Source organism: Homarus americanus, unplaced genomic scaffold (assembly GCF_018991925.1).
Source record: "Homarus americanus isolate GMGI-L3 unplaced genomic scaffold, GMGI_Hamer_2.0 scaffold36970, whole genome shotgun sequence".
Taxonomy (NCBI): domain Eukaryota; kingdom Metazoa; phylum Arthropoda; class Malacostraca; order Decapoda; family Nephropidae; genus Homarus; species Homarus americanus.
The window spans coordinates 96,763-168,851 of record NW_024740094.1 but is presented as its reverse complement, the minus strand read 5'-3'; the positions used below and the strand labels follow the sequence as shown (position 1 = coordinate 168,851).

At 39.0% G+C, this 72,089-nt stretch overlaps 1 protein-coding gene across 1 annotated transcript; it reads left to right on the top strand.

Moving 5' to 3' along the window:
• The first annotated feature begins 14,469 nt into the window (after positions 1-14,469).
• On the top strand, positions 14,470-44,871 carry LOC121875100 (ras association domain-containing protein 2-like). The gene is made up of 10 exons (XM_042379445.1): positions 14,470-14,631; positions 18,150-18,244; positions 23,259-23,392; positions 24,111-24,186; positions 26,490-26,645; positions 28,782-29,483; positions 31,169-31,361; positions 37,872-37,993; positions 41,267-41,364; positions 42,108-44,871. The coding sequence occupies exons 1-10, from the start codon at positions 14,592-14,594 to the stop codon at positions 42,163-42,165; spliced, it is 1,674 nt and encodes a 557-aa protein (XP_042235379.1). The 5' UTR covers positions 14,470-14,591; the 3' UTR covers positions 42,166-44,871.
• The last annotated feature ends 27,218 nt before the right edge of the window (positions 44,872-72,089 follow it).

Genomic DNA, 72,089 nt, shown 5'->3' with positions numbered 1-72,089 from the left:
CTGTGTTTGTCTGTCTGTCTTTCTTTGTCTGTCTGTCTGTCTGTCTGTCTCTCTTCCTGTCTCTCACTCGAAAGAAATTATTAAATTGTTGACTCAAAATATTAATTAGATCACTTTTATGCTGCCTGGGGGACAATTTTCGGTTAGGTTAAGTAAGGTTAGGTTAGGTTAAGTTAAGTTAGGTTAGGTTAGGTTAGGTTAAGTAAGGTTAGGTTAGGTTTGGTTGGGTTAAGTTAGATTAGACTAGATTAGGTTAAGTTAAGTAAGGTTAGGTTAGGTTAGGTTATGTAAGGTTAGGTTAGGTTAGGTTATGGTAAGTTATACATAGGTATACGCAGTGCTTCATGGTATACACAGGCATGGGACAATTAATTAATTTAGCTTAACTAGTTTACTTTTGAAATAACAGTTTAACTTAACTTAATCTAAAATTTGGCAAATTAATTTATTAACTTCGATTAATTATCTGTTAACTCCTTAGAAAATATGCCAAATAATATATAACACACCAGCCCTTAGGCCCAGTGAGTTTCCATACTGTTGACTCTCCTGTACAGTAAACGAAACATTAGTAACCTGATTGCTGCCTCTCAGTTACTCAGTTGTCGTTGCAGTGTCCATATGATAAACATATAATAAAAAAGACGATAATTTATAATTATTTTATCTCAAGACTTATTCATACCAAGGAAGTAGTGTGCCAGACTGCCTCACTATTCAGGTATTCAAACTACAGTATTCATTGACTCTTCTGGAAAACATTTACAGGATATTAAGTTATTTAATCCACATGAAAATTCCCCTAAGCAAATTAATACTTCTCAACTTGTTTAATGCTCAAAATATCAGATTAACTTAACCGGAAAAAAAATAATTTACTAGTTAAATTTGAAATGTAATCGCCCAATGCCTGATACACTGTGCTTCATTGTATACGCAGTGCTTCACGGTATACATATTGCTTCATAGTATACACATTGCTTCATGGTATACACATTGCTTCATGGTATACACATTGCTTCATGGTATACACATTGCTTCATAGTATACACAGTGCTCCATGGTATACACATTGCTTCATGGTATACACATTGCTTCATGGTATACACATTGCTTCATGGTTCACACAGAGCTTCATGGTATACACAGTGCTTCATGGTATACACATTGCTTCATGGTATACACAGTGCTTCATGGTATACACAGTGCTCCATGGTATACACATTGCTTCATGGTATACACATTGCTTCATGGTATACACAGTGCTTCATGGTATACACAGTACTTCATGTTATACACATTGCTTCATGGTATACACATTGCTTCATGGTATACACAGTGCTTAAAAGTTTAATACAAGGGAAATTTAATATACTGAATTAAGGAAGTGTAGGTGTGAGGTGTAGTGTTGTGTGGGTGTGTTCACTGTGGGTGTAGGCTACTGGTGTGGTCACTGTGGGTGTAGACTATTGGTGGGGTCACTGTGGGTGTAGGCTACTGGTGTGGTCACTGTGGGTGTAGACTATTGGTGTGGTCACTGTGGGTGTAGACTATTGGTGTGGTCACTGTGGGTGTAGGCTACTGGTGTGGTCACTGTGGGTGTAGGCTACTGGTGTGGTCACTGTGGGTGTAGACTATTGGTGTGGTCACTGTGGGTGTAGACTATTGGTGTGGTCACTGTGGGTGTAGGGCTACTGGTGTGGTCACTGGGTGTAGACTATTTGTGGTCACTGTGTGTGGCTACACTGTGGGTGTAGGCTACTGGTGTGGTCACCTATTGGTGTGGTCTGGGTGTAGGCTATTGTGGTCACTGTGTGTGGTGTGGTGGTGTAGGCTACTGGTGTGGTCACCTGGTGGTGGTACTGTGGGGTATACTGGTGTGGTCACTGTGGGTGTAGGCTATTGGTGTGGTCACTGTGGGTGTAGGCTATTGGTGTGGTCACTGTAAGCTACTGTGGGGGTGTAACTACTGGTGTGGTCACTGTGGGTGTAGGCTACTGGTGTGGTCACTGTGGGTGTAGGCTATTGGTGTGGTCACTGTGGGTGTAGGTGGTGTGGTCACTGTGGGTGTAGACTGTGTGGTGTGGGTGTAGGCTGGTGGTGTACTGGTGGTGGTAGGTCTGTGCTGGGTGTAACTGTACTGGTGTGGTCTACTGTGTGGTCCCTGGGTGTCCTCTGGTGTGGTCCCTGTGGTGTGGTCTAGAGGTGTGGTCCCTGGGTGAGTGTGGTACTAGAGGTGTGGTCCCTGGGTAAACCACTGGTGTGGTCTACTAGAGGTGTGGTCCTGGGTGTAAACTACTGGTGTGGTCTACTAGAGGTGTGGTCCCTGGGTGTAAACTACTGGTGTGGTCTACTAGAGGTGTGGTCCCTGGGTGTAAACTACTGGTGTGGTCTACTAGAGGTGTGGTCCCTGGGTGTAAACTACTGGTGTGGTCTACTAGAGGTGTGGTCCTGGGTGTAAACTACTGGTGTGGTCTACTAGAGGTGTGGTGTGTACTACTGTGTGGTACTAGAGGTGTGGTCCCTGGGTGTAAACTACTGGTGTGGTCCCTGGGTGTAAACTACTGGTGTGGTCTACTAGAGGTGTGGTCCCTGGGTGTAAACTACTGGTGTGGTCTACTAGAGGTGTGGTCACTGTACCATCATCCTGGAGCCACACGTCTACAGTGGCTCTCTACTTGTTATCGTGATGGTCAAGAATGTGGTGTTGACACTGAGCCTCCGTGTTGAGAGAGACATTCCTGCCTCAGTGTACAAGAGCTATGTTGGGCTCAGTATAACTCGACATGTGACGGGAATTCAGTATGTATATGGATAATGAAGGTATACATGTTATATACAAAGAAAATGCAGATATAAAAACAAGTTCCATAGGCAGTGCAGGTATACAGACAATATACATATACAGTGTAGGTATACAGACAATATACGAAGATAATATACATTTTTACAAACAGGTATACATACGCAATTCATCTATATAAACAAGTTATGTAATGCAGGTATACAAACAATATACATAAGCAATACAAGTATGCAAACAATATACATACAGTGCAGATAGACAAAAATATACATAGACAGTGTAGGTATACAAATAATAAAGGTAATACAAGTGTTTACAGAAGACAATGATGTTTATGGTCTTCAAAAAATCATTGTCATGTCCATTTAAACATTAACACAGAAACGATGTATCTTGACAAGGTTTCCAACACGTGATTTGCAGGAAAGAGAGAGAGAAAGAGAGAGAGACTCCTAGCTCACCAAGTGGTATCTGAGAAAGTCTGAAGTTGTTCTAAGGAATGACCGCGGAGTACCACAAGGCGTAGTGTTTGTCCCTGCATTATATTTACCTATTTCTCTTTTATATTCTTTCTCTCTTTTCTTTCTCTTTTTTCTCTCTCTCTCTCGGGTCATAATGCACGTCAGCATAAGCCTAATTCAATGAGTCTGAAACATTCTTAATTACGAATTCATTTGGTATGTATGTATGTACAATATGTATGTATGTACAATATGTATGTATGTATGTATGTATGTATGTATGTATGTATATTTTAGTATTTTATCCTCTTTTTAAACATCTCAATTAAAAATGGCCTGAAACAAGGACATGCACAAACTTGTAATTGGTCTCTTAATGGTTGTTACACTTCTGTTCATTCTCCCATTAGCTCGTTCATTCATTCATTCATTCATATTTATTAGTTATAAAAGTTGTATCTTATTATCACCCACACGTCCTTCACCACCATCACCCACACGTCCTTCACCACCATCACCCACACGTCCTTCACCACCATGACCCACACGTCCTTCACCACCATGACCCACACGTCCTTCACCACCATCACCCACACGTCCTTCTACCTCACCATCACCCACACAACGTCCTTCACCACCATCACCCATTAATGTCCTTCACCACCATCACCAACATCGTCCTTCACCACACCATCACCCACACGTCCTTCACCACCATCACCAACACGTCTCACCACCATCACCAACACGTCCTTCACCACACCATCACCCACACGTCCCCTGCACCACCATCACCAACACGTCCTCACCACCACATCACCCACACGTCCTCACCACCATCACCCACACGTCCTTCACCACCATGACCCACACGTCCTTCACCACCATCACCCACACGTCCACCACCATGACCCACACGTCCTTCACCACCATCACCCACACGTCCTTCTCACACCCATCACCCACACGTCCTTCACCACCATCACCCACACGCTTCACCACCATCACCCACATCGCCCTTCACCACCATCGTTCCACACGTCCTTCACCACCATCACCCACACGTCCTTCCACCACCATCACCAACACGTCCTTCACCAACACCATCACCCACATCGTCCTTCAACCACCATCACCCACTACCGTTCTTCACCACCATCACCCACACGTTCTTCACCACCATCACCAACACGTCCTTCATCACCATCACCCACACGTCCTTCACCACCATCACCCACACGTCCTTCTTCACCACCATCACCCACATCGTTCTTCAACACACCATCACCCACACGTCCTTCACCACCATCACCCACACGTTCTTCACTACCATCACCCATTAATGTCCTTCCTTTCACCACCATGACCTGCCATCGTTCTTCATATCACCATCACCCACACTTTAGTTACACTTACTTCCTCCCAATACAAATATAAATAGCATCAGTATTAACCTAACCTGACCTAACTCCAACCAAGCATATCTTCAACCTAACCTAGCATGCACCCAACCTAACTCCAACCTACCCTAACATACCCTAACCTAACCTACCCTAACCAAACCAAACATACCCTAACCTACCCTAACATACCCTAACCTAACCTACCCTAACCAAACCAAACATACCCTAACTTAACCAAACATACCCTAACCAAACCAAACATACCCTAACCTAACCAAACATACCCTAACCTAACCAAACATACCCTAACCTACCCTAACCTACCAAACCTAACCTAACCTACTTAATTTAGTTATAATTTGGTTATGTTGTGATTGTAAATGATGTGTGAAGTAAAACAGAGTAAATTTGAACAAATATTTAATTAAGTTATAAAAAAAAGAAAAAGTTATCCATATTTAACAAAACACACACACACACACACACACACACACACACAACGCTTGCACTAACCTCCTGTGCCCTGTTCAAGAGTTCTCAATTGTAACTAACTGCCCGCATCTGTACACCCACACTTCATGACTGTGTATTGTGTAAGAGGAAAAATACAGTCATACATACCCCCAACACTCACACTTCATGACCGTGTATTGTGTAAGAGGAAAAATACAGTCATACACGCCTCCAACACTCACACTTCATGACTGTGTATTGTGTAAGAGGAAAAATACAGTCATACACACCTCCAACACTCACACTTCATGACCGTGTATTGTGTAAGAGGAAAAATACAGTCATACACGCCTCCAACACTCACACTTGATGACTGTGTATTGTGTAAGAGGAAAAATACAGTCATACACGCCTCCAACACTACACTTGATGACTGTGTATTGTGTGTGTAAGAGGAAAAATACAGTCATGACTGTGTATTGTGTAAGAGGAAAAATACGTCATACACCTACAACACTCACACTTCATGACTGTGTATTGTGTAAGAGGAAAAATACAGTCATACACACCTCCAACACTCACACTTCATGACTGTGTATTGTGTAAGAGGAAAAATACAGTCATACACGCCTCCAACACTCACACTTGATGACTGTGTATTGTGTAAGAGGAAAAATACAGTCATACACGCCTCCAACACTCACACTTCATGACTGTGTATTATGTAAGAGGAAAAATACAGTCATACACACCTCCAACACTCACACTTGATGACTGTGTATTGTGTAAGAGGAAAAATACAGTCATACACACCTCCAACACTCACACTTGATGACTGTGTATTGTGTAAGAAGAAAAATACAGTCATACACGCCTCCAACACTCACACTTGATGACTGTGTATTATGTAAGAGGAAAAATACAGTCATACACGCCTCCAACACTCACACTTGATGACTGTGTATTATGTAAGAGGAAAAATACAGTCATACACACCTCCAACACTCACACTTGATGACTGTGTATTGTGTAAGAGGAAAAATACAGTCATACACGCCTCCAACACTCACACTTCATGACTGTGTATTGTGTAAGAGGAAAATACAGTCATACACGCCCAACACTCACACTTGATGACTGTGTATTGTAAGAGAAAATACAATCATACACACTTCCAACACTCACACTTCATGACTGTGTATTGTGTAAGTGGAAAATACACGCCTCCAACACTCACACTTGATGACTGTAAAATTGTAAGTGGAAAATACAGTCATACGCTCCTCCAACACTCACACTTCATGACTGTGTATTGTGTAAGAGGAAAATACAGTCATACACGCCCAAGACTCACACTCATGACTGTGTATTGTGTAAGAGGAAAATACAGTCACTCCAACACTCACACTTCATGACTGTGTATTGTGTAAGAGGAAAAATACAGTCATACACGCCTCCAACACTCACACTTCATGACTGTGTATTGTGTAAGAGGAAAAATACAGTCATACACGCCTCCAACACTCACACTTCATGACCGTGTATTTTGACCGTGTATTATTATTATTATTAAGGCAATTCACACATACACAAAATGTACAAGTGTACATTCAGATTAGATACACACACACACACACACAGTACATTGCCAGTCACAGAGACAAATACAGGTGACTGGACACACCCGCCCATACACACACACAGTTATACACCCATACACCAAACATACTCATACATACATACATACATACATACATACATACATACATACATACATACATACATGCACGTTTATACGTTGAGACGAACATATATGGACACGAATACACTCAATACACAAATATACATACACACACATGTATACAAAACAGAATGAAACATACACATTTGTTGATGCATACATACATAGATAGATAAACGGAGAGAGAGAGAGAGAGAGAGAGAGAGAGAGAGAGAGAGAGAGAGAGAGAGAGAGATGTTGAGAAATAAAATGGGATAGGAACCGAGAGAGATAAATAGAGATAAAGAGAAATAGATAAAGAAGGGGGTGAAGCAACATGTGAAATTATAGGAGAGAGAGAGGGAGAGAGAGGGAGAGACGGTAGGTGTGGGAGGGCCAAACACCACCCCAGCCAATTTAGATTCATTAAGACTGGCTGTGTACGACAACCACCACCACTACGACAAACTTTCTTCTTCTTCCACACAACATTGCCACTACCACCATCACTACCACTACTACCATCACCACACTACACCACTACCATATTCCAATACCATACTAACACACCACCATTATGTACAAGTGTGAAATAAATCTATTATGTATACTTCGGCACTGATGTTATAATACAACACGTGTATGATATTATAATACAACCACAACAGCTGCTGCAGTATTATGTATCATGACTAATGTATATTTGATCTCCAAAATACAGCTTTTACAACACTATAACACTGACTATTTTATGTACAACACCGCCTGTATATATGTACGGCATTATATAAGTTCTTGTACGTATCTTTAAATAAGGGTTCGAAGCCTAACTTTACATAAAACCATAAGGGGTTCAATTGTACCCTAACCCCCCCCCCCCACTCCGTACCCCCAGGCTCCAGGAAAATAGGGAGAGGCTTTGAACGGGAGTGAAGGAGTGGCTGTAGAAGTCATTGATTTATATTCGGCGAGTACTGTAAAGTGCTGCTTCAAGTGACCCAGAAGAATATCAGCCAATCATATTATGTATTGTTAACACTGGTCAATGGGTCTTGTAGGAACACTATCCCATAACGGTCTGACCATATTGGAGAAGTGAGGGAAGGAAGTATTTTGTGGTGGTGATGGTGGGTGAATTATTTTCATTTATTTATTTAGTGTATTTTGTTTTATTTGTTTATGCTATTGGAAATGTTTTACTTTTTGGGCCCCAAATTTTACATGCAAGTTTAGAATTATGTATGGTATTAATACCCAGTCAAACGGCACAAGAAGTCAATTGTTAGGGAAATAGTGTGCACATCGTTACCTAATTTTTTGCATTTTCTCTATTTTTTTTGCCTTTCACAACTGGATCTTCATATCAAGTGCAGTAACTTCTAAACCTTCGAGTGATATCTAGAGCCGATTGGTAGAATTTTGAATCCGTGCCACCGAATAAAACATTATCTTTTTATTCATATATTACAGTATTATTTTTCTGACGTTTGTTGGAAGAACGTTTAAGCTGTGAACTGACCCGCTATATGCGGGTCTCTGTACTTGTGTTGACGCTTTTCATTGGATTCTTGTTCTGAATTGAAGTATGAAAAACAATAAGAATGTACGAATCTTATTTGCTCCTAACCCAATTATGTAGATATTATTAAAATACTAATAAACAGTTGCAGTCCTTCACCAGCGGCCAACTCCAACATCAGCGGCCTTGTACGAAGTCCTTGTCTGATGACCTCCAATTTCTTCCTCAATTTTATTCCCGTAATGTTTTGACAAAGGATACTTAATTCATGATCGTATGGAACTGATCGATCATGTGATGCCGTTTTTTTAGAACCCTTTTATGGCAGACGCGAGGCTTATTTGTAGAAGATATTTAAGAAGAACTCGACAAGCTGACATAACTGACGCTGTACCATCAGAGCTACCAACCCTCTCCAAACCTTATATATATCTCTTTTTACGTTTGACTATTCTATTGCTTTTTTTTATTTATCAATTATATCACAGTAAATTACGTTAGTGAGAAACGTAGAAAGGTAATGAAAACTTGAGATAATGTTTTGACGGATTTGATGCTTAACGAAATATCTAGTGATGAATAGTTTAATATTTGTTTTAATATATATTCTCAATCTGTTTAGTGGAGTTATGATTTATTAATAACTGTGTATAATGATGGATTTAATGAGTACACGACAACCCAAACAATTTATACAACCGTATATGGGTGAGATACAAGAAAATACATATTATTTCGATTCAAATTTTATATGAAGTGAAATAGCATAGAAATAAGAAAGGCTCGGCGTCTTGGACTGATGAAACACGTCAGTCAGTCTTAAGCATTGGCAGGTCCTTGGTCACGTACCCTCGCCCCTCTCTCTCTCTCTCTCTAACATACACATATACACACAGATACACACTACCATGCATGCATACATACACACACATACACTAATATACACATTTTCACATACACACAAACACATGTCGGAATACAAATGCGCACAGGAACATACACACGACCGCACACACAAGCGCATGTACATTATAAGACCAAAACTGAAACCTAACTCTGAAACATTAAGAAATTATAAGGAAAAAAATTCAAATATAAAGACGGCCATGTTGAAGCCATTTTGGCCGCCATCTTTATGATATAGGTTTAGTGAGTCAGATTGTTGTGTTGTCCACTGCTTCAGTTAAAGGAAAATTGAAAATATATAAACCTTTATGAATCCGGTTTAAATGGAGCAAACACGGACTCAGGACGAGAGTGCAGTACAGACGTACAGTATTGTGAAAGATTTAACAGCTGTTAGAAGAGGCACAGAGGTTAACAAATCGCCTCCACTCGTACAGCAGTTAAATATTAATTAAATATACATAATCACGAGCGCGGCGGTCCAGTGCTGCAGTGCTCGCCTCCTATTTCAGGGGTCGGTGGTTGATTCCCGAGCGCCTTGTTCACCCAGCTGTAAATGGGTGTCTTTAAGTTTGCAACTTGGAGAAGTGAATGCGTCGAGTGCATGCTGCCTCCGTGTGTACCGAAGGCTTCAGTGTGCTGTATCCACACTGTCCCTAACTGGCAGTCATCCATATGTGACCCACTTTCACTTTCATCCATTTTATGACATGTAAATCTCTATGGAACTTGTAATATAACAATATCGGTAAAATAGAAAACAAAATTTAAGACAATTTGCTCTTCAACTAATTGCTAGTTTAATTTACCTTCCGTTTTTTACCCCAAATTGGGCCTAACATTTCATAATCAAATCTAACTACATTTAATAATGCTTATTTAATGTTAATTCAACGTATCTGAATGTAATAGGTAGCAGGCAGCTATCAAATAGGGAGGTACTACCGCCTGGGGAGGTATTGGAAGCATAATGTGTTGTCTAATGGTAGACCCTGCTGTCATATGGCATCACGAAAATTATGACCAAGTCCCAGGTTGCTGATCTGACTTTCTGCCTCATTTACACACAATTGCAGGGTCTCAATTGTTTCTCTTACTATTGACAACACAACATAACATACAAATATTGTTCCTCACTTTTGATCTTTTTAATTTTTGTATTTATTTGTTTTTTTATTATTATTATTACAGTGTTATTATTATTATTATTATTATTATTATTATTATTATTATTATTATTATTATTATTATTATTATTATTATTATTATTATTATTATTATTTTATAATTTATTTCCAATGTTGTATTTTTTATTAATTGTTTTATATACTATGAATTATTATTGTTATTATTTTAATTATTATTATTATTATTATTATTATTATTATTATTATTATTATTATTATTGTTGTTGTTATTATTATTATTATTATTATTATTATTATTATTATTATTATTGTTATTGTTATTATTGTTATTGTTATTGTTATTAAATTTTCTTCCCAGGCCCTGATGTGGGTCAGTGACCTGTGCTCGGGTGGGCTAATCCCCGTAAAAAAAAAATTACCTAACCTAACCGTTTAACCTTAGGGAGGCAAGGGTCGGTCACACTGTGTGGCTGTATTTATGAATTTTGTCTGTTTCTGCATTGTCTTGTTCAAAGGCACTATTTCAGCAGTAATTCTCTTTAAACTAACTTACACTTTACCACAAATGGCCAGAAATCAAGGGCGAATGCAGGGGGGGGGGTCCGTACCCCTCTTTTCATCAGAAAATTAAAAAAAAAATTAATGCAGTATTGTACTCGGCGCTTTTGTAAAATACAAAGTAATTACTATTGTCCTCAGAATATCTCCTAATATAAATTGCACATGGCTTCAATATGGCCTCAAAATGCCCATGATATTGGTCAGATTAAAAAAAAAAAGTCTTGGGGTCTCACAGCATCCCCCCGCCATGTTCCCCCACCCAAAACTTCTTGGACCCCCCCCTTTTTGTATTCTTGGATCCGCCCCTGGAAATATATTCTTTTAGTTGTGGCACCTGACTCGATATGCCTCGTGCTTCCCCAGTCGTCTCTTAACCTCAACACCTCTACTAGAGACTTTCTCCGTCACTGCATGAAGCTGTCACAAAGTCATGATTCAATTGTGTTGTGAGAACGTATATTGGAAGACCCTGGCCCTCCCTGAATAGTGTAACATAATTACCGTGATCGAGGAAGAAGTAGATACGATATAAAGGATCGAGTATAACTAACTACGCTGTGAGGACTTAGTTATAATAGGGAGAACATAAACTAAAGTGACGATTGGGAACTAAAACAATAGGATAAAAACATTGACCAAATATCAATAGGTGATTAACTTACCTAATGGAAGAAAGACACAAGGAAATGAAAAACAGATAAGCGATACGAAGAACTTGAAAAACAAAACAAGCGTAAACATTAATTTGAACATAAAGGTTATCAAAGAACTCATATACGACAACAGATCATCATCAATAATACTATAGAGAGTAAGAAGTAATTGTCTATCACTCAATAGAAAAAGATATACCAACGAAAACATCGACTGCAAATCCACAACAGAAACAGGAAATTAATAATTTTATACGTTGGTGGCTCTCACTAACAAAAGAAAGAGGCCAGGTAGTGAAGTTCCATCAATCACATATTGGAAAAAAAAATGATCGTTTGAAGCTACTTGTCTAACTAATAACTTATGGAAAAAAAAGGGATTTCAACAACCTGTGAAAAAACAGAGCTTAGCACAAAAGAGTTGGCCGAGTAGAAATAGAAAACTGATGGTGCTGTTGATAAGGCAAGACCTCCAACACAACATCATTTTATTAATTCCGTAGGTGAGTATTTAGGAGATAGTCTACTAACCCCTTGTGCACGCGGCCCCTCTGAGCTGAATAAAATCACCTGGCATATTTTGGACTCTGTGGTAGTATTCACTTGTATATTTATTTTGAAGCATGAAATGTGTTTAATAGTTACAGTCTATATGTCCATAGTAATTCCAGGTTGGAGAGCTACACTTCATAGCAATGGTATCAGGGCCGTCTTAACAGCATTGTAGGCCCTGGGCAAAGCAATGTCCTGGGGCCCCTACCCACCCACCCACTCAAATGAAAACTAAAACTTTCAGTAAAATTAAACATATAATTAATTGGTAAAGCAAGAATTATTCAACACAAACGTTGGCGGCATGGTGATTTGTTCTGTAATGGTTTAGTAAAATTTCCATTTTTCTTCCAATGGATACAAGGTTCTTAGAATTTTCTACGTTTTAAATCTAAATTATCCTCTGAGATTCGGTGACGGACTACGACAGGCCAGCAACCTCATGTACTTCATTAGGTGCATCATCGACTTCGTCATTAATTAGTTTTGGCGTGCTCTATTCACGGGGCCCCTAAAATCGTGGGATCCTGGGCAACTGCCCAGCGTGCCCATGCGTTAGAACGGCTCTGAGTGGTGTACTACAACAGCATTACGCTTGCCTTTCACGAATGCGTCCCAGGTTCGACCCGGGATCTGATCAGGGCCGGATTCAGGAGTGAGCAAAGTGGGCAGCTGCCCAGGGGCCTCCACAATCTGGAGGCCTCCACATATTACAATATTTTATTTATTTGTTTATTCATTTGGATTATTTTTATTTTCATTCCTTAAAATTCATGTTTATCTATTCCATCACGTAAAACTATGTTCAGCAAGAAGCGTGATAGAAATTAGGCTAGCTACTTGGACAGAACCATTATTTGAGTAGAGGTTTATCTGATTAATAATGCAAAGAATCCTCTCTCTGTAATAACTAAAAATATATTCTTTTCTGTGAAGTCTCTTGATATTTTTTTACATGTGCGGTAGTAGCTATATCAGGGCTGGTCGACTTGAAACCACATGAATGACTCCAGTCATGTCTCACTTTTGTGTGTGTGTGTGTGTTGGGAATTTGTACACTATCAATAAATATACAGCTAATTAAAAATTTCTCAATGTTCTAATTTCCTCAATATAACTGCATATGGCTTCAAAATTCTCCAAAGAAGTGTTCAAATTTCAAAATTTTCCCGGGGGGGCTTACAGCACCCCCCGGAACTCCCAGATGTTTAGTTATAATGAGGGGGGCCTCCACAAAGAGGCTGCCCATGGGCCTTCTCAGGTCTAAATCCGGCACTGGGTCTGATGTGCGAAGTATGTTGGCTAATGTGACCCTATCAAACGTGGCAGCTCCGGGTTTTCCAGTTTCCTCTTGTGATCGGTCGAAGGAGGATGGCTGGCCCAAGGGCCACCTAGGCGTGAATTTGTTTAAGGTGTAGAAGCTGTCGCCAACACAACAACCACACCCAGAGTTAACGAGCTGCATGACCCAGTGTCAAGGAAAAGCCCGGGAAGACCGGACAACTCGCCAACTGCACTAGATAACCATTACCCCGGAACACAATCCGCAATTCGATTAACATCCAGGTTCCCAATTACTGCTGGATACACAGAGGCAAATGCCGTAAAGATACTTGCCCATAGATTAACACTGGCCAGGGATCAAACCTGGGTCTGCTCTCTTTGGGAGTTCATGTCGGCATAATTAAGTGATAGAGCTATCAAATAAAAAAAATATATTGATACCCATAAAGCTACTTTTTCTAATATCAGAAGGCCAAGGTTATTATAGCGCATGTACGGATAAGCTCTAGAATAGAAAACCCTTTAATGTTAACACCTGGCAAGTTGTACCTTTAGACAAGCCTACGAGTGCTAGTTCCATGCCTGTCAATGTTGGGAAGTACCACGATCGGAATTTCTATACCATTTAATTATCAATTCTATTTGTTTATATTCTTATTATAAAAAGACAAAAATAAATCCAATCTAACGAAAATGTGACATGCGGTTGAGTAATATTCTTGGTACCTGAAAAAATGGTTTTTACTCGTGTTCTTATTAGCCTTTTAACATTGACCATCATCCGTCTTCACTCCACGAACGCTCCTTATAGACTATTTTCATTGCTTTTCCAGGTTACATAATCCAACTTTTATTCCTATATATCATTATAAAAAAAAATAATAATCATCAAATGTATTAAATTATGAGAAAAAATATTACAATCAAAATATAGAAAATTTTATGATAGATTATAGATCAATAAAATAACATTATATTAATAACTTACTGAACCCGGATACATGGACCGTCCCTATTATGGGCCGTCCCTATTAGTAATGTTTATATAGATATAGATGTTCCTTTAATGGTCTATGGTGAAGGGTATAGACTATGCTGAGGGCCACCGGGTGATAAAATACCAAGATGTGGCAGTGTAGGAAGTGTGGCCGACCAGTCTACTTCGGTGAGTGGAGGAGGAGAACAGGTGGTTGGAGGTGACACCCTTGTTAGGTCAACGGGTATTATATTTAACTTATTAAGAGTTAATTTAATTTATTTGGGATATATCCTTAGATTAATCTGTTCCAAAGAAGTCTGTAGGTAATATTGAAACGTTGTTGCTTATCCTTAATATTGTGGGGTTACTTAATATAAATTGATTATTGGATTATAGAAAAAATAATAATTTGTAGTTTCTGCCATTGTGCTCTAGTTGTTTAGAAATTAGTTTATCCTGTGTATTTTGGTGTGATTTAATCGAATTTGACCTTTATTTCTGGGGAAAGTATCCGTTTTAGAGTTGTAACCCCAAAGAATATGTAAAAACCTTAAAATTTATTTCTGATGTTATTCTTTTCCTCCTGGTTGAAATGGGGTTAGAAATATGGGGATCTAAAGGTTGGGGATGGTTAAAACAGTCGGCCGTGTATTGGTCGAAACTGCAATTATACCGACAGCTACTATTTGCATAATACTGAACACGAAAATGGAAACAAGAATTCACAGAACTTATTAGAACCTAACCCATGGTACCTAACATCCTTAACTGTGCACTGTCATTTCGATTTTCTTCCTTAATGTCATCCAAACGACATCTCTAGAAAAAATAAACGAATTCAATCCAATATAAATCGTAATAAACACGGGTGATGAGATTGTCCATCATTTCTTAATATGTAAGCAAAGACCGTGGATGTCCCCACATAGCAGACAATGTAAATCAAAACCTGGTCAGCTCAGGAGTTCTGATGGCGCCATAATTATGGTAAATATTTTATTTTTTCACCTATAAAGGATGTAGATGTGAACTTAATGCTTTATGATCGGAGTTTGCAGTGTTTTTACCTCGTTATTTCCCTCTTCTTTCATGCCCTGATGACTAACAAGTAATTTTATCGTCGAAGGATAAGCAAAATAGAAAACAAAATACTGCAATGTTGTTGCTTCTATTTAATTACTCCATATTATCCAAACAACAACATCTGAAAATTTGGTGCAATTCCATTAAGTCCTTCTGGTGCTAACTGTCTCCTCTGTCTTTACCATGTTTGTTATTTTTGGCATTCTCATTAGAACATTTGTTTTAATACAGTGAATGCAAGTCTGTAATGTATTAGGGAAAAACTACTCTGAATTTACTTTATAGCCACTTTTAGTGTGGGTGACCATTATGTAAGTTAGGCTGTTCCTCAGTCTGTGATCTATTATGACATACAGTAGGTAATAAAAGATTTATAGCCATCTTGGGTGACAGATGGTACTGTACAGGAAGGGTCAAGCTACATCACCACCTTAAGTGCTGCTCATCACAGTTTCTCTCAAGTAGAATTTCTAATATTTAATAAGATTTCTTTTCCATTAGATATTTTATGACTAAAAAATATTTTGTCATTTAATTTTAAGTCTTTAAGGAAGAAAATAAAGCAATTCTGTTTTTTTTATGGGCTGTGTTTTCAATAATCAGTTCCTTTTATCTCTTCAAAGTCTCCATTAAAAATTAAAGTGATATGTTACTTGTAAAAGTAGTCTTTGTTTACTGCAAATTCATGTCAAAGAACTACTTCCAGCAGAGTAGCATCAACATTAGCAAATTAAAAGAAACTATCTTTGAGCAATGTCACATTTTAACATGAGCAAAGCACTTAACACTGTACTGTCCAATAAAGCCCTGTAAGACCAAACTGAGGAGGGAAAGGAGGGGGGTGTAGAAGGTGAGGGGATGGCTTCCTGGGGCATGAAGTACTGTACATAAAGTAAAATTTTCCTTGACTGGGTTGTGATGTGCAGCCAAGTCCTAATGGGCCACAAACATAGTGGCTTATAGTGATTAGGGGGTATCACTTAACTTTCATGAAATTTTATCTTTACTAGATCATGGTACCATTGTGTTCCATGTCCTAAAAGGGCTCTAAACTTATGGGCACCCTAAGCTTTGGGCTCAGTCTTCATTTATAGTTAAAACTGGGTCCTATTAGGGAATTATCAGTAGTATCCAAGTGGGCATCAAATTATATAAGACCCATAACTTACGCCTCTGCCATGCCCTGACGACTACCTACACATCATTACACTCCCATTCTTTATTCTTGATTTCACAGTCATTGCAAACAGAGAGACAATTAACTTGTAATATTTAATAGGGATGCACCGATACCCATTTTTTACCGATACCGATTAATTGGCTGATACCAATACTCCTTATATACTTATTCCAGTCTGAAGTGTAATCTTTTACTCTAATCTGGTCTTATAGGACGAGAAGGCTAACTATCCTCACTGCAGAATTTGTTATTGTAAATATATGGTTGGCCTGTGTAGACTAGTCCAAAAGACTAAGTTGGACCAGTCCAGATTGGTCCAAACAGGATTGCAAGAATATGCTGCTGTATATGTTAGAACTGTATTGTATTTTTGCTAAATTTGGAGTTTAGTTTAGCATGGTCAGAATAATTCTTATTTTCCCCCCTGACTTACATAGCAAATACTGTATGTACAGTACCAGTATTAGTATCAGCCGATAATAACCTTAGCGATATCGATACCAATTAATCGGTAAAATTCTGATACTGTCTGCTTGCTGAAACCAGTACCGATTATTCGGAACATCCCTAATATTTAATGCCCCCCAAAGCTAAGCACTGATGATCTAGCAAGCACAAATCCTTTTTAGTCATTATTTTTCTTTAATAACACTTACTATTACGAGTACAGAACATATTTTTGGGGATTTACAAGGCCAGACTAACTATAACTATGGTACATCTCCAAATTTATTTGAAATGTTTTTTATTTATTTATTTATTTTTTCTATATTTATTTATTTTATATATTTTTCTACCTGTAAAAGAACTACAAATGTTTACTTACTAGTGGATTATTATTCTCTCACATTTGGTGGGATACGTCATCACTCTCCGTATCTCATTACAAAAAAATACCCGGTAGTCTTAAAAATTTCATCCTCATCAGTGATCAAATCTCACATCCTGTCTCTAGCTCCATCATGTCCTTTGTTCCTTTCTATCTTTCACATAATCTAATGTTTGGATCATCAAACATCATAACTGTTTCCATGGCTGAGATTTTAGATATTTACTGTACTGATTTGGTAAATTTTAGTTATGATATACAGTATTTTATAAAATGCCATTATTTATACAGTACAGTACTGTTTGTGGAAAGTAACAACATAATTTTGTGTTTTCCTGTTAGTATATTTATGAGTTTTGTGAAAATTAGCCGTCAGTTTTACTTATAAACAATAATTTATGCATGTTGTCTTGTGGTGGTGTTCCCTGAGTTAAGAGAGGAGCTTCTTCTGCACTACGATTCGGACCGAGATTATCAGGAGACTAATTTGTGCCGTGTTGATAACTTGGCTTATTACAGCATTTCATTTTTGTAAGGCATTTGTTTGACATAAATGGTTTCAAGCAGCAATCATCCTTTGAATTTTTTGTTTATTATATTCTTCTGTTGCAGCTGAGAGAAAACAGTCACTAGGATTTGACTGGCATCCAAAATGCTTGCGTTGTGAAGAATGTGGCAAGCGGTTGAATCCTGGCCAACATGCTGAGGTATGTGTTGAGACATTAAGTCTGGTTTACTCCAGGTGGTGTTAGATGTACATTTTATAGTCTATGACTCACCATCAAGTGTCTGGTGAAGTATGTACTGTACCACTAAACATCCACTGGCAGAGCCTGTCATTTGGAGAAGGCTCTTGACAGGTTTAATGGCTGGAAACTCTGCCCAAGCAGACTATGGTTGTTTTGAGGGCCAGCAATGTTTCAGGTAGAGTACTTTGGGTCAAAATCATTCTGGAGTTTCACCCTTGCTTTGTACTTTTAACAGTTCCTGGTCTCCAGAGCACACCCCATGGAGACTGTGATATTAGGCATTTTCCTCTGACACATATGAAGTACTAGTTCAGGAATAATGTATAATGAAAAATACCATTGGCATCTGTCATTAGCTCATATCAGATTAGCAGCTGGTGCCTATCTACCCTGGCTTCAGAAGACAGATGCTCCTACTTGCAGTGAAGTTTTTGCTTTGCTGGAAATATTTTCATGTATTGTGCAGAATATTTTTTAATAAATTTAAGAATGCATCCATAAAATCTTGTCCTAGGTACATTAAGATTAAAGCAGAAGGCAGAAACTTCATGCAAGATAGTGACAACTACCACAACAACTGAGGCGACTTGAAACCTTGACTTCTGCCCAATGTTTAATTTTTTCAAAGGTTCCTCTGACCATTCTGCTAGAGCATTCTGGATTATAGAATTTTAGATAGAAGAAGTTTTATTATAAAAATTATGAAAAATATAATCCCCTAGACTACTAGAGTAAAAAATGAGGACATAGTAAACTTAGAACAACCTTTTAAGTTCTTTTCAGTGCTTTTAAATCTATTTTGAGTGGACAGACTGGTGATCCTAATTTGAAACAGATGAGATGTTGAATCCAGTTTGAAATTATATGTCAGACAAAAGCTGACCAAGGGTTGCTAAGGTGGTATGGGCATTTTTAGAAAATAGAAAGGGAAAGATGGGTAAAAAGTCTAATACCTCTACTGTATTCATATGAAGGTGTTAGAGGAGAGGGGAAGACAAAGTAGGATGTGAAAGGATGAGATCAAGAAAGTGTTAGAAGTGAGGTAGATGGACATGAGGTAACAGCAGTGTTTAGTAATGATAAGAGAGCATGGTGTTGTGTGGTTGATGGGGATGTCACAGCAATTGTAGAGAATGGATGACAACAAATGAAGAGATCATCTGTGTTTGCTGTTGATTCCAGCCACTCTGCAGTATAATAGTAGAAGGCTAGCAAGAATGAAAAAAGTAAAATATTATTCTTTTTAATTTGTGTGAAGGGTTTGATGAATTACAGTCTTGTTGCATCTAAAGCGGGGGTTATGTTCCATAGAGGGCGCATAAAGCCAAAAATGTGTACTAAAGTGAAAATTACCTCTGAAAATCCCTTGATTCACCCGGGCACAGGTCACTGACCCACATCTGGGCCTGGGGGCCAAAAATTTAATAATAATAATAACAAGAATAATAATTCACAATAAAAAATAAAATAAAAATATTGAAATACTGTAATGAAATAATAACGACAATAATAATATTAATAAATAAATACAAAAATGAAAAAAAAGATCAAGAATAAGAAACAATATATGCACTGTATGTTGTGTTGTCAATAGTAAAAGAAACAATTGAGACCCTGCAATTGTGTGTAAATGAGGCAGAAAGTCAGATCAGCAAACTGGGACTTGGTCACAATTTTTGTGATGCCATATGGCAGCAGGGTCTACCATTAGACAACACATTATGCTTCCAATACCTTCCCAGGTGGTAGTACCTCCCTGTTTGTGGATCCCCTCTCACATAGGCCTCATAAAACATGACAGTTGATGCCCTCGCCAAACTCGCGTCTAACAAAGACACTGTTGAATGCAATTTGGGTCTGTCAAAAAGAACCCTTAAAACTGTAATTAGGAAAGAACTTATTGATGAATTTGACGCAAGTAGACAAGTGCAAACAGGCATTAGTTGATCCATAGTTTACCATGATGAGATGTATCAAGTGAAACATGTATATGGAGCAAGTAACAAGATCACTAGATTACAAGATGTTGTAACCGCTAGATTAAGGTTAGGATATAAGTACCTCTGGAAGCATGTTCCTCAAGCAGATGTAAACAAGACTAGATGTAAAGTGTGTGGCCAGACATATAGCCACACACTTGAACACTATGTCCTTGACTGTGTGAAGATAGAACCTTTTAGGGACAGGTCCAAGCACACTGTGTGTGAAATGGCACAACACTTCATCTCTAATGGCAAGATAGCCGACATATTAAGATTATATCCACTTTTTTGCACTTAGTAACTATATCAGTTCTCATGTATAGAACCAAATACACAATGTGCTTGAATACTTCTCACGCAAATGTGAATAACAAAGTGTGCGGCCAGACATACTGCCTCACACGCCTGTACTTTTGTGAATAAGTTACCCTTTATGTAAAGAACTAAACAAATAATATAATTGAAATACTGTGTTACATTCAGTGCCATAATATCCTGACAATGGGGGTTAATTATTATGACCCGTTGTAAACTCTACTCTGTAATCCTTTTGCACTATCGCTCACAGGATGAGTGTGGGGTGCACAATAAAGTAGCCGCTGTAAGCGGTAAAATCAATCCCTGTTTGGTAGCTGCCTAGTGCCTACCTGTCAATAGTGCACCTGCTGACTTGGCTGGTTAGGCCTATTTCAGTTTAAATGTGCACCACACACAGTATGTGCCAAAAAAATTATGAAATAATTATCATAAGGTCAAAAAACATAAAGAGAATTAATCACTGTGTGTGTAGGAGCAAGGGCTAAGGGTGGGAGGGAGGGAGGGAGCTACAGCTGGTGTTTCCTCACTCACTGTTCCGCTCTCACTGTCTCTTGCTAAATGGCAATGCAGTATCTTTAATTTTATTTATTTTTTTATTTTTTATTTATTTATTCCTCACATTTACTGGAACCGTATATATTATTTTATGTGCAAAGAATAAGTTGTTCCCCACGCATCCAGCTCACAACACAGTTCAGGCAATTACCCATCTAAATGGGCTGACAGATGTGTGGCAACCACTGTGGTGGGTGTTACATTTACAGCCCAGTAACTCATCGCCTCATGACACATTTACTTCCTACAGTTGCTTTTTATTGTTCTTATTTTATAGTTTTATACAGTATTATATTTTCCATATTTCTAAGTCACATTGTAATGATTTTTTCACAATTTGATAGTTTCATTACAGGTAACAATATACAAGGCGGCTGGGCTGGCGAATCGGCCACATAGTTTATAGCCAAGGCCTTGGCTAGAACTGCCCCGATACATGTTATATTTTCTTTATTTATAAGTCTCATTAGATTACAGTGTATTTTAATGATTTTTGGCAACTTTTATGGTTACATTAAAAGCTGGTGAGTCGGAGACATAGTTATAGCCAACCATCTACACACACGTTCACTTCTCACACATACACACCATGCTCTTCATTTTTCTTATTTTATAGTTTTATATTATATTTTCTTTATTTCTAAACCACATAGTGTGTATGGAGTAGAATAATTGTTAAAGAAGTCTGTTTTTCTAAGAGTCCTGCCAGGAGTCAGCTGGCTGACATGCCAGTCAGCTGTTGCCTGCAGGAGATGGCAATACATGTTGCCATTGTGACATATAAAGAAACTATAAAAGTTGTGGAAAAATCATTTCAGTTCAGTACTCTAATGTGACTTAGAAATAAAGAACATATAATATAAAACTGTAAAATAAGAAATTTGAAGAGCATGGGTGTGTAGGAGGTGATCGTAGGTGTGGAGGCAGTGGGCAGTTCTTCAATAGCGCATCTGGCGACTCTGCTGGTTAGGCCTATTTCAGTTTAGGTGCCCACCACACAACCACCTCTGCTATAAGTTTACTTTATCCTCTTTGTCACTGATTGTCAAGTTGTTTTCAGCAGAGAATATTTAGGAAAAAGAATGAAAGCATAAAAAAGCTAAAATTATACAAGATAGTGCATACACATTGCATCGCAGCTCAGCTGGGATGTGCTACCTCTGCAGAGACACACAACCCCTTCCCCTACTCAGTACATGCGGCAGCTAAGGCTGAGAGAGGTGCAAGTGGAAGTATCTTCCCCAGCCATGCGCTCCTACAATCACCATGTCGTTTTTTCCCCCTCCCTAAGCCAAGCGCTTAAGGTAAATGCTCGTAAAATGCGATTATGTGTCAGAGAAAGTTATATTCAGTAAGTCCTCATTTAACGTTGCCCCTGATAAAGTTTTCGTTATAACGTCACTACTCTTTGGATACCAGTAATTCGTTTAACGTTCCCGACAACTCAATATAACGTTTTTAGCGTCGTCATGGACTACTTTTCACGGCGCATCACCCCCTCGTCTTGGTGCGCTACCTCTCACTCGCAGAACCTCACAGCATTCCAGGCGTTGCCAGTCTTTGTTGGGCTTCCACAGCATTCTTACGTGTTCAAGTGTTTTTGCTCTCAATACTGTACTCTAACAATTCAAAATGGCTCTCAAGCACCCATCAAGTGCTACTGATGCTAGTGTTGTGAAGAATCAATGTAAGATCATTAGCCTTGCTACGAAAATGGAACTTTTAATCCGTTTTGGAAAAGGGGAACGTGCAGTGGACATAGCTGCTGCTCTAGGTCTAAGCCCCACAACAGTGCGTACTATCCGGACCAACTCGGACAAGATTAAGATTTAGTGCTAGAAGTGGTACTATTTTCTATAAAAATGCCATTGAATTTCTGTATATGTAATGTATTTCATTGGGCAAAGAGAAGCTCAGGAACTTATCTCCTGTATTTTATCTATTTCTTATGGGGAAAATTTATTCTATTAACGTTGTTTCCATTAACGTTGTGGTTTTCAGGAACGGAACCACGACGTTAAGCGAGGACTTACTGTACTGTATACAGGTGATCTACAGTATATTGGATGTGTGTGTGTGTAACAATTTGCCGATGCAGGGGTTTTTTTTTTTTGCAGCACAAGGGCGTGCCATATTGCCATCACCCATGTTATGGAGCACTGTTTGGCCCTCAGCTCTTTGGTCATGGTACACGCAATGAATGTCACACTTCATTTGGCAAAGTTGAAAACAGGGACGGCCAAGTTAAAAGGTGAGATCATCTTGGTGAGTTGGGTATATTTGGTAATGCGGGGTTAGCAGCACGACTGGGTTTGATTTGGGTTTTTAAGCAATAATAACTTAATCAACTGCTATATCATGTTCTTTCCCTTAAATTGACAACTCACATTTGAAATAAAGGCACTTTCAACCCAATTCTCAAATCCGGTTATTGTGCATCCACCCATGCCAAACCTGTCAACACCATCATGCCAACACTCAAGACACATCTCCATGATATAGCGAGGGTATATTGCCTTACCACTTATTCTAAAAATCCAGGTACAGTACTGTACTGTACTGTACTGTACCTTGTACTGTACTGTACTGTACTGTAAAATATTTAGGATTTTTTTTATTTTACTGTTTTACTGTACAAACTTGTGAGTTAATTTTGAAACAGAGTATAATTGTACTGTATATACAGAACTCAGGAAGCAAGAGAACCAAGAATCTCAACATTTAGATGTCTTGTGGAGGTATTCATGTCTGCCGCTGCTAGATTGTGAAGGGTTGGTTAACACACCTTGACTGGGGTGGTTGACACACACCTTGACTGTGATGGAGTGGGTAGTGCTTAATTTGACCTGGGAGAGGTGTTGCAGTCTTTATTATTAGGCAGAGTTGTGCTACACGTTGATTATGAGATAAATAGGACACTGTTCTGACATTTAATACTTGTTTTTATATAATTTTCTCACTATTTTCAGATCACATATTGAGGCCAAGTTGAAAGCTTACAACCAGTATTATGAAGGCAAACCCGGAGAACTAAAGAGCAGAGAGGTAAGGAGACTGTGGAATGTATGTGTGTGAGTTTTTTTATTTTTTATTATTTTTAGTGTGGGGTCTAAGCTTGTTTTGATAAAACTGCGCTTTACTCTCATGGCGGCTGCCTTTCTTGTTTGTTAATTAATTTTTGTACATTAAAACAAATTTCTGTTCAGTCATTGAAGTTTCCATTGAAGAACATTATTAACTTTAAAATCTGCTCTAAGTGTTTGAATCTGTTGCACTGTTTGGACCCTGACCAATACAGTCAGATACCGGCAAGCTCACTGATAACGACGGAGAAATGAGCATAATTTGAATAAATATTTTTCAACAGTTTTCACCACCGAAAATTTTAACATGATACCCGAGGCACTGACTCTATTCAGAGATAGTGAAGAAAGCAAATTAAGCGAGATAGTAGTGACTAGTAACGATGTTAGTAAGCAAATAGACAAACTAAAGCCTAATAAGTCACCTGGTCCCGATGAGATATTTGCCAGAGTATTAAAGGAATGTAAGGAAGAGCTTAGTATGCCCTTAGCAAAGTTGTTTAACATGTCCTTAAAAACAGGTGTAGTACCAGAATCCTGGAGGATAGCGAATGTAATACCGATTTTCAAGAAGGGGAATAGATCACTATCCTCTAACTACCGCCCAATCAGCCTAACATCAATAGTAGGCAAATTACTAGAATCATTCATTTCAAACTCTATGTGAAACCACCTGGAGAAGCACAAGTTTATCAATGATTCCCAACATGGCTTCACAAGCGGGCGTTCATGTCTAACTAATCTATTAACATTCTTTTCATCAGTTTTCGAATCGGTGGACGAGGGGCACAATTATGATGTGGTATATCTCGACTTTAGCAAAGCCTTCGACAGAGTCCCCCACGAAAGACTAATTAGAAAGGTAGAAGCACATGGCATCAAAGGTAATATCCTTAAATGGATTAGGGCGTGGTTACAGGACAGGAAACAGCGAGTGAGCATTAACGGCACTAAGTCCCATTGGAGCAACGTCACAAGTGGAGTTCCCCAAGGCTCAGTACTTGGACCATTATTATTTATTATATACATAAACGACATAGATATTGGCATAGACAGCAACATAAGTAAATTTGCTGATGACACTAAAATAGGACGTGTTATAAATCTGACGAGGACTCGGCAAAACTACAGGAAGATCTAAACAAATTTTTCGAATGGTCTGAAAAATGGCAGATGAAATTCAACGTGGACAAATGTAAAGTACTCAGTATAGGAGATGTAAACAGGGAAACCAGATACCAGATGAACAACGATGCCATAGAGAAATCCGACTGCGAGAGAGATTTAGGAGTAATGATAAGTAGAAACCTTAAGCCAAGTAATCAATGTGTTTTTGCTCGTAACAAGGCTAATAAAATACTTGGGTTCATACAAAGGAATGTTAGTTACAAGACTAGCGAGGTCATCCTAAAACTGTATCTTGCACTTGTGAGACCACACCCGGATTACACAGTTCAGTTCTGGTCACCGTATTACAGAATGGATATAGAATCCTTGGAAAGAATTCAGAGGAGAATGACAAGACTAATCCTGGGCATTAGGAACCTTGAGCATAGAGACAGGTTAAAACATCTTAATTTGCGCTCCCTCGAGAGACGTAGAGTTAGGGACGACCTGATAGAGGTGTATAAATGGAAGTCAGGGCTAAACAAAGGGGACATTACAAAGGTACTCAAACTATCCAACCAGGAGTTAACTCGTAACAATGGTTTTAAATTAGACAAATTTAGATTTAGGCGCGAAATAGGTAAACACTGGTTTGGAAACAGAGTAGTGGATGAATGGAACAAGTTACCAAATATCATCATTAACTCAAATACGCTGAATAGCTTCAAACATAGGTTGGATGCTTGTATGAGCAATAGGGGTTGGGTGTAAACGGGACTGCCCAGTATGGGCCAATTAGGCCCGCTGCAGTTTCCTCCATTCTTGTGTTCTTATGTTCTTATTACCTCCTTGTCACTGAGCCCTTTGAATAACCATGTACAGTATGACCTTCACTAAATAAATTTTTATATTCCACCTAATGCTTGTACAGTAAATCCACCTGGCTTCTTGCAATATTGTTTATAAATTCTTCTTGTTCCATGTGTACTTTAGTAGTTATGATCTTAATAGTTTACTACTGTACTAAGAACTTGAATACAGTATATTGTCTCCTACATTTATCAATTTTATCACTAGAACTGTGGACTACTGTAGTTCATTTTTGGGGTTAATTTAGAACAAAAGGCTGATGGATATGGTTTATATTTTTTCTTCCAGGCCAATGGTCGAATGATCTTGGAAGGTGTGTTGAAGATCTACTGGGGAGTGCGTAATGTCATCCACCTGAAGGAGGAGGACGACCAGCGGACAATTGCCGTTCGCAGACGGTCGACTGCAAACTCGACTGCCTTTTACTCTGATAGTGATGATGAGGTTGGTACAGAAAATTGGTTCTAGGACATTTCATAACCAGACAATTTGTCACCGGTTCAGTATAAACCTAACCTAACCTAAACATGGCTTCATTGCCTCCAAAATAAAAGCATTAATATCTAAAGTTAATACATGTAACATGGTATTCAGATGAATGGTCCGAAGAAATATTGCGTTGTAGTTTTTTAATTGTGTTGTGGACTTGTGAATATTTTTGTAATTTTTATACATCAAGCCATCTTCAGACATTTACAGAGTTGCCACATCTCACAAAACATGCCATCCACTGTACTGTACCAGGTACAAGTACAGGCGACTGTACAGTACATGTGTTTGTTAATTTATTGAAGTCTTAACCAGAATTGTATACAGTACTAGGTTATTGTACTCATTATTAATTTAGTTACTTATTTTTAGACTGTTCTTGTTCTTAGTTTTCAGTCAAGAACCTTAACTTTAGTTGTTTGTTCAGGTTGTACAGTTTTCAGTGATGGAAATTCATCAGCTACAGTAAGAGGGGAAATTGAAATGGAGTGAAAGGTGTTAGTGAGGTAGGTTAAACCATCCTTGCTGAATAATATGATAGTGACCAGGTGAGTATATCAGCAGCGATGAAACCTGAGTCCTCACCCTAGAATTGTTACTTGAGTTGATCACTATAGTTCCTCCCTGAGTGAGATATCTGCCGTTTTATTCCAGATTTGAGCTTATGACATGTTTGTACTCTTCTACCAGCTTTGATTGTAAACTAAAACAAAAATAGGTGTGGATTAGTTTACTACTGTCCACTTTTGAACTACACTTATCATAGTCCTGTGAATTGGAGGTTTCATGTGGAGAATTTTCATTCATATTATTATATATTTAATAGACTGGAAATAAGATAAATTATTTTCTTATACTTTTCCATCTTTACAGTCATCTTGATACCCACAAGTGTTCTTGTACAGTAAGTCCTCGCTTAACGTCTGGGTTACGTTCCTAAAAACGCGACGTTATACGAAACAACGTTAAGCGGATCAATTTTCCCCATAAAAAATAGATAAAATACGGGAGTTATGTTCCTGAGCCTCCCTTTGCCCCATGAAATACATTACGTATTCAGAAAATCATTGCCATTTCTATAGAAAATAATGCATACATATACAAGTACTAAGTTTGTATTGGTACTCACCGATGGGCGGAGGTGGTAGAGCGAGTGTGTGGTGGGTAGTGGAGCAGAGGAGGCGGATGGCGGGAGGGGAGGAGTATGGCGGGAGAGGAGGAGGGTGGTGAGTCACTGAGACTGCACCAAGCCGAGAGAGCGTAGCGCGGCCAGACGAGAGAGGGTGATGCATCACAGAAAGTAGTCTGTGACTACTCAAAACAATGTAGTATTGGATCACCGAGACGTTAAACAAATTTTTGGTCTTTAAAATTTATCTATGTAGTACCGAAACAACGTTAAGTGGGACTACGTTAAGCGCGGACTTACTGTACAGTATTTGTAGATATCCCTGATGTAGTATACTGTACTGTACAGTGTTTTCATTGTGACCATACTCTCATAATATAACTTTCTAGTCAGCAGTATTGTTTGTATGGGATGAGACATCTCTCTTCATGTTAAAGAGTCCAGAAGTGCATGTCCTAAATTTAATGATACAGTATTTGTGATTACTGTACAGTATTTAGGTGTTGCAATAAACCATAACTAATCTGTTTTGGGAAAATTTTTGATCATACAGATTTATATCCTTGACAATGTGATAAACATGATTTTCGTTTTTTAGGAAGTCCTTCAATGCCTTTTTGTTTCTGTCACAAAAAGTGGGAGAACATGTCTGTATGTGTGTGTGTTGACCTCTAATTACAACTCATAAATGTATATATTTTTGTACTTTATTCTTAATTTTGAAAGATGTTACCTTTCCAAAGTTCACTTTCACTGAATATACTTCTCAAGAGTAATGCTTTGTAAAGCTTGAAAAATTGAGAGTACACATTGCTATTGAAACATGTACAAAGTCTTCAACTTTTAATTTAACACAATATATCCATCTGTCTTGTTCCAGTATGTGGTTATGGAATTCATAAGGGTATTTATATAAATAATTACTGAATTACATGTTTCTCTTTTTTCTTTTCTTTTTTCAGGAGCAGACTCTCTGGCGGGAGGATTGTCTGAATGGCTGGCGTACTCCTCAGTCCCCAAGTTCACCACAAACTCCCAAAGTTAATTCACTGGGGAGACATACATTACCCTGCATATTTCTTAGTGACCAGTTATTTCATGAGAGAGAAGGCAGTAGACCTCTCACCCCTGTTACATCAACTGAGCCAATATTTTCTTCAACAAGGGAAGATGGAGTTGACTCTAGTAACAAAATCTACAGTCAAGCAGACAGGAAGGATCAGACACAGAGAGAAACCAAAGCAGATCTGGGTGTTAATGGGGATGTATGGAAGAACACTGTTAGTAATACCTGTTGTAACTTAATTACCTTGTTAGATGCTGAGTGTGGTAATACCACAAAGTCAACAAATGGTGTTGTGAGTGTCAGAGAGGAGACTTCACTCACCCCTAAGTCCGTAACTGTTGATATCTCCAGCACCAATACCAAAGTCAAGAACATGTCTCCAGATGTCACTCTAAATAACAATCCTTTGTCTCCTAGTTTTGAATCTCCTACTGATGGTGAAAATAGAGATTCTTCAGTCGTAGAAAACAATGACTCCGGCGAGCTTAACACAAGCCTTGATGACCAGACACCATCAAGAAGGGCTGCCGCCATGAAAACTGGAAGTTCTGCTATTCGGAGAAGGCCAGGCAGGAGGATGGATAAGACCAAGCTCAAGGTGTGTATGTGCGGATAATGTATTACAGTACAATGAGTCCTCATTTAACGTCGTGGTTCTGTTCCTGAAAACTGTGACGTTAATAGAAACAACGTTAACAAATAAATTTTCCCCGTAAGAAATAGATAAAATATGGGAGTTACGTTCCTGAGCCTCCCTTTGCCCCATAAAATACATTACATAAACATAAATGTAATGGAATTTTTATAGAAAATAGTACAGGTATGTATTATACATCCAAAAAGATAAATAAACGAAATAATTTTGTATTGTACTGATGGGCGGTTTAAAACTTCTTTTTTCATAGCCAGGCTAATGGTCTTATGTTGCTTCTTCAAAACAATAGCATCAATAGCACTTGATGGGCGCTTGGAAGCCATTTCGAATGGTTACAGGACAGTATTTAAAGCAAAATCCCTTAAACACGCACGTACACTGGAAGCCTGGGGACACTGTGACGCTCCATGGGAGAGCGTAGCGCGCCAAGTTGAGAGAGGGTGATGCGCCGTACAAATTAGTCCGTGACGACGTTATACTGAATCGATGGGACGTTGTCCAAATCATGAGTATCTAAAGAGTAGCGACGTTATAACAAAACAACGTTGTCGGGGGCAACGTTAAATGAGGACTTACTGTACTGATTAACATTTTATGATGACAGGAGCTCTGGTCCCCCAACACATGTGATAGGGATGGCACATACACCTGTCTTGAATGTCTGTGTCTCCCATTACAATGTGCACACACACGCACGCACGCACACTTACTATTTTAAATTGCTGTCATACACCCATATTAATGTAACAGCCACATAAACCACTTGTCATACCTTCTGTAATTCATATACAGTACTCCACTCCTTCCTATATGCTCATTTGACCTGGTTTTAGTGCCTCCTTCACCCCATCCCTCCATCTCTGTGATTTTCCACTCTCCTTCATACCATCCACCTCAGAATGATATTTTTTGATACTTTATTATTTTCAAGTTTTCTGAGATTCCTTGATTACTGTGTGTAGATTTTAAAGGTTCTGCTGTGCATTATATGATGTTCTGTGTTAACATTTAGGGAAGAGTATAGTGTGCTGGGGTGAGTGGAGGCATCTGGTACAGTAACTGCTATCTGTTCCCAGGATCAAGTTAGATACAGACTGGCATCACTACATTGTGCAAGTGTAGTTGTCTGGTGTAAACAAAAGCAATGTGAGCAGGCTTTTCCCTGGAATAGCTGTAATGTTTTGTGGCTTTTTAAGATCAAACTAAACATCTCATTGCCAGGGTCCCTAATCATGTAGGTTCACTAATCTAAATTTCTAAAAGATTGTTATTCATGATTTTGCTGTAGTATAAATTTATGATGGTCTGTTGCTGTTTTGATTTATTGTGTTTACTTTTCCTTCATTTAACCAAAGATGACATTTGTAAAACTTTCATCATATATTTCATTTGACAACTATCTTTGTATCTATGAGCTGTCAGTTGGTTTAGTTGTCATCAAGCTGAGTCAAATATCTCTTCTATATGTTAAAATATATACAGTATATATATTTTTGAAACACAGTACAGTAGTTAGAAAAAGTACACAGTACTATATAGTGTACACTTGTTTTTAATTTTATTAAAAAACAGAATTTGTAAACCTGATGCTTTTAATACAAATTATTTATCAACCATTTTCTTTACAGAGGCGATGTTCAATCAATGGTCACTTCTATTTAAGAGAGACCAGCACCTTCACACCCCCTCATGGCTCACCCTGCAGTGTGTGGGTCACCTCCTTAGTTACAGCAGAGGAGGTCCTTAACATGCTGTTGGAGAAGTACAGAGTGGAAATGTCAACTCGCAACTTTGCCCTCTTCGTAATTAAAGATAATGGAGGTAAAAATTCCAGGTGTTTGTAACTTATACAGATTATACAAGATGATTCACAAAGTTGTACAGGGGGTCCCCGGGTTACGAGCGAGTTCCGTTCCTGAGGATGTTCCAAAGTCGGAACACAAACCCTATGTGCACTTTATCATAGCCTAAGTCCTTTTATACATCTAGAATCACTTAATTTAAGAGAAAAGAAGAAATTAAACGACAAAATAGAGCAAAGGAAAGTAAAAATTAAGGTTTAATACATTGAAACCTGTGGGCTGGCTGATCTTCCATCCATACCACTAACAATCTTTCCATTTCAAATAACAATCTACTTCTTTTCTTTTTGTTATCACAGTTGAGTGCATTGGTGTAGATCCTTTTACATGTTCAAGAATTTTGTGTTTGTCTTTCCAAATTGTTCCGACCGTTGACCGACTGAAGCCCAATGATTTACCATTGACTGAGAGAGTTTCTCCTTTTTCAGAACACTTAATTACATCAACTTTCACTTCCATTGTAATTGTTTTCCTCTTCTTGGTTGCACTATTATCATTTGCATCAGGTTTGCATTTGGGAGCCATGATGAGGGCAGAAAAATAGTGAATACTAAAAAAACAACAGTTTGCACTTGATTACACATGTTATTGAGGTGAGGGTAAGGCGTACTGATGCTTCCTCAAGGCGCGTGGCTGGTTGATGCATTAATTCCCACCCGCTGCTCCACCTCGCTGCTACGCAGACTTAGCTCCCAGGAATAAATTGTCGGTAATGGCTAGTGCTACTTATGACCAGGGCTGTGCCCTACTCAGGGCCGAGTTAGAGAAGGTCAAAGAAGAAAACTTGAAATTAAAGGTAGTGATAGTGAAGATGGAGGAAGAAGACACAAGACAAGGAGAGCCCGTGTCTGACGAAAACTCAGGCAAATGGAAGGTTGTGAGGAGAAGAACGACCAAAATTATGGTGAGAAAAGACACCAAGGAAATGACAACAGCTAACTGTAAAAACTCTTTTAGTTCTTTGATAGACAAATTGGACGTTAGCATAGTCAGGGAAGGTACGAAAACCTTAATTGTTGGCGATTCTCAGGTATGGTACCTGGATAGAGCTTTTTGTGGTAAAATTAAAAATAGGTTGAGAGTGTGTTTACCAGGAGCTGGGGTGGGGGATATAGTAGACAAGATGGACAATATCTTGTCTGGTAATGGGAACAAACCCATTATCTGCCTTAGTGCAGGAGGCAATGATGTTGGCAGGTGTAGGAGTGAGGACCTTCTTGATAAATTCAAGACGGCTATAGAACGTATTAGGTTGAAGGGGGGGATCCCTATCATATGTAGTGTCCTGCCTAGAAGGAGAGTTGACAATGAATGGTTGTCAAGGGCAGTTGGTGTCAATGGCCGTCTTGACAGATATTGCAAGTCAATATCAGTCCCATTCATTGACAACTGGGACAAGTTTTATGGCAGAAGGGACCTTTATGCGAGGGATGGGGTGCAACTGTCTGGGGATGGGGGTGGCAACCCTGGCTGGCTCTCTCGAAAGGGCAGTTCAAAAGATGTCGAAGTCTTTAAACTGCTCGGGGGACATATGGGTACGGAGGTGGATGATTTGATTTTGATTGGACTCTGCAGTGGGAGCAGGTAAACAAAGTGAAAGGTTACAGGGAAATAGTGCTAGGAATGATGACAAAACTAAATTAGGCAGGGAGTTATAACCTAAACGCGTCAAAGAGAGGACTCAGAACACGACTAACTTAAATGTCTACTACTCGAACAGTAGAAGTATGAGAAACAAAATGGATGAAATCAGGGCATTGGTATGTACCGAAAAAATTTATATAATAGCATTCACCGAAACATGGATAAACTTAGACTCACCTGAGTTACCTGCTGAATATCAAATTGCAGGTTACAAATTATTCCATACCGATAGCCAGATTAGGAAAGGAGGCGGAGTAGCAATCTACTGTATGTCAGGGATAATCTGAAGTGTGAAATAAATAGGAAATAAAAACTGAACTGAATACAGAAACAATTTGGATAGAATTAATCAATGATAGAGAAAAATTAATCGCAAGAGTAATATATAGACCTCCTAATCTTGATAGAGTTAATGAACGACTTATCTGGGATGAAATGTGCAGAGCATCCAGACATAGCAAAGTCTGTATAGTAGGCGACTTTAACTTAAGTCAAATAGATTGGATCAACCTTACAGGTAACTTATAATCAGAGGATTTTCTTGAAACAGTTCAGGACTGTTTCCCAAGTCAACATATAACGGAACCCACCCGGGGTAATAATATACAGTACTCGATTTACTTCTGTCAAACAGAGAAAACCTCATTAGTAATGTCGAGGTAGGGAACGAACTTGCCAACAGCGATCACAAAGAAATAAGATTTGAGTTAGAATTTAATGCCAAACTCAAGGAAAATTCCATTCACGTCCCAGATTTCAGAAGGGCAAACTTTGATAGGTTGAAAAGGGAGCTGAGAGAAGGGGTATCATGTTTGGGGATGGATTACATGACCTCACACAATGTACCCACAGAGGGCAACCTTACTTTACCTGGAGACCCTGACAACGATATCCTCGCAAAATATGACGGTTGAGGATGACCTGATCACGGGATCTGGGGTTGACGAGTTCCACAACAATTTAAATAATGAGTTACTTAATGCACAAAGGCAGAACATACCATACAGAAAACTCAGATCAGACAACAATGACCCTAATGGATAAGCAATTATTTAAAGAATATTATTGGACAAAGGAAGGCTATAGGTAGAAGAATAAATCATGGTGAAGTTTACCTCTGAGATTATTATAAGGTATTGGCCAGTAGGGTTAAGACCGAGATAAGAAAAGCAAAGAGGAATAATGAACTGAGGGTAGCAAGGGAGGCAAAGTCAAACCCCAAGGGATTCTTTCAAATGTATCATACTAAAACACAAGTAAAGATTGGACCAATACAGTCAGATACCGGCGAGCTAACTGATAATGACGGAGAAATGAGCAATAATCTGAATAAATATTTTTCAACAGTTTTCACCACCAAAAATTTGAACATGATACCCGAGACACCGATTATGTTCTGTGCAGAGATAGTGAAGAAAATAGATAAAGCGAGATAGTAGTGACTAGTAACGCTGTTAGTAAGCAAATAGACAAGTTAAAGCCTAATAAGTCACCAGGTCCTGATGAGATATTTGCCAGAGTATTAAAGGAATGTAAGGAAGAGCTTTGTATGCCCTTAGCAAAATTGTTTAACGTGTCCTTAAAAACAGGTGTAGTACCAGAATCCTGGAGGAAAGCTTCACAAGCGAGCATTCATGTACTGTATAACTAATCTATTAACATTCTTTTCAGCTGTTTTCGAATCAGTGGACGAGGGGCACGACTATGATGTGGTATATCTTGACTTTAGCAAAGCCTTCGACAGAGCCCCACGAAAGACAATAAGAAAAGTGGAGGCTCATGGCATAGGAGGAGATATTCTAAAGTGGATTAGTGAGTGGTTACAGGACAGAAAACAGCGAGTGAGCATTAACGGCACTAAATCCGATTGGAGTAACGTCACAAGTGGAGTACCCCAAGGCTCAGTACTTGGATCATTATTATTTATTATATACATAAACGACAACGACATAGATATCGGCGTAGACACCAACATAGTAAATTTGCTGACGACACTAAAATAGGCGTGTAATTAAATCTGACGAGGACTCCGCAAAACTACAGGAAGATCTAAAAAAAAATTTGAATGGTCTGAAAAATGGCAGATGAAATTCAATGTGGACAAATGTAAAGTACTTAGTCTAGGAGATGTAGACAGAGAAATCAGATGAACAACGATGTTATAGAGAAATCCGAATGTGAGAAAGATTTAGGAGTAATGATAAGTAGAAATCTTAAGCCAAGTAAACAATGTGTATTTGCTCGAAACAAGGCTAATAAAGTACTTGGGTTCATACAAAGGAGCGTTAGTTACAAAACTAGAGAGGTCATCCTGAAACTATATCTTGCACTTGTGAGACTCCACTTGGATTACGCAGTTCAATTCTGGTCACCGTATTACAGAATGGATATAGAATCCCTAGAAATAATTCAGAGGAGAATGACAAGACTAATCCCGGGCATTAGGAACCTTGAGTACAGAGACAGGTTAAAGCATCTTAATTTGCACTCCCTCGAGAGACGTAGAGTGAGGGGTGATTTGATAGAGATGTATAAATGGAAGTCAGGGCTAAACAAAGGGGACATAACAAAGGTACTCAAACTATCCAACCTGGAGCGAACTCGTAGGAATGGTTTTAAATTAGACAAATTTAGATTTAGGCGCGAAATAGGTAAACATTGGTATGGAAATACCGGTAGAGTACTGGATGAATGGAACAAGTTACCAAGCATCATTATTGACTCGAATACAATAGATAGCTTCAAACATAGGTTAGATGGATATTTGAGCAATAGGGGTTGGGTGTAAATGGGACTGCCCAATATGGGCCAATAGGCCACTGCAGTTTCCTCCATTTTTATGTTCGCTGCACAAACTAGATCTTGTATTTTAATACTATGAACCAGTTATACCCATGTCGGATTCATAAAATAATTGACCATATGGGACCTCATTCATATCGGCAGGTGTTCGTAAGTTGGATGTTCGTAACTCGAGGACCCCCTGTACATTAAATTTCAGGGTGTATTCCTGGGACAATTCTAAGCTACAGTGTACAAACAGTATAACAAAATGTCAAGATTCGAATACTGTAGTTTACAGTGTTGTGTGTGTTATTTTCCTAGAGTAATTAATGGCATTACAGGTACTGTTACTTGGTAGAAAATGTAGCACCGTTACACTTTAAAAAACGTAATGATTTACCGTTACTTTTTTATGTACAGTAACATTATTTTTATGCTAAGTAATAGTCTAATTTAGTTGAGAAAGAGCTCACAAATTATAGTTTTTTTTTATTATAAGTTATATGACAACGATGTGCTGAAACAGAGCACGTCAGACTGCATGCATAGAGTTATACTCACTCCCCTTATGTCCACCTACGCATGTGTGATTTGAATTGTACCCCTAAAAATATAGTTAAATCCGACATCTCTTAGTCCTACCTGCTCATTTATTGGTCGGTTTAGGCAATGACCTAATAAAAATCATGTCTCTTGAGTGTGACGTATGCAGGCAGGCTGTTTGAAATAAAGAGGCGCCAATATCAACACTTGTTCTTCAGCAACATAAAAAGCGTCTTATAGAGACACACTGCAATTCATGAGTTAATGGAACTGCGCAAGTGCCACAGGGCTCGACGGAGTGACGGTAGCAAAACATGTTAGAACATGATGGCCACTGTATTCAGCTATTCGTGTGCATTTTTTTCACTTTTAATATACAGCAGGCCCTTCAAATTCGCGGGGGTTTGTTTCTCAAAATGGCCACGAATCGCCAAATCTGCAAATAACATTTGCTGACCAGTGAGGGGGGGGGGTACTTTTTTTACTTTTTTTACAAAGAAATGTATATTCCCTCTATGTGTTTGCCCTTAGGACAATTATTTCTTTTACCTGTTTTGTATGTGTGTGTGTGTGCATGTGTGTGTGTGTGCGTGCGTGTACACACACACACATGCACACACACACACATACAAAACAGGTAAAAGAAATTACTGTCTCAAGAACGAATGGCTCCCTGTCCCGGCCGCAAAAATACCGGCAATTTTAAAACTAACCACAGATATTCTTGGGTACATTCAGGGTGTCATCCGCGAAAAATAGAGGACCGCGAAAAAAAATTGTGAATTATCCGGGCGAACTGTACTGGACTTTTATTTATTGAAATACTGTATAAAAGTAACAAGTAATCGTTACCAATGTTGTAAAAAATTTCTTAAGTAACGACATTACTGTAATCGTTACTTAAAATGTAATACCGTTACTCTCAACTCTGGTAGTCTGCTGGCTACAACACATGAAAGATGTTGGTACAGCTGTAGATTTTTGTGTAATTTTACGTACTGTATGTAGCTCTACACAATGTGATACAGTTGCGTTATAACAGTAAATGTTCAACATTCTCTCTCTTTGCCTCTGTATCAAGTTGTAGAGCACTACATACACCTTATCATAGCGCTGGCTCTACCCCTTCATGAATCCAGATTTTTTTTTTTTTTTAAACATATCAGATTTGTTAGACGTTGGATCAAAGCAAACGTCCCATACCCCTTGTGTGTGAAGGGAGGGCAACCTCTGCAGCGGCTCCCCTCATTTGAGATGGGCTATACAGGAGGGCAAGAAGAGTGGTTGGTTAGATAATAATTGCTAGATAAGGCCTGGTAGACCCCAGAGTCCCAGCCAAAGAGCTCAAGAGATGTCTAATAAGTCATCTGCTATAAAGAGCTGTTTCTGTTTGTGGGCTTTTCTAGATGAAGCGATTTCAGGATTATTCCTTTTTTATGCTATTGCCGATATTAATTTCAATGCAAATCAGTTTCCACTTTAAATTTTATATTTTTAGAGAGACGAAGAATTCGAGATGACGAGTACCCTCTGATAACACGTGTCATGCTTGGTCCGCATGAGGATGTTGCACGTGTGTTTATTGTTGACGCTCAGCAGACAGAGGAAATATCCCCCCAGGTTAGTAATGGCTGATTATAGTATTAATGTTGTATTAGGTAATTCCCTGCACTCAACCCTTTCATATACAGGTTGTACCTCTCTAGTCCGGCAACCTCGGGACCTGACCGGTGCCGGACCATGGAAATTCACCCTTTTCCTGGATAGATAGTGACTTGTGCTTATGCTTGGAAGCACTAGCACCACTTTCTCTGCATCATGATCTCTTTGAAGGGTTAAATGTCGTATAGTAGCTTCTCAAATTTCGCGAGTTTTTAATTCTTAACGTATTTTATTGGAACACAAAAAATAAATAAATAAAAATTTTGACGGCGGAAACTTGAATTTCGACGGGTTTGAACGGCCCACCAACGTGCAGATGACGTGCATAATCGTGTAAACAGCGTCATTTCTCTTATGTACAAAAGATTCATTATTGTTTATTACTGAATGTTTTTTTATTGAATTAATGTTTGTGTGCAAAATGAGCATTACAATTCATTAATAATACGTAGAATATTAAAACACACGAGGAAATGACACAGCATTGTTTTCGTTGATTACGAAACCAGTTACTGACTGGTTGTACATATAAAACTGAAGAAAATAAGACCTTGGTTGTAGCTGTAGTAAAACTAATGTGGTTGTTTTAAGTAATGTTATTTAATGTTAATAAATGGAACAATAGAAGTAGCTAACGATAATGGTAAAGAAAATAGAGATCGCATATGTAAGTGCACACACGTGAAAACATATCGTCATTACTTTACATAAGAATATGAAAGCAACACTTATTTACTGTTCATTTATATTTTAATTAATGTTTCTGAATTTGTTTTTATTGAATTAATGTTTGTGTGTGCAAAATTAACAATACAATTTATTAATAATACGTGGAATATTAGAGGAGACGAGACGGCTGCCGGCATTGTTTATGTTAAATGTTAAAGCTTACAAAACCAGTGACTGATTGGTTCTACATATAAAACTGAAGAAAATAAGACCCTGATTTTAGCTGTAGTAAAATTAATGTAAAAAAATTAATATGGTTGTTTGAAGTACTGTAATGTTATTGAATGTTAATAAATGGAACAATACAGTATAAGTAGCTAACCATTAATGGTAAAAAAAAAAGTGAGACCGCGTATGTAAGTGCGCACATGTGAAAACATATCGTCATTACTCTACATAAGAATATGAAAGCAACACTTATTTACTGCTCATATATATTGAAGGGTTAAATGTTGTACTCTGTATAGACAAGCAGAGAGAGAGAGAGAGCAGCCAAACTGCCGGATGTAAACAAACCTTAATTTCCCGCGGCTGGTTTTTTTATTTAAGGGGATTAGCCCACCCGGGCATAGGTCACTGAGCCACATTGGGGCCTGAGGAGCAAAAATTTAATACTCCTGTAACAATAATAATAATAGTTCAGATAAGTTAAAAAAAAACAAAAAAAAACTGCCTATCTACCTATTGGACAAACTAAAATCGTTCCGGACCACGGGAGTTTCCGGACCACAGAATGCCGGACTAGAGAGGTACAACCTGTATTGTATAGAACAGAGATTTATTTATCTAAAATATAAGTAAATTACATTTGATACTGTTATACATTCTGTGTCATAAATAAAGCTTGATAACTATGTTTGTTCTTGCAAAAAACTGCTTGGTTAGTCATATACTGTATATCATGAATATTAAAATGATTAATTTATGTAAATGTTCAAGTTAAGAATGGGTGATTTTGGGTTCCTCATGGGTGGCAGTTGCATGTGGAAACAAAAGGTTTGTCAGGGATATGTTTACACCAGAGATGAATGAGTTGGCCTTATGCTTGAGAAGTTTGCTTGCTTCACCTCTCTTTTAAGAAAGCTTGCAGAGAATTATCCCTTTTAATACAAGTCTTGACTAGATAGCTGTACCCCAAGTGCAAAGGGAAAGTTAACAAAATTAACCTAAAGTTGTCATACAAAGTAAACAAATCATTTTTTGCAATAAAATTATCTGACCACAATCTGAGTGTAGATGCACACAAACATACATGCACAAACATTTTTTTCATGTTCAGGGGTAAATGAATTTACAATAACTGACAGGGGACCTTATGCATGAAAAGGTTATGATCTGACATTGTCATAGTTTAGTTAAGTCACATTACCTGACATTGTCATAGTCAGGTGGGATTACCTGAAGCATGTTAAGGGATAAGTGATACTCAGGTAATCTGACTTGAATACACATAAAATAATAATAATAATAATTAATAATAATTAACGGTTTATTGAAAAAATTCTGCAGCCCGAAGGCTGAAAATATACATTGGACATAAATGACTTATTACATACATTGGTGGTTTAACAAAAGCCTTCATTAGAGAAAGGTAAAGGAACATACAGTGAACATACAGATTAATGTAGGTGTTGAACAGCAAACTCGTAGTGTAGTAACTCCCTCCCAGATGGTGTTAGGAGGAACTCACGTGGTGTAGTAGTTCCTTCAGATGGTGTTATGAGGGACCTGGTGTGGTGTAGTAATTCCCTCGCAGATGGTGTTATGAGGGGCCTCACGTGGTGTAGTAATTCCCTCACAGATGGTGTTATGAAGGACCTCACGTGGTGTAGTAATTACCTCACAGATGGTGTTATCTCTGGGTACCTGGGACCTCACTGTGTGAAGGTTAACTTGGGTACGACTGTTACTGTTGAGTTGTTCTCACTGACTTAAGCACTGTTCACTACTGTTCACCTCTGTTTAACACTGGTTCCGTTCCTTTCCTAAATGAAATTGTAACTTCTGGCGAGAACTTGTTGATATTCCGGTGGGGAGGAGGGTTCAGGGGAGGGGGTTGGTATGGGCCAACTTAACAGTTGACCTGGCTGCTCCGAGAGGAGCGCCAGGTACGTCTTGACCCTTCGGTGGTCATCTGCTGTCGGCTATGACTGAGAAGACACGGGCAAGCCTGGAGATAATTTGTGGGTTGTGGCCACCTCCGTACATGCCAGCTGATCAAACAGGATGAGTGCAGTGATTGCACTGCCATTGTTTACCACATAGTATAGTGTAGCAATTGCATCAAAAGGGTCAACATGTGTTGCAAAGTGTTCATAAAGAGAAAAACAGATCTTGAGGGAAAAGAAGCCTAATAAAACAGGTAACCAAATCTAGCGAGTACTGTACAGTATATGCTCCAGCTTTGAATGAAGACTATGTTATTAATATTGTAGTGAGATAGATAAACAGAAAGTAGATTAAGGAAATGGAGAAAATTTTAACAAGACAATCTTATTTTAGGTGGCACAGTTTCTCAACCTAAGCTTAGCTGAATGCCGTGCCATCCTTCAGCAGTACGAACAAGAAGAACGGCGGCAAATTCTAGCAGTTAAACAAAAGTGAGTACTGTAGTTTCCACATACATTTTGATACAATGAAAACCTGAGATTGCTCTGTACAAGAGTTTGTAGGATAACTGAAGTCAGCACCACTGGAATCATATCTAATTATTACAATTACAGTAAGTAAATCATTATTAGTCATCTAAGTATTGGCAGACTGTATGATTGCTCTTCATCTGTCCATTTGTATGTCCAGCCAAACTCTCCATAGAAAAGAAAAATGTATAGAGATATATTCATTAAATTTGACAGATACTCTAAAGGATAGTCAGGAAATTATTGACCTTAAATATTTTTTGGCATCAACTGGCAGGTGACTTGTAGTCCTGTGCAGCACCGTCTCTCTTGTTACACTATAAACTGCCAGAGATGAAAACTGGGGAAGGTTTATATATCGCCAGGCATGAAAGTGTATCTTTAACTGGTGTCATATTTTTAAAAGTTTAAAAGCCAAAATTACATATTTGGTAGAAGAACCATATTAGTTTTCACTCTAGACCATTTTACTTACATGTTTTTTCGTCTTTAATGATAACTTATAATATTATAGAATACAGGAGAGCTCAGGTTCTCAACTGGCTCAGCCATGTTAATATTGTTATTATTATCCACTCTGTATCTGTGTTTTTCTGGCTAAATAAACTGTTTCAATTCAATTCAACTTATTTTTAGGTCTTTTGCTTATCACAAGTTTTAACTCTGTTATGAATTATGATACTCTGGTTGTTCTTCAAATGCAGGTATGAAGATATGGCATTTTACATACAGCGGAGGATGAAGGAACTGCGTGGGGTGTGAACCTGGCAGGAGTTACTTGGGTGTGCCTGGAGAAGTGAATCTGCAGTGGATACTCACAGTGAGAGCAAATATATTTTGGTATATATTATGGGAAGAGTTGGAATGATCTGACATTGAGAGATAGAGGAACTGTGGAAACTTAGGTGTAGAGGGAAACACCACTTGATTAGGTTAAGAATAGTCTTTTTATTGGTAGACCAAGAGGCTCTCTTTTATATATGTATGGAGATGCTTGTTAATGAGTTTGTTTTTTAGTAAGTCTCCATTATATGCACATATCTATTTTTATTTCTTATGTATAATAATTCTCCTTGACATGTGAAGTAGGAGGAGAAGGTTTTAATCAGTACAGGAAATGGTTATTATGATCAGTGGGCTCATTTTCAAGACGGAGGAACAAAATTTACATTCCAGAGGCATTTTTTGAGTTTTCTGATTCAGGTAGAATATATCCAAAGGCTAAATCCAAAGGCTTTACTGAACTGTAGATTATGTGTGGTGGTGAGTTTCTGCATACTTCAAGGGGCCAGTAATAGGAAATTAAATCTTCCATGCCTTATTTCTAATCCCTTTAAGATTATATTGCTCAAAAACTTTTGATTAGTCACTCGAAGACTAACCTGAGGCATTGTGTGACCTTAAGTTTCATAGCCCCGACATGTGAGTTGTAAACCCAGCATAGCACATAAAATATAATGATTCATGTAAAAATAAAAAGAATCTTACAGATAACTTAAACGTTACTGGACACACTTGCTGTGACCTGAGTGTAGAACTTCAATGAGTTAATTTAAAGCCACAACATTAAATCCTGGGCACTGTTTTTATGAGTTACCTCAGACTCTCGAGTACACACCAGCCCTTACGTGATCTGGGACCTACGTACTGAGGAGCCGTGTGTTGGAGTGTCCATGCTTCCTATTGTGTACAGGCGGTCACCAGGGAAGGTCAAGCAATAAGAGGTTGATTGAATGATGTGAACTTTAGTTAACCAGGTGAAAGTGAAGTTGAGTTAGGTTCAGTAAGAAGTGGTGATATTATGTGGAATGTAATGTAATGTATGAGGAAATATGTTGTAACATTTTCCTCTACTGTATCATAAGGTAATTATGAAAAATGCAGGTCTAAGATAATGCATAGGAATATATAGTGTCTTAAAAGTTTGTAAATTATAATATATGATTATTTTTAATGGTGTTTAGGTGCTTTTACAGAAATCTTAAGGCTGTATAAATGTTTGTGAGAAATGGAAACACAAAACAAAAAGAAGCAATTGGCTGTACTTATAGTGTAAGTTGGCAATATTGGAATAGATAAAGTACATTCACCTTCCTGAGACTTGAGGTACATCTATTAAAGCTGAATTAATAGTTACCAGTTTCTTGACTCAGTACAGATAGTTATTAGATATTACCATCAGGCAGAGTTCATGCACAACTAGATTTTAGATTATCCATACTTCCTCACCGATGATCTATTCCCGATTTTTCCCCCAAAGAATAATGTACTAATTCATCCAAAAGCTCTTAATATATGGGACCAATTATACCCTCCCTTTAAACACTCAACTGATGTCATCTCAATCATGTGGTCATTTACCCCAGGGTAGTGTTCCAGTCATGGCCGGTATATCTTGGGTCAGTGAACACAGTGCCTTGGCTGTGAGTAGTTCAGTTTCAGTATGAAGGTGACATGGTGGCTTGTTTGCTTTAAAACTGTAATAAGTAGTTTTGGGGAATGTTGCATTTTGCTGGTGACAATGAACAGCAGAAGATAAAACATGTGAAAGTGTGGGCCATTTACAGTTGGTACCTTAACTCACTACCAGCCTGCAGGTGCTGATGTCCAGTGTTTCAGAATAAAACAAGATGAGGACTGGATGTGGGTTTAAGATTTCATACATAAAGTGTGGTGTGACTAGAAACTATGTGGCATGTATTTTCCAAGCTTGTTATCCTTCACTGCTTCTCTAGAGGGAGCTATTGAGATGGCAGAGTCTGAATGTGTCCAACTTTCTGAACACATTTAATTTGAACTGGTAACAAAGGATTTTAACCCAAATTGGAGTATAGGTTTATCACAGTAGTCTCTGATAAGTTAAGTGCTAGATGTGTGGGACAAAACGTGTAGTATGTTGAAAGGCTAATTTATCTCTTATTATAGTTCTTGTAGACGGAAAGGGAGGATTGAGCCCAAAAAGTAGCTTGAAGATTTTGATATACCTGACAGAATGAGGCTCTTTACTCACTGATTGTGCCTGGTTTCTCTGCTGCTGTTATGTATGTATTATAACTTTCATTTGAGCGATCAAAGGTTAATTTTTGTTCACTGTTGTAAACCCTTTACCACTATAGCATATAGAAGCTGGCATACAGAGCACCAACTCTCTGCAGAAGCCATCATTTAGTCTTTCTGTAATCTTAGACAACACAATCCTCCAGCTGAACAATAGCTATCCCTCCCCCCCATGTAATAGATGCTCAAGTTAGATTACAGTATTTGATAGTCCTAGGTCCTTAGAACTTCCAATGCCTACAAGGATCTTTTGTAAGCTTATGGATTTTCAATATATATATATGCTTGTATGTCTTTAGATTTGGGTAGTTGGGCAGGATTTTGGATTTTATTATTATTTTTGTTTTTTGTACTTTGTTGACCCTTGGTCTCCCATATATGCAGCGCTGTAGCAAAAGCAATGTTAATATATTTCCTGCCTTTTTTTTCTTCATTTTGCCATATTTGTATTAAAGTGCCATTTATTGTGTGCCTCATATCAGATTTAGCTCTGTCATTCAGAGAATTTAGTTCACCCATTATTTTGTCACTTACTCCTTCATTTAACTAAACTTAATGTTCTTGCCATATATGCCTGTTTGTCCTAATTATACCACAGTACCATGTGATAGAACACCTTGCCTCATAGCCTCATACTATCTGAGTTTTCTCAAAGATATTGTTTTACCTACTTCTATGCTAAGTCTAAATTTCTCTGACACAAACGCTTAGTGATTGCTTTGCACATTGATAGCCACGTCAGTATACATACATTACTTTTATTTATTTTTTCCCAGCACATGTTAAGGTATTGTTCGATTTTCAGCCCATAATGTTCAGTATGTGGAGTTACAAGTATAATATTTGAGGAAGGGTCTGCCTGACAAGACTTGTATTGAATGTCAGGAAAAGATGTTTGGTTTGGATAAGGGATTGTCAACCTGTATGTATATATATATAAAACACTTTGGCTACATACAGTATATACATATAAGAGGAGCAAATTACCCTTGGTATGGTCTCATTACCCACATGGATACTTACTGAAGCTAATGTTTTAGAAGTGGGTAAGATGTCAAGAGTATAACAGAACTGTAGTGGTGTGTAAATTTCTCAGTACCATACAGACATTAAGGGAGGAAAATTGAAAAAGATAGGTTGTAGTTATTAATGCGGGGTGTTGCTGGTGTGGAAGTGCATGTCATAGTACAAAATGAAGTGCTAACCTTTGAAGGAACAAGTGAAAATAATATGTATACCTAACATGACCTGACTTGAGTCCTGACCTAACCTAACCTAACCTGAGTCCTGACCTAACCTGAGTCCTGACCAAACATAACCTGATCTAACCTAACCTAGCCTAACTTTATCTTTGAAAAAACAAGAGGAAGTAATATGTATAGATCACAACCTTACTTTACCTGACCTAATCTACCAGAAAATACAAAGAGCCTTATTAGCAGTCACAATACATAGAGGACACAGTAATAGTGTGTGAGAAGTGAGAGAGTTATGCAGGGATGAAGCTCCATGTGATTCATTGTTGCCTTGATGTGCTCTGATACTTAACTCAGTAATGGTGGAGTATTTTACTGTTACACAGAAACTTTCATAGTATTATGGTAGACATGTAAAAGAGTGAAGTTGGATGCAAGAGTTTGTTGAGGTTGTTGTGGTTCTGCTTCAGCTGCTTTTCTTTTATATCTGCCATGGTTTTATTTTATGGCGATGTTTGTAGACTGTCGTATGCTAGCAGTTTTGGTTTCTTTCCATTAATCTTAGTTTTCTTTTGACAGATTCCAATTGTATTTGTTGAAGAATGTTAGTCATTGGAAAATAATGGTCAACTTCACTTCTAATTTAATTTTACACACACAAAGGCACTTTAGTTTTTCCCTGACTGGTAACTGGTACAATACCTAATGGTCCTGCAGATAGAACAAAATTTGGGAGTAGGACTGTGAAGATAAACAATTATTTTCTGTATTCTATCCTCTACAGTCCTGTAGTCATATAATCAGTTGACATCTACTCCAGTATACAGTAGATAATTTATATGTTGTTTTAACCAGAGAATTTCAGGACTTGATTCCACAAGACCCTGAGTGATGAGTTAATTAAGTGAAAAATGGAATAATTTATGACCATAAATATTGGCCTGATGTGTTATCAGGTAATCCATACATTCAATTACCCAAAATATTGCTAGCCAGAATCTTCTTTGCAATATTGGATTATTGTGTAGGTGTTGATACTTGTGTATACAGTATGTTTGATCTGATGAGTTAAGGTCCACAGACTGAAGATGTGTATGATGTACAAGTATGGCTGGTTTTATTATTAATCATCTTTCATTTATCTCGGTGTTTGAGCACAAATTTTGGTTAATATTCTATATGATGATAATAGAGATTGTTAACCACGTCTTAAAAAGACATTCTCATTGTCTTTCAGCCAAATGTCAAGTGTATGTCTTTTTTAAGTGTCCAGTAAGTGGTCCCTCAGTTAACGAACACAATTCGTTCCAGAAGGTCGTTCGTTAACCAAAAATTTCGTTAAACGAATCCATTGTTTCAATTGGATATTGGGTAATTGGTTCCAGCTCACCGAAAAGTACATACAAAGTAAAAAAAAAAATAATGCAGTGAAGTACACTTACTTTGAGGTGTGTATGTAGAAGGCTCCTGGTTGATGATGATGATGGGAATTAGAATGGGGGTGGAGGAGAAGGGAGAAGAGAAGGCATTGGGGGTGGAGGAGAAATCACCTTTCAGGGAACCATGCTTGATGCAGTCATTTCACCAATAAAATTTTAAGTTCACTATGTGTAATTCAAGATTATTTTCTTTAAATCAACACTGCACTGCGCTATATATTATCAATATGTTAACTAAAGTTCAGAATTACTAATAATTTTAATAAAAATGCAAAAATATTCAAGACACCAACAAAATAGATGCCCTCTTCACTGTTATCAAAGTCTCAACTGACGCCTTGTAACCGACTCGCGCATCTGATGGGCGCACAACAAACTAGTTCCCTGTACTGCGTATATATTATCAATATGTTAAATTAATGTTAAAATGACTAATAATTTTAACATGGAAAATGCAAAAATATTAAAGAGCATAACTTTCTTGATATTTACTCCACTGGAAACGAATGTAAACATATGTTTGTATCTAGTTCCCTGTACTGCATATATTATCAATATGTTAAATAAATGTTAAAATGACTAAAAATTTTAATATAAAACATGCAAAAATATTAAATAGCACAACTTATTGATATTTACTCCATTGGAAACGAATGTAAACAGAACAGATTACTGAATTGGCAGAATAGCCCATCAGCTGATGCTCACAACAAAACATGATTTTCATTAATCGAATTTTTGTTCGTTAACCGAATTGAAGATTCTTATGGAAGGTAATTCGTTAACCATTCGTTAACCGAGGGACCACTGTACTGTGTTGATGTTTAGGAGAAATTTATGTAATTGCATTGTGCTGTAGTTAATGTATCCTTGTACATTATGCAGTCATGGTTCAGCAGTGTTTACCCAAATTTGTAAACTTGCTGTATGCAATAGGTAATTTAGTGAGAATTTTGGAATACTGTCATTAATTGAATATTCTTATATCTTTCCCAACTGTTGTCTTCCTGATGTGTTGTGTTCTTAATGTATCTTGGAGTGTAAAGTGATAAGCACAAATTCAAACTAAGGGTCACATCATAGTTATTGTTCTGTAATGTGTCTCATAACCCTCCAGCATTAACTTGTCCTGGGTTGAAAGATTTTTAATGTGTTGATCTTCTTCTAGATTAAATTAAACTCTTTTTGTAAGAAAACTCTTGTGCTCAATATAGAATTTATTTGTGGCTTCAGGTGAGTTTGTCTTAAAATTTGTTGGTGATGCTCAAAGGGGATGAATTATCTTATTTTAATATTTCATCTGAATTTATTTATATGGAAGTTAAGGCTTCTGTGTGTGTGTATTTAATTATCTCTTCATCAGCTGTACTCTGTTCCTGTTTTAATATACAGGAACAGCTGTTGGATTATGATAACCTCATATTAATGAAAAACTGATAAATTCATTGCAGACAACTTTATATTCTTATTAAAGTGTCCAAAATTAAGACCACATATCTCTTGAGCACTTTTCTCACATATCAACAGAACCATTCTGATAATTTGTATCAGGCGTTAAAAGGTGTCCCTTGTTGTTGATGGGATGACCTTGATAACATTGAGAGAATTTAGATGAAAGCTTATTGAGGAATATGGCAGACCTGTGTTATAATTTGTAGTAATGTGGGAGATTGCAGTGGTCATTCAATATACATGTAAGTATCTTAGGAAAATTATGACATGAAATCTATTCCTGTGTTACTGTTACAATTGTTTAATACAGTAATGTGAAATTGAAGGTTCAGATGGGGTACTGTAATTGTAACATTGTTATGTTTCCTCAAAGAAAGGAGAGAAATCACCAAGTCTATCCCACATGATACTTGGTTATACAGTACTGTAAGTACATTTTGATTGTTAAAGAAACTACATCAAGTGCTTCAAAAGTACAGTACTCGACTATACTGGATATTCATTACACTGCACCCTGCACAAAGGCCATGAAAAATATGCCTCGTAATTAATGTTAATCTGTAACTTTCAGTAATTGCAATTTCCAGTATGCTATTAGTGTTTGCTTATCAGTTTTCCTGGCTAAAATAGTTCAAGCTAAATATGTAAATCAATAGTTAATTTTGATTAAATAATTATAATAATAGTTAGTAGGAAGCCCATGAAAGTAAGCTGACTATAAAATGTTTCCCACTACACAATACCTGTACAGTAATCATATTGTACTGCCATATTAGCATGAGTTATACTGTTATATGGTACTGTAAAAGGTAGAGTGTACCGTACATTAATATGGTGTTCCTATTTCTGTTTGACCCATTATTTCTCTTCACATTCCACCAGAATTTGTTTTCTCTTATACAATATATTGTTGTATTCTCCCTCTAATCTACCTCTCTTTCTTTAATTAATTTTCTGCTATCATAAGGTTTTCCTCATTCATAGATTTGTGTTTTCTCTGTGCCATGATTATTTCTGATTCATAATTTATCCTCCATAGTAAATGTAGACTCATGACATCCCTTTACAAGCTATTAAATGGTACAGTATTTTCTCGATTTAACAAACTAATTCTAGCCACTCCTTTCCGCTAAATCGAACTTTCCATTATTTTTGCTCAATTTAGCAAAAATTGAGTGTGATTCTGTTAAATTCCATGCCAAATGCACCGCTTGGCGCTTGTGGTTTGTTTACATCTCAGTCTGTGTCCTGCCGCCACCGAGTGTGTTGTTCACTGCTACCTCTCGGTCAACTAACTACTGTCCTTAGACATCATGCCAAAAGTCTCTCAGACGTCTCAGAAAGGAAGTTGTGTTGGGGAGAAAGTTAAAAAAGTGCAACTGTCAATGGGATATAAGTTTGAAAATTATGGAAAAAATTTAGAACAAACACCGAACCCCCTAGTTTAAGGTAAGCCATGAATAATGTTTCAATGTACAGTCTGCCACAGGAATAAGTATACACACTGTAGCTGTAAGGTCTGAAAATGGTCTGGTAACGTTGACACTGCGCATCCAGACGCATGATGAAACTCAGCTCCCCCCCATCTGTTATCTCTAACTATTTTTTGTTTCCTCTTCATTATTCTTCTATTTACTCCTCTTCCTTCCTTTACTAATCCAAACATCAGTAAAAAAAAGTAGGGTAAGAGAAAAAGTGGGGGAGGAGGAGGAGGAGGGAGCTGTACGATAACTGCAATCCCATTCGGCAACAAGTTTATTACCATTGGATACAATATATTACTTATAATATAAACACAAGACACTAGTAAAACATTCACAACAAATGTATTTATAACATATATGTCGGAATAAAACATAAATTACAGGTCATTTTGTAATTTTGTCTTCTGTTCAGGACAGTGTTACCAGATATTTTGACTCAAACACGAACCGTAGGTGTATACTTATTCTTGAGGCCGACTGTACATATCATGCGTCTGAGGTGTCTCCGTGGGTGTGAGCATATTAACGAAATTAATCTCAATTTAGCGAACTGGTTCACTAAATCGAGTGGAAAATAGCGGAAAAAATTCCTTCCGCTAAATCGAGAGTTCCTTATATCGGATTCCGTTAAATCTTAACCCTTTTGCCCTGGGCTAGGGTGACGCTGGCCGTATCCCCCACGCAGGGTAAATCGAGAAAAATTTAACTTTTCCAAAAATAATTTTTAATCTTTTTAAATGATAAAACAATAAAAAAAGTAAGAAAAACTATATATTGACCCTCTAGAAACTCTCCTGGGGCAGCAGTGGCGAGGGAGATAAGGAGACAGTATCGTTTTGACAGCTGGCGCTCGTGGTCACTACGCACTTAGCATTTTCTGCTTGCCTATGTGTCTGGGATGGCCAGTAATGCATATATTTACTGATAATAATGCGTCCTTATTTCCTATAAATAATTAATTTAGAATATTTTATTTGCATTTTTCATAAAAAGTGTTTGGCAACACACATGCAGTCTGTCGCCAGGCTGTATGGCTGTCTTTGTGTTTGGTAGAGCAAGTAATTCATAACATAATTTTTGGAATAATAATTCCACAAATAAATACATTGATAACATAATCATAGCATTGTTTTCCAGTACTGTACTGTAATACTAAACTACAATACAACTACACTACTTTTAGCAATACAGTACGTATTACTTTGATACAACATGATAAAATGGACAAACAATGAAAATGAAACAAAGAAAAGTAGGTAATTATGTTCAGGAAGCTTCCCTGTGGCCGAGTGTGTGGCGTGACATGCAAATAGTCACACTGGAACTTGATAACCCACGCTGGGCATTCAAACAGTGGTGGGAAAAGGCGAGCATTCTGGAACATCACCCGGGGCGTAAGGGTTAAGGCTGGGCACATTACATCAATCATTCACTATGTAGATATATATTTGATGAAAACAATGGAAAATTGACTCCACAATGAATGTACCAGACCATCACTTAGGGGTGATTCTTATATGGTATTTGACAGTTAGCCTCTTGAGTGTTTGGAGTCGGTTATTGAGGAACTTTCCACCTTGTCTTGACTTTTTTAGGTATCTTGGACTTCCTTTTTAAATACACTAAAGCCTCCCTAATTTGGCTTCCACTAATATGAATTACCGGCTAATTCTTTTAGTTTTTGTATGGGTGAAATGACCAAAATTTTGGAATAATTTTGGTCATTTTTATGGATTATTTGAAGTTTGTACAAAATCTACCCATACAGTCTAAGTGGGGTCAGTAGGTTGGGCCAGGCAGTTTCCCTTTGTGTAGACCTACTAGGGTACCAATTTGTTTACAGAAATGTACTTTTTGTATACTTACCTTTTACTAATACAAATACAGTATTGTTTTTTTTATTCCATTTATAGTGATATATCATTACAGTACAGCTAATATTTACTATTAGTGCTGGTACATTGGTACTGCCTAGGCCTACAATGAAAGCAGTAGTTCGCTGTGCAGGTGTATGCAGTATGTAAATATATGAGGGGCAGATCTTTAATATAAAAAGGGTGGGGGTCTAAGAAGATGTGGGTGAGGGAACATGGTGAGCCCACCCAGCTGGGGGGCGTGCGCTTAAGCCCCCCAGAAATATTTTGAAATCTGACCAATATTATGGGCATTTTGAAGCCATCTGCACTTGATATTAAGAGATATTCTGAAGTCAGTAGTAATTACTCTTTAATATACAAGAACACCTGAGTACAATACTGCATTAAAGAAAACATTGGAATTATATAATGAAAAGGAGGGTCAGGACTCCCTGGACCCACCCCTGAATATTAGTGTTATCATAACTTCATATGCTTTAGTTGTATGTTAAAGGGTATGTGATTTTCTCTCACCATTAGGGTCTTACACAGTACAATCTTTACTTTTTTATGTCATGAGCCCACAAAGAGACACGAACATTACGTCATAAAATCTGGTTGTACGTATACATAAATACCATTAATGTTAGCAGTCCACTTGTACTGTTTGTATGTTATTCAAAATAATGTTTCAATAATACTGACTGTAACAGCTATTGGACCTAATGTTAGTACATAAATTACACACGGCACAAAGAGAGTAATTGACCACACTCTGGCTAAATCATATTCTACGGGTAATTCGAATGGGGTAGAGCCTTAAGAATGTCGAATTAGCGAAGTTAAAGTGTACATTGTTGCTATACTGAGAAGTTTCATTCTAGTAAACATAATGTTGTATCACTGAATTTTCTGATGAAAAAGCAAACACAATGTTGTATCTTAAAGTTTCATACAAACAAACATGATGTTGTATCTTGGAGTTTTTTGTAAGAAAAACATTTTATCTGAAAGTTTCATGCAAGTAAAATTTTGTATGTTTGAGTTACTGTAAGTGCAAGAAAACAAAGTACATCTATTGTTTTTTAGGATTTTATATATGAAAGCACATTCTTGTATATAAATTCCAAGGAAAAAATCTCGTAATAGCTTCTTGTAAGGAAACACAGTGTGGTAACTTCAGACACTCTTGCTTTATTTTAGAATTATGTGAGTTACATTCAAGCAGATACAGTACTGTATGTTCTTAAGTTGGTTAGAGCTACAGTATACAGTATTTTCTTGATTTAACAAACTAATTCAAGCCACCCCTTTCCATTAAATAAAAATTTCCGTTAAGTTGAACTTCCCGTTATTTTTGCTCGATTGAGCAAACTAGTTCACTAAATTGAGTGTGTTTCCATTAAATTCTGCACCAAATGTGCTGCTTGGTGCTTGGATTGTGTTTACATCCACTCAGTCTGTGTTAGAGGCGCATCATTTCAGATTTTGCTTGGGTGGGGGGCAACACCATTACAAGCAAAGAGTAGGGGGTCAAAATCCTGCTCCATTGTATTTGCCGTTGATCTTGCAAACCTTTGACGTGGTGACTGCATAAATAAATCCAAAATTGCTTTTGAATATTATTAAGAAAAGAATAACAGACCAGCAAAGCAAACCTTTCTTTACCAACATCTTGACTACAACTCTTGAATTATTGACCAAATAATTGTATCGGCTAATATATTGATGAAAAAATTGTGAAAAAGTCATCAGTGAACAAATCAGAATATTCAGAATAGGATACATCTTTGACATACTCAGTCTACATCTAGTGGCTATTAACAGTCGAGCAAAATCATCAGCCAGTTCTTCCGTATCGAATGATGTAACCATTTTCTGTACATTAGTCATTAAAAGAAGACTGGAAAGGCGGTCATCACTCGTTCTCGGGTAATCTTTCATGTGTTTTAAAATGAAAAAATGTTCATTGCCCACAGAGGTAACCAGAATGGCCAATAGTATTCGTAACAAATTGAGTACTTCAGGGAAAAGCAATCAGTAAAGCATTTAGATTCTGGTACACATCAAATAGTTCATCAGGCTTCTTCTGATCTAAGAACACCTTCGCAGAATGCATTTGTGAAGATAACATAACCAAATCAATGTGCACTCTGCAATGTTTAAAAAACAAAGCGAGCTTTTCTTCATCAAGGAAATGTTTAGATTGAACATCAAAAGAGGAGATGGGCTGCAGAAGATCAATGTTACTGCTAAACCTCCGATCATATTCAGCTGTGCACTTGCCAGTTACTGAGAAGTACAACTCTGACTTCATTTGGTCTTTTAAGCTGCTTCTCCGAACATTCTCTAGATGTTTTGAACGCTTCCCAAGGATGCTGTTTGACAGATAATCTATCAAAGTATTTGATATTCGTTGCACTCTTTTGCTACGAGCTGATCCTTCATGCTATTGAGTGTTTGCCTCTGGAACAACTATGCCGAGTTTGGTTGCAAACTCCTCTGCTTCCTCATACTGTTGATCTTATTCACTATCAAATCTCATTTTAACAAAGTTTGCTTTCGTGGCTGTAATGAGATCCACACTGTGTGGCTGCTCGCAATATGACTTACTTCCTTGCTGCTAATCAGTTTATAAATGGTAGGTAATGGGAACGATGAAAATCCATGAATACTCATCATTTTGTTTAATTGTGCAAGGTAAAAGTACCATTGAGATGTTCTTTCCAAATTCTGTAGATGAAAAAGGAATATAATTAAAATTTTCCTTGGAGAACAAGACAGCCCTTGGGAGGGGTAAGCCAGGTCTTGGGGAGTGTTCCCCTGGTCTGTGTCCTACTGCCACTGCATTATGTTCACTGCTACCCCTTGGGCTACATCTCGGTCAACTAAACTACTATGCTTAGACATTATGCAGAAAGTCTCTCAGAAGTCTCGGAAAAGAAGTGCAGCTATCTATTGGAAAAAGGTCTGGAAATTATAGTAAAAATTGAAAACAAACACCAAACCCCCTAGTTTAATTAAGATAAGCCACTAGTAATGTTTCTATGTACAGTGCAATCGAAGACAAAAGTCGTGTCGCAGGTTTTGTCCGAAGATTAAATATAATTCGTGAAACATAACGAGAGCCCCGGGCCTACCACAAGGCAGAGCGCACCAAATGTTTAGCCCTTCTGCATATGATTTCACCAAATTTTATGACACGACTTTTGTCTTTCATTGTACATGTCATGTGTCTGAGGTGTCTCCATAGGTGTGAGTGTATTTTCAGAATTAATCTTGATTTAGCTAACTAGTTCACTAAATTGAGCGAAAAATAATGGGACAAATTCCTTCCGGTAAATTGAGAGTTTGTTATAGTATTGAATTCTGTTACATCGAGAGTATACTGTATTTAGTAACTGTGGTGCAGTGTGAGAGTCGAGGTTCTTTCTATCTTATGACCGGTGCAAGAAGGATGAGGCGAGTACATTGCCTTGGCTTCACATTGTAGTGCAACTTTATCTGGTTCATCCAGTGTCTTACTGCTATTGCTCATTCAGCAATTGAGATGCAAAACTATTTGAAGCACAATGAATGTTTTGATCGTTGTAATTTAGTACCTTAAGAGTAGTATATTTGTTTAGTCTACACCAGCTGGTTTGCTTTGAGAAACTGGAAGTAATTTAAACATAAAGTAAATGCTTGTGACTTATTGAACATTGCACATTTCCAATCTCATGCATGAACTGCTTTGCTTTTTTTTGTAAGTTTTAAACAATTCACATGTGATTTGCACAATACAAAAAAAGTTTAACCTTCAGGGGCAGTCATTCTTTTTCTAGACCAAAAGACAAGTTCATATCTCAACTTTTATTGGTCTTAGGGGATTATTTTCATGTTTTTTATGTAAACTTTCTGACCCAATTATTCCCAGCAGTGACTTGGGTTAGATGCAAAGAATCCGCAAGGTGGATGAAAAGTTCTTGTGGGTCCATCCGGCTAGCGCAAGTAAAGAATGTAATTTTACATCACTCCATTTTCTCTCCCCTGCATATAAGAAATGGAGTGAGTGAAACCATATCTTCCATTTAATTAAAAGTTATTAGACATGTTATAGTGTATTAGGGACTGACTGCACTTACAGGATTATTACTTAGTAGTTTTTGATACATGTGATGTCTCAGATTCCTTGACCATTATGGACACAAATGCTCAAGTTTGATCTTAATGTAAAACCTGACTTTCTTTTTTAGAGGAGTTATGTGTTAGAGTTTACACATGAATTTAAGTGTGTTCAGTGAGAGGTACTTATAATACAAAAATCTCTTGGGGAAATACTCATGTCAATACATGTTACTAATTGTCTCTTATAAATTATCTAGAAATGTTCTGTGTACGTATAATATTTTAAAAGTTTTATCGGTGCGTGTTAGTCAGAAGTGTGTCTGTTATCCCTAAAGTACTTTCATGAACTTTAACCAAACATTATCTTATTCCAAATTTTAGATTTTTAAAGACTTAGTTACACAATCAAAGTATACTTATGTAAAGTTATTGTATCTTTAAGTTTATTTACAGAAATATTAAAAAAAAATATATATATACAGTATATATATATATACAGTATATATATATGTTACATTGTTTTATGGTTTATAAGTGAACTGTGTATGATTCATATTTTAATTATTTTTACTATTCTTTTCTTACTTAATATTTTCTGTAAGTGTAAATCTACACTAATATGCATGATATGAATAAAGTAGGCAGCTGTAGTAATATATTCATCTCCTGTGTAGTGCCCATTATCTTGGGCATATGTTAAAGAAAATTGAAAGTTATGTTAGAGAAAATGGGAATTATTTTTATAGAAAACATGAGTATTATGTTAAAGAAAACATTCTTTTTATAGAAAATTGGAAAAATGTGTTAAAGAACATTTTATTTTTTGTTGAAGAAAAGCCTTTTTTTTCTTCTAAAACCAGTTTTTGTAACATAGTCCAGAATGCGACGTCTAGCTTCATACCTAGCAATAACTCGCCAGGCCAACATACAGGCAATTAAAACATCTAATAATTACTTAATAAGTAATACAGGTATTAGGAGGACACGTTGCTACCTGGCATTTAATTGCAATTCTCAAAACCCCCTCCTGCTCCCTCCATCACACACTGCCACCATCATCTTCTTGCCTGGCGAATTGGCTGTAAAAACGCTCAAAGAAGGCTCCGCTAATTTGTGTTAAAGGAGAAAATTATGTTAACTCAGGCATCCCCCAGGTGACCTGAGGCTTCCCCTGGTGACCTCAGGCTTTCCCTGGTAGCTTCAAAAAGTACAATAAGAGCCCTATTAGTCTAGTGGTCAAAGCTAGAAAGTGGTCTTGTACCCCTCCCCCCCCATTTAGAGCAGTAAAACAACTGGTAATTTTTTCACTGGCAGGACTATTTTCTGTGACCATTCGTGTGACCCTCCTTAGTGTCATCAGTAACTGGCTATCATCTGTAAATGATAGATAAAACAGCATTTTGGCTGTATCACTGATACATGACATTGAATTCAAGTAGTCTTGCAGTATGAGCCTGCTTTGGTACCCCCAGCTCTATTCAATGATTATGGCTCAATGCAAAAAAAAATTCCAAAGCTCCTCTAGCAAAGATGATGGAAGCTGTTTGTGATGAAAATCACACAGACAAAAGTTCCTGGTGAAAAGAAAACCACTGCCTACATTTATGATGGAATATTGATACTCCAATCTCTAAATGAATCACTGTTCAAGGCTTTTGATGACCTTTCTGAAAAGGTACTGAAAAAGATCCTGCACATCCTGGAAGACAATCAAGGCAGAGGTGTTGGTGGTATTGCACGCACTCGTCAAGTAACTGGCTCACGTAATGTCCCAAATAACCATCTTTTCTTGATAGGACCTGCCAACAAAACTGTCCTTGCTGCCTTTATCAGTGATTCTGTCATAACCAAGGCTATGTCTCAGCTTAGAAAGGATAAATCCATCATTTATGCAGGAGGCTTTGCCAGTGTGGAGCCTGTGAGGTCCTGCTGGAACATCTTTTCTCTACACATGCAGAAGCAGACACTTGTATTGTGCTGCATGCCAATGACTGCAAAAACCCATTACAGGACTGTGGTGTGCTGTGATGACACACATCTAATTATCTTACTGCATTACTACTGTATAGCAAGGGGGTTCTCCTGAAGCAAATACAGTATATGTATGCTGGCCACTTGGAAAAATCCATCGCACGAAAGTGGTACATACTTGTGCATACTATTGTGGAAGAACTTGACTAACAGGTATTAATGTGCCTCCCTGCTGTATATGCCCTCACTGGTTGTGACAGTACCAGTGCATTTTTCAATAATTGGAAATGTATTGCATTCAGAGCTCTGACTAACCACATAGACATGGTGTCAGAGTGCTCTGAATTTGGTTTGTCACTGTCACCAACCTGATCATATAATGTTGCACAATTTCTTGTGCTCCACCTGTATGGGCCAAAAGGAAACCAGTGCAACACGCTAGATGAACCGAAAAATGCTTTCAAGCAACACTTCTCCAGAGCTGTGCTGCCGACATCAGTCTGGTGTCAAGTCACAAAGTAAAACCAAAGATAGGCTGGATAAAGACTATAGAGGGACTTGTAAAACCTCTTAAGTTTGACCAGGAATGTGCACCATTACAGGTTCATAACCTCACTGTAGTGACAAAGACTGTCTTGTCTGAAGGAAATGTTCTTGTCTGCTGGCAGTCTGCCTTGCATTGAACAATGTGTTTGTGATACATGTAGAAGCCCAAACAGCCCACAAGATTCTTATGATTCTGTTTCTGTTGATGATACTGAAGTCTCTGTCTACGATGTCATCTTGAATGATGTACCTTACTAAACATGTGTTGGGTTTTACTGTTACAAATATGGTTGTCTGTTTTTCTAATTTATCTTTTCCATTTTATCAAGTACGTGTTCCCAATTTTAATTTTGACATTTTCGTACCTAATAATGTGTGTGATTTAAATGCAGTCTTGAAATAGGTCAAAGCAATGAAAAACCTACATTGTAGTTGTAACAAATCTTTAGAAGAAATATAGTTCATACTTTGTCAAGTTTATAATTACTGTATATGATGTTCAGAGGGTTTTGTTGATGAGAAAATGCTAAAATTTATTGACATCCACATAAAACTTGTGGATAATGTTCAGTATATTGTCTGTTTGTATAGTACATACTTCAACTTTACTAGCAATGTCATATGGGATGGTTCTAATAGTGGGCTTGTGGAATGGTCCTGCCAGTGAAATAAATCACCACAACCATCATTTTCCCACTTCTTATACTTAAACCTTAAAGAAAAAAACAGGTTGTGTTATATTCTAGATTGGGGAGGGATATCTCTTTGAACAAGGCTCCTTTTCAAAATGACTGCTACACTATATACAGGCATGTAGATGCCTTGTGCATCATTCTAGAAGCCTCATGCCCCCTTAATTTACTTATATAACCTCCTATGACCACAGCCACAGCCCTTGGCTGCCTTACACTTTCTTAAAGCCCTTATACAACCTCCTATGAGCATCACACAGTCCCCATCAGCCACACATAGCCCCTAGCAGCCACACAGCTCCTGGCAGTCTCATATACAAGCATCCCCCGCGTTACAAAACCCCGGGTTGCGGAATTTCGCTCATACGGAATTTGTAAATTATGATCAATAATTTCGCGATACGGCCCGTAAGTCCGCCCTTACGGAAATTGGGTTAATTTTAACAATTAAAAAAATCACTATAAAATTAATTTTTTTTTTTATAAATTATAATTTGTTTGGTGTGGATTTCTTGGTGTTTGCTACCGCCAAGCGTGGCGTCGCCACGTGGAATCACTCCATTGTTTACATCCAGTGTGCGCTCATGTTTATCGCCCCAGCAGTTGGGTTTAACCTTTACAAACATACAGTAAGTACAGTACAGTGTATTACCCTTATTCAAGATGACTGGAAACATCTTTTGTGGTGAGTACAGTACAGTATAGTCTGGATTTACGCGGTCAATTGAACCCGTGGAGGTTGCGTAAAACCAGAAACACATTAATGAAATAACAGAACAAATGGGATTAATTGAAATAGAGACTGGGCCGACCCCGAAACTCCACTTTTTCTGACACAATACGTACGTTGCAGTCAAATTAACATCTTAATTTTATGATGGCATGCACACACAATTAATAATTAAGAGAAATATCAATAATATTAGGTTTTTTAACACTTACGTTAGTAGAAAAGATGGCTGGGCACACGGGGATGGGGGGTTGGTTCCGAGGCAGAGGGCAGATTATTGGCCCTCACCTGTATCACTTGTATTAATTGTATCACTATCCACCACAGAGGCTTGCAGGGCCTCTTTGTCAAACCCATCAAAGTCCATATCCTCACTATCACTATCACTGACTTGGGCCGGCTGTGGTGGGGGGCGGGTGAAGAACTCGGTAATGTTTTGATGACTGGGCGACCTTGTGCGCACCCTGCCTGCGCCGCTTCCCGCGTAAATGACCAAATTTACCGCGTAATTAAAACATTTCATTCTGGCAAGGCACCGCATAAATGACCAAACACGTTTTATGATGGAAGTCAATAGGAAAATAGGTTTCGCATTACGGAATTTCGCGATACGGTCAATTTTCCAGGGACGCAACCCTTCCGTAACGCAGGGGATGCCTGTACACCCAGGGGGCATCACAGCCATAGCAGTGACACATTGTCTCCATAGTATCTTTACAGAGGTTCTATAGTTATCTTGTCTATTTAGTACCATAACATACCGTACTGCCACCCTGCTGTGCAAATAGATTATTCAGATATGCCAAGATGAACATCCTCTCTTAGTGTCCATAGTAAGAGCTTCACAGATGCCTCATCGATAGACCAAGAAGAACTTGATCCCCCGAAAGGACGTGTGTGAGAGTGATGCAACCAAGCTGAAGGAGTCTAATGGATTTCACATGATACTGGAGACAGTCCCTAAGGTGCACGCATTGACCTGTGGATAACAATCAAAGAATTTTAATTAAACCAGATTATTTTGATCAGTTAATTATAACATGTTTAAGGATCTCCCTCAACTGTTATGCAATGGTACAATAGTAGAGGCTAGGATACTGATACTTTACATAAAAGGATAACATCTTTCTATGGAGATGACTTCAATAACTGTATGGGAGAGGATCGTCAATTTTCCTGACGTCATATCATCTCTCAGGTATGTAACTACATATAGTATTTTCACGCTAAGCTGGTCCGTAAGCCATGCCCCTTGTCCATAACTACAAATAGCTGATTGGTTCCCCTGTGCGTCTTACCTTCCCCCAGCCTGGTCTGCATATACGTATATAAGGGCGTATTTATATCAACCTTTTATAATATTTAAAATTTTCTAACATCCTCTCTGAAGTGCTAATGCCTTGAAATTATTTGGATTTTGATAATCCATATACAGGTACTCCTCGACTTACGACCACCCGGACATACGACCGCCCCAGTTGTACCAATAATTTTTCAAATTACGTATTTTCGAGTCCCAACGTCAGTGATTGTGCTGTGTACTGACAAAATTTTCGTTTGTAATTCCCTTTACAATGGCTGGCAAGCTTAAAAGTGAGAGTTGTGGTGCTGAGAAAAAAAAGAGACACCCATTTTAGATTTTCTATGTACAGTATTATTTTTGCATTTTCGACTAAAGACCAATTCGACTTACGACCTGGATTTGGGTCCCTAACCCCGTCGTAAGTCGGGGACTTCCTGTACTGTATTTAACATTATTTTAAATAATAACAGGTCTGTTTGCCAATTGAGAGCACATTTAGTTTGAATTTTCTTTGAACCAAACAGCTATTAGTATAGAAGAGGGGCGTGGTCTACTGGCCAGGTTAGCGTTTAAAGAGTATTGTGCTTCACACTCGCCATATTAAGTGAATTTAACACGGTTGAACTTTGTTGAATATATCAGTGTTCATGTTTTAACACAGTTGAAAGTCTTCCGAGTGATAAAATAACGTAACTAGACATTGTCTGTGTTGATCCACCATGCGTTTCCCTTGCCAGATGTGTGTGATAATTTGTATTTAATTTTACACTTTTCCTGGCATTTCCTCATTGTCTCTCAGGCACGGTGTGTGTGTGGTTGCTGATACTCACAACTACCAAGAATCAGTAGTTGCCTGCAGGCGAGATGTCCGAAGCACAGAATGTCTTTAATCCAGCGAGATTAAAATCAGAGGGAGTGGTGCGCCCTGGGAGCTAACCAAGGATGAGTGGGCTCTCTAGCACCGCGCTACAGCCGAGCACATAGGCTTGGACACCAGTGGTGTAGGCCTGGTGTATACTCATTTTGACTGGTGCCAAGGATTGTTCTTTAAATGTATATGATTGTGGATAATTAGCAGGAATATAATTGTCCTAGGTTGAGTATGGAAACCATAAATAATGCTATTACAGTAGGGTCAGGATATATTGTGAGATAGGGTCCAAGGATGTTCGCCATATACTAAATTGCGATATATAATTACATGTAATCAATGGGAAAATAGTGTTAGGTTCTAAAGACCAATAAAAGTGACTAAACTTGACTTAACGAGTTTATTTTCTTACTAAAGCACCAATGAACACCAGACTCGGCAGCAGACGCCACACTGCCACCCTCACTTGACAATCCTGCACCTACGTAACAGCGTGTGACAACAGAGGCACTTGCTCCATGTTCATGCTCCTTCAGACTCTTTACCTTATCACCAATGTTGAAGGTTTTCCTCTTCTCACTTGAACTAGGAGTGGTACAAATACGCTTAGGCATCTTGGTAGACAGTAGTAGAGCACGTGGTGATCTTGACTGGAAAGCGAAAGTGCAGCATCCACATGTGGTAAGAGCTGAATCAGAAAGACTGTGCGGGCGAGCATGAATACATGAGTGAGCAGCCACGGTGGCACCTCTGGTGGGCAAATAATGCATTTATTTGCCATGGCGGTAAATTTGAAATATTTTCTGCCCGATTTTCCTCGCGAAATAGATAGATTTATTGCTATATATTGGAAAATGTCGATAATTTTGGTAGTCGCGATATAAAAAAAAGTAAAAAAAAATCGCAGTATACCCAGACCCTACTGTACCAGTATTAGACTTTGTTACTCATATATGTTGTGAATAAACCATCTACGTATATTCACAGCTGAGGTGCTGGTATACGTTTCCGATGATCGCATGTTGCTCTAAATATTACTACCCACAGAAATAGTGTGTGTTATTTGTGTGCATAGACCAGCCATACTCACAATTGAGACGTGACCGATCGCCCAAGCGGCTAACGACCTGATCGGTGGTGAAGAGGATGAAAGATTACAAGTGATGTAATAATATCACTGTGCCTGTAAGTTTTATATCGCCTTTAGATACACTTTCTTAAAAATATAAACTATCTTTACTATAAAAACACGTTAGTTTTCACTTTCCCCCAAAATAATGATTTACGTCAAAACTATGTCTGACCTAATACCGTAGTTTTTGGCAATTACGGTAAAAAAATAGAGTTTGTTTAAATTTCATATAAAGGTACTACTTACATGGTGATTAAAGATCTGGGTTCACAATTTAAAAATTTGAGTAATTAGTGTTAAATAATGACCTTTGAAATAATGAAAGATACACAAGTAAACCCTCAATAACTCGGCACATATGGGGCTCTGACCTTGCCGAGTTATCCCTAATTCTAACTTATCGAGGCTCTTTCCCCCCTCCTACAAAAATACAACTCCATTTTTGAATTTCGACTTTGCATAGCGGTAAAACACATTTGGGTTTGACTTGACCTCGCTTGCAACCAGCCTATGGAACTCCTCTTCAGCCCTTCTACACTATCTTTGCTTGGTTTTTGGCTCTTGCATACATACTCCTGTCCTGCTCATCGTTTGACCCAACCCACGTCTTGAATTTCTGGGTTTTCTTCTTAACTCTGTCGACCGCTGCGTGGTTCATGTGTAGGGATCTCCTCGTATTCCTAGAGGCATTGGGTACAGGGAGAGGATGTTTTTGAGGAGTCCAAGTGGTGTAAAATTAATTTGAAGGGAGGGGACTTACTTATTGTCAGGTGTATCTACACATCCCCAAACTGTAGCCCACGAAATCAAAGGAACTTAAGAGCCTTAATAGACAACGCAGCGACGCTCAACCCTAGCCACCTCCTTATCATGGGGGGACTTTAACTATGGCGACATCGACTGGAGAAACGAGTTCACCTCAAATGACTTGAATAACCCTGCTACTTTTTTTTTGTAGAAACTCTGAGAGATAATTTTCTGTTCCAACTTGTTAGAGACCCGACTCATTACAGAGGGGAGCAAACACCCAAGCCACTAGACCTCATCATAACAAACGAGGAGGCGAAGAGGATAAAAGTAAAAAAAGTAAAAGTAAACTGGAACATCTAGCCCAAGTTGGCTTCAGTCACCTAGCCCCAGATGGCTCCAGTCACCATGTAGTGTTGTCATTCAAATTTAACTGTTACTGTACCCAGTTCAAGATAAAGACAGGTCAAGGTAGAAATATTACAAGGGAAATAACAATGGGATGAGGGAAGAGATGAAGGGTATCCACTGGCCTGACCAAAAATTGGCACAATGACGAAGACACTACACTGAATATCATAACTAGTAAAGTGACCCATTTGATCGAGAAATATATACCCAGTGCCTCTAGGAACATGAACCATGCGGAGGTCGACAAAGTTAAGAAGAAAACCCAGAAATTCAAGACGTGGGTTAGGTCAAACAATGACCAGGATAGGAGGATGTATACAAGAGCCAGAAACCAGGCAAAGGCAAAGTGAAGAAGTGCTGAAAAGGAGTTCCAGAGGCTGGTTGCAAGCGAGGTCAAGTCAAACCCCAAGGCGTTTTACCGCTCTGCAAAGTCAAAATTAAAAATGCGAGTAGGAGTATCAGACCTGAGGCTGAGGCTTGAAGATGATAGTTATGCAGATTCTGACCAGGATAAAGCTGAGGCATTGAACAGCTTTTCCTAGGTGTTCACAAGACAGGATGCGATTAACCTTCCTGCGTTTGAGGACAGACGGTTCGATGCAGCAATGACCCACATTGTGTTTACAGAAGAGAGTATTAGAAATAAACTGTCAAAGCTAAAGGTCCATAAGAGTCCCGGCCCTGACATGGTGCATCCCAGAGTGCTAAGAAAGTTGTGCAACGGGCTTGCCGAGCTCTTGAAGATCCTGTTCTGTAAATGCCTAGATGAACAAAAGGTCCCCAGTGATTGGAAAATGGATTATGTAAATCCTGTCTTCAAGCAGGGCAATTGTCACTCCATGAACAACTATAGACGGGTGAGCCTGACCAGCATAGTATGTAAAGTACTTGAGAGTATTATCAGAGATGCCGCAATGAAACATCTACTATGAAACAACCTTGTATAGGATTGCTAACACGGTTTTATGCTAGGGCGCTCCTGCATAACACAATTGCTCAAGGTATTGGATATTTGGACCCCACGAAAGGCTGAAAATCAAATTGGAATGGTACGGAATTCGGGGAAATGTCCTGGCGTGGATAGAAGACTTTCTACATGACTGTAATCAGTGTGTGGTGATTAATGGCACGAAATCATAATCTGTACCCATCACAAGTGGGGTACCACAGGGCAGTGTATTGGGCCTGCTGTTGTTTGTTTGTTTCATAAATGACATGCCTGACATTGTACACTCCTCCATACAAATGTTTGCGGATGACGCCAAGTTATTTCAGAAAATCAAGAACCAAGCGGACTGTGAAGAGCTGCAGAAGGATCTCTGTGAGTTCCAAGAACGGTCGAAGAAATGGCTGCTGAGATTCAATGTCACGAAGTGTAAGAGGATGCACCTGGGGCGTACCAACGGTAAGGAGGCGTATCATATGTCCCAATGGGATGAAGAAACTGCACTATATGAGACAATGTGAGAAGGATCTAGGTGTGTATGTTGACAATGAGCAGAAGTTCGCGGGCCATTGCGAGAAGAAGGTAAATCAGGCAAATAAATTATTGGGTCTTATAAGAAGGTCGTTCAGATATCTAGACGGTCCGTCCCTCGTAACGATCTTCAAGAGTGAAGTGCTTCCCCATATGGAGTACTGTCTGGTCCCCGAGATATGCTAGGGACTGTCAGTTGGTTGAAAATGTTCAAAGGAGGGCCACCAGACTGGTGCCTGTGCTTCTGCACCTCAGCTACCCTGAGAGATGGAGCGCCTGAACTTGCCTAGCTTATACTACAGACGGGCAAGGGGTGACCTGGTTGAGGTGTATAAGCATCTCAGGGGGCACTACTCAGTCGAGTGTCCTTACTTGGAGCTGGCGGACGCTTGCCCCACAAGGGGTCACAGATCAAGATTGAAGAAGCTGCAAGTCCAGAAAACTGTGAGGGCAAACTTTTTCGGAGTGAGAGTTGTGAACTCTTGGAACAATCTACCAGAAAGTGTTGTGACGGCACCGAGTGTGAGCTCTTTCAAGACAAGACTTGACCAACACTGGAGCAGGTTCAGTTCGGAGCACCACTTAAGCCAGCTTACGCTTTTGATTTCTTCCTTCTCTTCCCTGGTATCCTTGAGTATGACTTGCAGGAGATGTCTTTTTGTTTCCATGGGATGTCTTCTGTAGTTTCTTCGGGCCATGTTCACTCTGTGGTTGAGTTCTTTCACCCTGGGACAGTAGTACCAGTAATCCTTGTACTGTCTTGATGTAGGTTTTGTTTTTGGAATAGCCTCTTCTGCTGATTGGGGAAATGCCTCGACCAATTGTTGGTGGAGGGTTGTCTCATCCACGGGTGCTACACCAGCCGGCTGTGATTTGGCGTGCCACTTAGCCAGATGTTTCTTATAGAGTTCCCAGTCTGCCTTTTGGGTATTGTATCTCCATGCCGGCGGGGGTGGAGTGGGGAGTTTGTTCACCTTCAGTGTTGTTAGGGTGGCAAAGTGGTCGCTGGTCAGCGTGGGGTGTAGCTGCCAGGAGGCCGAAGGCTGTAGTGCACTGGAGACTAAGGTTAGATCTAGCCTTCCTCCCCTAATGTGGGTGGGCTCTCCGGTGTTCAGGAGGCCGATCTCGGGTGTGTCTTGAAAGGTGGTGTATAGGTGTAGGCCGTCTTCATTTGTGGGGCTTACCAAGCTTAGGAAGGGATGATGTGCATTGAAATCCCTTCCTATGAGTGTGGCGTGGTCATTGGCTGAAGCGAATAATTGAGTCACCTCCAGTAAGCCCCTTGGGTTCTTGTAGATGTTGTGGACAGTTATTTCCCGTTCTTGGAGGGTTACTTTGACGGCCTATGTCTCAATGTTTTCCCCACATGGCAAATGCTGCATGACCTCGGAGGAAGGTATGCTTGACTTGACCAAGATCATACATCCTCTTGTCGACGCCTGCGTGAAATGCCTCATGTATGTCTTGTAGCCACTGAATTTGAAACAGTGGTGTTCTTGTAGGAGTGCTTCTTGTAGCAGTATAATGTCAAGCTTGTCCTTGGCTGCTGCTTCTTGCAGGAGGTGTTTCTTGTTTTTGATGCCCTGAGCATTCCATGAAAGGATGTTCAGGGTGCTGATGCATTCCACCACTGTTTCATCGGGGACTTCTGGTGGTCCTCAATGGATATGTTCAGGTCTGATTCCGACTGGATCAGGTTCATATCTTCTTGTTCCGTGGTGGTTTTTGCCTTCTGGGCCGTGGTTCGGTTCAGGGAAGCTGAAACATCCAATTTCTTTCTGAGAACTGTCGGTATCTTTGGTTCTCTGGTGGCCTTTTTCGGTGTAGAGTGTACCTCGGCTGTCACTCGAGTGGGGGCCGGCATGGCGTCCTCCACTGAGGTGGCTGGAGCTGTGGCGACTTGCCCGAGGACGCTCCCCATGAGTATTTGGAGCTGTGTGGGCTGGATCTTGTGGCCCAGTAGTCCGGCTAGGCCCTCCGCGAAGGTTGTCAGTACCTTGGCTAGGTCTGATACGTGTATCATTCCTTCTGGTGCCTTGGTGTGTGCTTGTTTTGTCTTTTTCGTAGTTGTCGTTGTCTGCTGCTTGGGTGGCTGAGGTGTGGCCATAGTGAGGCCAGGAAACTGGGCTGCACTTTGGGTGTTGACCGGCTGAGGAGGTTGGCTTTGTTGTTTTTGCCTTTGGGTTCCCCACACGAAGGTACTTGGTGGGGCTGGTGTGCAGGCGGTGGGGGCCGGTCTTGCAGCTGGCCGGTTTGCCTGGACCCTCTTTGTCCTCTCAGAGCATCCAGGGTTCCAGGCGTGGTGTTTGCCTCCGCAGTTGGCACACTTAGGTGCAATTACTTCCCCATTTTTCAACTTGGTGAGGCAGGAGTGTGTGCTGTGCTTCTGTGCACAGACGGCGCAGATTTCCTTGTACGTGCACCTTGTCTGATGGTGCCCGTATTTCTGGCATCTGAAGCACCGCAGGGGCTCTGGGACGAAGGGCCTCACTTCGTAGATCCCCCATGTTTTGAGGTCTATGGTGCTGGGGGGTGGACCGCAGTGCGTTATGAGCACTTGTTTTGTGGTGGCCGTCTTGTCGGTCGGGGGAGAGCATCTCTCGGCTTTTAGGATCTTCGGGTGGTTCTCCAGGGGCTCGAGGGGTAGCTCCTTTGGGTACCGGAGGACTACCGACTTCATCAGTTTTTGGGCGGGGTCCAGCTTGGTTGATGCAACGGTGGTGGTGTTTTTCAGGTAAGTGTCGAGGGTGGTGGCGGAGTCCTTGTCTTTGGGGGTGAATAATCATCTCCCCCTTTAGGTTGGGCCGCACTGAGAACTTGGCCAGTGGATTTAGTTTCTCCATCACTGTGATGGCGGCATATGTCGTTTTCGTGTCCGTTTTCGAGATCCGGAATTTTGGCAGTGTCGTTGGGGGAGAGCTGGTGGTGGTGATGGGTGCATTTTGGGCTAAGTGACTATAAGAGTTAGGTGTTATTGAGTATGTCCACCCAGTAGTGGTGTGAGTGTTATTGAGTATGTCCACCCAGTAGTGGTGTGAGTATGTTGACCCTGAGGGCATAGTAGGCTACCAGATTTCGTCTGTTGGTACATATATATTCTTTCTCCTACTTCCATATTAATGTTTAAATAAATTTTGTATTTGTATATTGTGTCTATTATTTACCTACAGTATTTACCGTTATTTCTTCCCTATTACTTGATACTATCATTACATACCCACGAGCCTCCTCTCATCACGCTACCAATGGTAATAAGTATGGGAGTAAAAGGAATTGTTACTGACACACAGGTCCTTATAAAATGGTGGCAGCCCAGGCCCTTATAAAATGGTGGCAGCCCAGGCCCTCATAAAATGGTGGCAGCCCAGGCCCTCATAAAATGGTGGCAGCCCAGGCCCTCATAAAATGGTGGCAGCCCAGGCCCTCATAAAATGGTGGCAGCCCAGGCCCTCATAAAATGGTGGCAGCCCAGGCCCTTATAACAGGGGGGGACCACAGGACGAATACACTTTTAAGGGTGTAGGTCCCTAGGCCAGAGTGAAAAAAGGAAAAATAGTAGTAAAAGGAAAAGAGCTCAAACCACGTCCGGAATATTGAGCTATAGCTGCTCTCCAGCTGGAGTGTGGGTCACTCACACCACCAGTGGGGAGGGCGAACTAATGCTCGATAAACCGAAAACGCTCGTGAGATGTTGTCGACGATGTCCATGGTGGATGGTCCGGTCAGGAAAGTTGGCCAACAATGGCAGCAGAGAGAGGGCGGTCTTCACAGTTCCGGATCCAGCAGTAGAGCTTGTTGAGAGGTCTTGTTGGTTCGGGAGCGTGGAGTAGAGTGTGAACAGTAGAAAGAAGGCTGGCTGCTTGGCGGTGATGGTGTGGGGTACGGGATATTGGTTCACACTCAGGATGGGATGGAGAAAGGAAACTCACAATGTGCTCTCTGTATACATATTGTATTGGATGTACAATGCAGCTTGGTGCTGGTTATAAGCGTTGAGTAGAGAGAGCTGGTTGGTGAGGGTGCTCAGAGGAGGACCAGCTAGTGGGTCGCCATGGTCGCCGCCTGGAGCGGAGGAGGAGGTGTTGCTTGCTGGTGGCTGTGGGTAGAAAGAGCGATGACGGCCAGGTGAGGTCTTATATAGCAGGGGTAGGCGTGGCTTGATGGGAGGCCCCCGCTTTGTTCGGCGTCGCTGGTGACCTGACCTTGACCAGGAGGGATACGCTGGGAAATTCGCGGGTCGGCTAGTTAGCGACAACGGCGGTCGTAGGGGAGGAATCCACTACAAGGGGTCTGAAGAGAGGTCCGTTCACGGCGAAGGCCTGGTTTGTTGAACTCGCTGCTGATTGGCTCTTAAGCGAACGGCAAGAGATCAGTCAGCAGTTGTACACGTCCGTCCGCGGTGTGACCTAGTCTGTGGAACTCGCTGCTGATTGGCTCTTAAGCGAACGGCAAGTGGTCAGTCAGCAGTTGTAGGGGAGAGAATCCACTACACTATCACTGTGTACACTGTATCTCCCCGTGAAATTGTGAATGGTGTATTGTAGGCACAGTTTCCCTCCTTGAGAAAGAACACAAACAAAATAAAATTAAAAGTCTTTGTGGCACCTATAACACGACTTGGTTTCATGCTGGCAGTGGTGTTTTACCAGCTTGCTTGCCAATTTGTAATCATCAAGTTATTTATAACCACTTCGCGGTCACTGATGACACGATATGAACTGATTTAACTAAAGGCATACTGTAGTACTACATCCCCTGGTTGGCCTTTATCACAGTGTAACGGGCCGAGTTTTCTCTTTTCAATAATTTACCATCCAGCTATTCTTATATGTTCTTTATCTCTATATACCTTATATTCTTATATAAGTAACTCTTATGCTTCTCTGCTTATGTTTTCCAAGTCAATGTTCTTTCTTTTCATTTCCTTTCATATATATATATATATATTTTCAGTTTCAATGTTCTTACCTTTCTGAAGTATACTTTGTTATATGTCTATTCTTATACATGGGTTAGTCTGGGGAACCATGTTATTCTTTGTACAACACTTTTTATACTTACAAAGGGTAGCTGCCACCACCCAGACTTTTCATTATATAACATAACTCATGGAAAGTTGTTGGGTAGTGTGGTAGATGTCTAGGCACGTGAGTAAGTATTATTTTCTGGGAACCAATGTTTAGAAGGAGCAGAGTGGTGATACTCAGATTACTAATTCAATATTTATTAACACCGTGAGTGGAGAAGATGCATCTTAAATTCACTCAGGCTAAACAGAACCGCAATTAACTTACTAAATCATCAAACACTTCAAGAGCTTATTACCTCATTCAACACCTCCAAATACTCGTTACTTTATTAGGCAATTGGGATATCATTACCTTGATACATGAGATTCCGTACTATTATTCACAAGCCATCACTGGACCCTCAGGTCTTACTTTAACAAGTAACAAATTACCTCTCCACTTCTTGATTAGAGTATGATACTCTCAGGTTATTCTTTCATGGGTACTACAGATGAATACATAACACACTGGACTAACTCCACAAGTATAGTAACATACAATACCTCCTGTTAGTTCGCAAGGAACAACCTGGTACCTTGAACTCTCATTCAGTGGTTCAATACTTAACCTGGGATGACTATATTTCTGCTAGTCATCCCTAAGCATGGATATTAATACGGCTCCATACATATAATCAAGAACAGTAGACAGACCATGATCATACGACCGAGTCAGCGGGCCAGAGTTGTTTACAGGCTCGCTCGCTAGCTCGGAGCGCCTGGCCCGGGAAAAGTTGACTCGTGGCGGTGGGCCGTGGTGTCTGCCAAGGAATCTCGCCACTTTAAAGACGTCTTTCGAGAGACATCGTGCCCATCGGCGGCTCCCGAACCTCAGGAGTGTTGCTAACCCCCACAACAGCGTCTGGAGACGTGGAGGAGAAATCACAGAATGAGTGAATATTTAACTTCACTATACAAAACATACGTCTGGCACCGGTTCAGACGATAGCTAGACCTCTACTTTACTTGACTCACTTGGCACTGAAGATACTATGTTAAAACATGAACACTGATATTCACAAAAAATGACTAAGTTAACTGAGTTAATATGGCGGCGTGGAACACACGTGAACATACCTGGAGACGTGGAGGAGAAATCACAGGAGTGATTTCCCCTCGCGCACCTGCATATATACGGGCCTGAGGG

Bases quoted from the DNA above. Each gene is read 5' to 3' on its own strand.
- LOC121875100 (XM_042379445.1), top strand. From the start codon at position 14,592: ATGTGGCAGTGTAGGAAGTGTGGCCGACCAGTCTACTTCG. The intron at 24,187-26,489 runs GTAAGGAGACTG...TTTTTCTTCCAG, and splicing joins GAGAACTAAAGAGCAGAGAG to GCCAATGGTCGAATGATCTT. The intron at 41,365-42,107 runs GTGAGTACTGTA...CTTCAAATGCAG, and splicing joins ATTCTAGCAGTTAAACAAAA to GTATGAAGATATGGCATTTT.